The sequence below is a fragment of the Fundulus heteroclitus genome, unplaced genomic scaffold (assembly GCF_011125445.2).
Source record: "Fundulus heteroclitus isolate FHET01 unplaced genomic scaffold, MU-UCD_Fhet_4.1 scaffold_458, whole genome shotgun sequence".
Lineage (NCBI taxonomy): Eukaryota > Metazoa > Chordata > Actinopteri > Cyprinodontiformes > Fundulidae > Fundulus > Fundulus heteroclitus.
Window position 1 is genome coordinate 1,007 of NW_023396877.1, and position 71,840 is coordinate 72,846.

A 71,840-nucleotide genomic window follows, 5' to 3' on the forward strand; every position below is an offset into this window, starting at 1 on the left:
CATTTTGCATTATAATAACTGTCTAAAAGCAAAATTACTTCAAGCTTCACAGCATCCCAAAACAAAGGGAATAACCCCTTCAACAAAACCATGAAGGGACGAAGTCCAAACCATATTTTCCATGGATCCTAAAGGGTAATATGAGATCTTTGACCAACAAAATTAGATGAATTCCACAGCCCCAACAAGAACCTCCAGACAGTCTTGACAGTGAAGTATTATGTCATATTATGGCTGTATTATGGCCGCAAGATCAAATCCCCGACTTCAACATCATTCAGGCCGGCATTCTGACCATATGGGCCGACGGAAGTTTGACAAGAGCTTGTTATAAGAAATATTATTCTGAAGTCACTATGGCCTCACACCACTCGGACATAGGAGGCATGCAGACATGATGGCTGTGTATAAGATCCACTGTTTGCTGATTGCAAGGCCAAATGCTGCAGCTGCTGGGGGATACTGATTGTCTACGATAGACTGTCTTTATTTTGTCTCATGGCAAGGCCACTGTGCAGTATTAGGGGGCAAAGAAAAGGTGGTGGATTGGCGGTGTTTGTGAACCGTAGATGGTGTCATCCAGGACATGTTACTGTTAAGTTTTGTCTATACTGAATTGTTAGCAGTACTTTTTCATCCATTTTACTAAACAACAGAGTTAACCAGTGTTAGTTTAGTCACCATGAAGATCCACAGCCAGCTTTAGCCAAAAGGTTGTATGATGGCATCAGCTCACTTGTTACTAAACTACACCCAATATGTTTGTGTCCATATCTGATGATTTTAACCACACCTCACTCTCTGCCAGTCACCCAACATTTCCACACTTTATCCGCTGTTCTACCAAAGAAAACAAAACATTACTGATGCAACAGCAAACAGGCTTCAGTCAGAGGGAACCAGACTTTCGCTCAGTTCTTTCTGAAAACATTTCAACACCTATCCAGTGGTCCGTTCTTCGTACGTTGCTTAAAACATCCGAGATCAAATGTGACATCCAAGATGATTTCATCCGGCTAATCATGATCTGGCTAATTGGTTTCTTCGAACACACCTGTTGTTTATGATTAGTATGGTTGGATTGAGTTATCTCAGATAACTGCGCGTTCATGCGTTTGTTTAAAAGGGGAAATGTATCGATAGTAGAAACAACTAGAATCGTTCAACTTCTGAAGAAGTTGAAAAAGGCGCCCGCCTGGTGGTGGGCATGACCGTCAAAGGCAAAGCTTCCGAGTTCCTTGGTCGTAGGCTCTCATCGCTTGGGGATTTTAAATCAAACCTTCTGAGTGAAAAGGATTTGTCTTCATCAAAACCTGCCGACCAGGAAAACTTTGCGTCTGCAGAGCTGCAAACTGCGTATATCGATCTGAGACGCAGCTAATGAGCTAATTGGCGACAGCCGACGGTCAACGATTCCCATTCATTTGCTACGGTAGTCCTAAATCACTACTGACATAATACACTTTTTGGCCACAAGCGTCATTTTGGGGGCATTGTTTCCACCTCTTCTCTTAGAGCCGTTTTTAATAGAAAGAAGAAACGGCAAAAAACGGTCCAAACAAAAGGTCGCAACGTTTACATTGGTAACCTCTGCCTTACATAAACACTAGAATTAAATCTTAATAAATAAAAGTATAGACAATTATTTCAGTAACTCAATTCAGTAAGTGACATACACTATATACAGGAGTTTGACGATGAAACTGAAACACCTCTCATTTTAGTGTAGGAGGTTTCATGGCTAAATTAGACCAGCCTGGTGGCTATTCTTCATTAATTGCACATTGAACCAATAAGAGCAGAGTGTGAAGGTCCAATTAGCAGGGTAAAAGCACAGTTTTGCTCAAAAGATTGCAATGCACACAACATTATGGGTGACATGGGTGAGTTCAAAGGAGGACAAATTGTTGGTGCACATCTTGCTGGATGTGTCAAAACTTTCTTCAATTGAATAAAAACAAAACTGAAGTAATAATATTTGGACCAATTGAGGAGAGATCAAAAGTTAGCACACAGCTTCAGTCGCTTCAGCTAGGAACCACTGATCAGGCCCGAAACCTTGGTGTAGTGATGGACTCAGACCTGAACCTCCAAAAGCATTTACAGACAGTGACAAGGTCGGCTTTCTATCACCTGAGGAACATTTCCAGGATTAAAGGACTAATGTCTCAAAAGGATCTGGAAAAACTAATCCATGCGTTTATATTTAGTAGAATTGATCACTGCAACGGTGTTTTCACAGGTCTGCCTAAAAAGTGGACCATACAGCTGCAGCTGATCCAGAACGCTGCTGCACGCGTCCTCACTAAGACTAAGAAAATAGAGAACATCACCCCAGTTCTAAAGTCCTTACACTGGCTCCCTGTATCTCAGAGAATAGACTTTAAAATACTTCTGTTAGTTTATAAATCCCTAAATGGCTTAGCACCTAAATACATCACAGACTTGTTATCAGGGTATCAATCATCCAGACCACTAAGGTCTTCTGGCTTCAGCCTACTCTGCATACCTAGAACCAGAACTAAACAAGGAGAAGCAGCATTTAGTTCCTATGCTCCGCTTATCTGGAACAAACTTCCAGAAAACTGTAAAAGTGCAGAAAGCCTGAGTTATTTTAAATCAAGATTACAAACACATTTGTTTAAAATTGCCTTTGACTGTTCTAGTTAAACTGTTTTACTGTTTTTAATGTTCTTCTTTGTTTCTACATTCTATCTCTACTTGCTTTTATTCTATTTTCTATCTACATTTTATTCCTACTTGCGTTTATTTTGCTATATTTTAATCATGTAAAGCACTTTGCATTGTCTCTGTACTGAATTGTGCTATATAAATAAATTTCCCTTGCCTTGCATCTGTGACCAAGACAGCAAGTGTTTGTGATGTATCAAGAGCCACGGTGTCCAGGGTAATGTCAGCATATCACCAAGAAGGATGAACCACATCCAACAGGATTAACTGTGGACGCAAGAGGAAGCTGTCTGAAAGGGATGTTCGGGTGCTAACCCGGATTGTATCAAAAAACATAAAACCACATAACTCTACTTATAACTAACTTTCTGAAATATAAACTAAAGGTCACCAATCAGTTCTAAAACATCTTTAGATGAACTCTTGTTGAGCCCTGGAGTATGGAGGACCAAGTCTTCCATATTTAAAAATAAATACAGAAATAAATAAATAATTTAATGTTTTCTTAAAACTTCTGAATACAAAATAAATTTAATAAATTAAACAAATTCATTTATCATCATTCGTTTATATCAATTGTTCAAGTTATTTAATTGTTACTTCTAAAAAAATAAAAATAAAAAAAATAAAAATTTGAGGGCCCCCCCCCATTACACCAGAGGGCCCAAGCGGCCCCTTAGTACGCCTATGGCTTTGACCGGCCCTGGCTGGCTCTCTGCTGCATGGAAAAATCCCAACAACTACAGCTCAATTTGGGGAGGGTTTGGGGTTGTTGCAGGTCTGAGGTGATTTGCAAAAAATCTATAAATCGTACACCAATGAGGGCTACATTTCCTGAATCCAGACAAAAAGACCTACATTTTGATGTATAATTTGTCTACGTAGAGTGAAAATTGAGCGAGTAGGCTGAAGTTGTTCTGTCTTTTTTACATAACTTTGACTTTGGGGTTGTTGCCGGTCTGAGGTGATTTGCGAAAAATCTATAAATCGTACACCAATGAGGGTTACATTTCCTGAATCCAGACAGAAATACCTACGTTTTGATGTATAATTTGTGCACGTAGATCGAAAATTGAGCGAGTATGCTAAAGTTGTTTGTTGTTTTTTAGACAATTTTGTCACCACGGTAGGTGAAAATGGCGTGATGAAAAAAATCTATAAGTCCTACACCAATGAGGTTTACATTTTCTGAATCCAGACAAAAAGACCTACGTTTTGATGTATAATTTGTCTACGTAGAGTGAAAATTGAGCGAGTAGGCTGAAGTTGTTCGGTCTTTTTCGCATAAGTTTCACTTTGGGGTTGTTGCCGGTCTGAGGTGATTTGCAAGAAATCTAAAAGACCTACACCAATGAGGGTTACATTTCCTGAATCCAGACAGAAATACCTACGTGTTGATGTATAATTTGTGCACGTAGAGTGAAAATTGAGCGAGTAGTTTGGTGTTTTTTGGAGAATTTTGTCGCCATGGTAACTGAAAATGGCGTGATGAGAAAACGATAAAAGATATGCACATTCCGTTTTCACTTCTGAATAGTTCAAAGATATATCTACAAACTGGAAGTTAAACGATGTTCGTAGGTGAAAGCATGACGACACAGTAGAGTGTTGAAAATGACAATTTTTCGGTGTTTTTTTGCGAATTTTGTTCCAACCGTAAGTCAAAATGGCAACAAGTACAAAAAGCCCTGATCGCGGCGTCGAGACAAACGTTTCGATATATAGTATGTGGGGGTAGACCCTACGGTTCGAGCTGTATTAACGCCGACGGAAGATTAATAAACAATAATAATAATAACTAGAAACGTTCAACTTCTGAAGAAGTTGAAGAAGGCGCCCGCCTGGTGGTGCGCGATACCGTCAAAGGCAACGCTTCCGAGTTCCTTGGTCGTAGGCTTTTATCACTTGGGGATTTTAAATCAAATCTTCTGAGTGTGAAAAGGATTTGTCTTGTCAACAAATGAGGCTGCTAATGAGCCAACAGCCAACAGGAGAAGGTCTGCATCCAAGCAGCATGGAAAATTGGTGTTATTAAAACATGATTAAATACTTCAATGTAGCATTAAAAAATGAAATATGTGAATAAAAATGTTAAAGGCATTACAAACTACTAAAGGAAGTACAAACTCTGTGAAGCAGAAGTTGGTGAGACCTTCCTAGAGCTACTTCCGGTGAGCAACATGCTAAGTGTTAGCCACTAACATGGTTGTGTCCAGTATCACCGGGTGATTTTACTCTGTTAGTTTGGTCCAAATCCTGTACTGTGAAGTTCCTCAAAAAGGGTGCCAATACTTAATGTCACCAAAGCTCACCAAAGGCCATGTGTCAGATCGGCCTCCTTTAGTTACTAAGCCTCACCAAAGAAACCAGCCGACAGGAGAAGGTCTGCATCCAAGCAGCATGGAAAATTGGTGTTATTAAAACATGATTAAATACTTCAATGTAGCATGAAAAAATGAAATATGTGAATAAAAATGTTAAAGGCATTACAAACTACTAAAGGAAGTACAAACTCTGTGAAGCAGAAGTTGGTGAGACCTTCCTAGAGCTACTTCCGGTTAGCAACATGTTAAGCGTTAGCTGCTAACATGGTTGTGTCCAGTATCACCGGGTGATTGTACTCTGTTAGTTTGGTCCAAATCCTGTACTGGGAAGTTCCTCAAAAAGGGTGCCAATACTTAATGTCACCAAAGCTCACCAAAGGCCATGTGTCAGATCGGCCTCCTTTAGCAACTAAGCCTCCCCAAAAAAAACAGTCGACAGGAGAAGGTCTGCATCCAAGCAGCATGGAAAATTGGTGTTATTAAAACATGATTAAATACTTCAATGTAACATGAAAAAATGAAATATGTGAATAAAAATGTTAAAGGCATTACAAACTACTAAAGGAAGTACAAACTCTGTGAAGCAGAAGTTGGTGAGACCTTCCTAGAGCTACTTCCGGTTAGCAACATGCTAAGCGTTAGCCGCTAACATGGTTGTGTCTATAGACATAATATAAGAGTAGACCCCGCATTGACTGTCGCTGCGCAGGAATTACGGGCGCCACCTTGGGGCGGTCGACTTGATACCTAATCCTGCTGATTCAAGCTGACACACTAATGATGCCTCAGCACTGTGCGGCTCATTTTTGTTTAAATCGAGGGATTATTTATGTCAGGGCTCGAGGGATAACTTTTCACAAGCAAGATGAAAAGACATTGTTTATATTTTTGATCAGAATGTAAGTTTTCTAATACTAGGAGATACAAAGTTGTTGTTAGACATTAGTGAATAAACAGCATATATAATATATATATATATATATAGTGAACCCTCGCTATATTGCGGTTCACCTTTCACGGTCTCGCTGCTTCACGGATTTGCATTGATGAGCCGTTCATTACAGTTCTCATCAGGTGGCGTGTCGGTTTATAAGAATCTTTTTTGAAAAAAAGAGTGACAACTACCGATAAAAATGTGTTCTTCTCCCGAAAAAAAAAACTCACCTGCACCGCGGGCTTTAGAAGAAAAAAATGCTACAGACCGGAGTCACGGATGCAGCGCCTCAGTCAAAAGAGCAGTGAAATACACACGAGTCACTATTTGTCCTACTGTACTTTGTATTTTTTTTATAATAATTTTTAATTTTCTCCCGTTCTAATCCAATGACTCGGGTCGCGGTGGGCCACGCTGATCTCAGTCAATATATTCATAGTTGAACAATATTTCCCACTTCATGCATAAAGCCAATAAAAAGTGGAATGGTCCTTCAGCCTAATTAAAGGTTTAGCTTAGGTGGACAAAGGAACGTTTTAGGAGATCGTTCCTTACAGTGTTGTTATACTTTATAGGCTGACCAGTGTGATTTATTTTTTGCAGTTTTTCTGTTATTGATTTTAGTTTGGGTATGTTTTCTGCGTTATATAAGCCTGTATACTTTAATTGCCCTTTTGTTAGGTGCAGACACCCCCAAATCTCCCTATTGTAGAGCAATAAAGGTTTGCTATTCTAATTAATTCAGAGGAGTAATGAAGATCAACTATAACCAAGTTATTGTTTGAAAATGTTATAAACATTATACTCTCCAAGAAGAATAAACCCTTCTGATTAGGAAAAATAGACTTTATGAAAACAGTTGAACATTCTAATAAATGAAATGCCTTTTTTGGCAATGTCACTTGACATTGCTATCTAAATTAAAGTTCTTTAAATGAGACAAAATAAATCGCAATATCTATTCAGGAATAAAGTACAAAACAATATAACACACATTTTACAATAGCAGCTAAAACAACTTGCATGATAAAAGAAAAATATAAAATTAATAACTGCTTTCTTGAGAAAAGTGTTGAGACCAAAAGGTAGATCTGACCACATCTTTTTACACAAATGAGGAACATCATTAAGGACGCCAGCCATCCTGCACAGAGACTGTTTCAGCCTCTCCCCTCAGTCAGGAAACTTAAAAAAAACAAACAAAAACATGTGTCCCAAGAGATCTTTGCCAATAAGCAGGAATATATAAATCATTTTATAAGAATGCTGTAGGGGGGGGGGGGTGGCTCGGTAGATGACACAACTTCATAGTAATGTTACTGATTTATCAGTAGAAATATATTAAAAAGACTTACGTTTTTTCCAGTGACGGCAATAACATATGATTTACCGTAGCACTTTATTTTGAAGCAGCGGGCTGGGATGACGTCATCGGTTGAAATTAAAATTCATAATATCTCCGAAACCAAAGCAGCACAAACGATAATTTTAACGGCACAAACCTGCATAAACGAAGCACTAAAAAAAGTAGCCCAGTTTGATCGGATTCGAAGCAAAATGGCGAGATGGTGAATTCTGGATGACCTTAACAAATATTCTTTAATATCTTCAAAACCAAAACAGCACCAACGCTAATTTTAACGGCACGAACCTGCACAAGCGAAGCACTAACCATTCCGTCTATTTAACGGAGTTTTTTCTGTGGGTGGGGTGTCAGCTTCATGCAGCTCTTCCATCCCTCAGTGCCGTGTAGCCTAGCCACCGCATTTCTACCATAATATAAAACCGACATTAAATAAACGACTCACCGTCACGTAGTTGCAAGGAAAACACCCAATGGAACACCCTTCGTCTGGGTAAATTGGACTTCATTCAACAATATCCTTCAGTAATTTAGGAAAAACGGCAGCACAGCACAGCACAGCACAGCAAGCCACAAGATGGAGGAGTTCACCTCTGACCCGGAACTGAAAGAGTACTGCTTGTCTGCTCTGAATAATACACAGCGCCCCTCGAATTACGGCCGCCATCTTGGGACGGTCCACCTGCTACCCTAACTTGCTGATTCAAGCTGAACACACTAACCATACCCCGGCACTGTGCGGCGTATTTTTGTTTAAATCGACGGACTATTGACGTCAGGGCTCGAGGGATAACTTTTCATATGTAAGATTAAAGAGATTGTGATGAATTTGAATACGGCCGCCATCTTGGGGCGGTCGACCTGCTACCCTAACCTGCTGATTCAAGCTGAACACACTAACGATACCCCAGCACTGTGCGGCGTATTTTTGACGTCAGGGCTCGAGGGATAACTTTTCATATGTAAGATTAAAGAGATTGTGATGAATTTGATTGTTTTATTGTACTATTTGGTATATTTAAGATATATGCTGGATAAATTAATCTGGCTATTAATTTAAATGAAAAAAATCGTTTTTTAAAGCCAAAGGGAAATGAAATATTGTATTTGGTATATTTAAGATATATGCTGAATAAATTAATCTGGCTAATGATTTAAATGAAAAAATCGTTTTTTAAAGCCAAAGGGAAATGAAATATTGGGTGAAAATGTAATTCTCTGAAATTGGCACAGCTTGGAGTCGAACCTACGATCTTCTGCTTTGCAGCCCGACACCTAACCCACTCGACCAAAACACCAGTGTCGTGCTCAGCCGAGCATTATTGAGAGGTCAATTGTGTTAAGAAGTGTTTTTTGCGAATTCTCTTCCAACTGTAAGTCAAAACGGCGTCAAGTACAAAAAGCCCTGATCGCGGCGTCGAGACGCACGTTTTGATATATGGTTTGTGGGGGTACAGCCTACGGTTCGGGCTGTATTAACGGTACTATAATAATAATAATAATAATAATAATAATAAAGAAACCCTTATTAGGTGCATAACATAAGGCCTCCGCCATGCATTTTCAATGCATAGGCGGGCGCCTAACTAGAAAAATTTCAGAAGAAATTTAGCAAGGCGCCTGCCTCTTGGTGCGTACCGTACCGTCAAAAAAACTAATAGGAAGTAACACTGCAAATTTCAAGTTCCTACAGTCTTCACAGCCCTCGCAGCGGCCGTTGAAATGTGCCATGTTAAGTCAATGGACCTCCTAGGAGGCTCTTGCTAGCAGCGTTGTCATGGAGACTCACTGACAGCTGCAGCCCTCTCTGTCTGTAAAGGCAGAAGAACCCTGGCTAAGCAGAAGTTGATAGGACCTTCCTAAAGCTACCTCTGGTTAGCAACATGCTAACGGTTAGCTGCTAGCATGGTTGTGTTTAGTATCACCGGGTGATGTTACTCTGTTAGTTTGGTTGAAATCCTGTACTGAGAAGTGCCTAAAATGGGAGAAAATCCTAAAATTCACCAAATCTGTCAAGCAGAAGTTTGTCCGAGCTTCCTAGAGCTACTTCCGGTTAGCAACATGCTAACCATTAGCCGCTAACATGGTTGTGTTCAGTATCACCAGGTGATTGTACTCTGTCAGCTTGGTTCAAATCTTGTACTGGGAAGTGCCTCAAAAAGGGGTGCCAATACTTAATGTCACTAAACGTGACCAAAGTTCATGGGACAGATTGGCCTCCTTTAGAAACTCAGCCTCACCACATCTGGGCCCAGAACTCAACATTTGACCAAAATGGTGTGTAGTGCCATTTCCCACATGTGGGTGGTGCTGTATTGGCCAATTGGGTCGTGTCTGGGCATCATGCCAGGTCCTGTTGGAAGCAAAGGCCCAATAGGAAAGCATGTGAAATCCAAAATGGGTCAGAAAACTGACACATGGCTGAAAGTCACATGAAAATTTTAAAATGTTAAGAGGAAGTGACTGTGTGAATTTCAGATTTCTACATTAATCACAGCCACTGCAGTGAGCGATGAAAGTTGCCATTGTATCTTAATGGAGCTTCTCTCTCTGGCCCTCAGAGTTCCGTTGTCATGGAAACTCACGGACACAGCTGCAGCGGGCGAGTCTACCGAAGTGCAGAGACTTTGCTCACAATAAGTCCCATTGGATTATAATGGAGAACTTTGCCCCGAACAGCGCTTCATATCTCCTGATCTATAAATGGTAGAGACGTAATTTTTTCAGCATTTATTTCCTAACGGATAGGGGAAGAAGAAAAGCTATCGTTTTTTGCTGGAAAAAGTTTAATAAAGGCGTACAAAATCATGATCTAAAGGACATTTTTATGAAGTTTCAGAAATCCTCTAAAAATGGTCCTGAACAAATCGCTGTAACTCAAAAAGTATAAGAGATATCAAAATAATTCTTTTACCATGAGTATCAGCAGGCTTTTGATGACCATGTAGCTCATTTTCATATTTTTACAAAAATCGGTGTAGGCACAGCGACGATATAAAAAAGTGGTTGATGTGGGAAAATGCAGCTCCAAAGCGTTTTTAGGATTTTGCACATTCGCTACTCCCGAACAAATTGTTCCTGCGGAAAAACCGTAAGAGTTATCCACAAAATTCATTTTTGTGAGTGCCACAAGGGTTGGGACATTCATATGTGAAAGTCTCATGTCTGTACATAAAACGGTTTAGGAGTAGCGACGATGCGAAAACATGTGATGTTTTGGATTTTTAGACGTCATTTTTCAAAACCGCTCCATAGGAAATGAATGGGGGAGGTTTCGGGTTTGTGTCGGTCTGAGGTGATTTGCGAAAAATCTATAAATGCCACACCAATGAGGGTTACATTTCCCGAATCCTGACAAAAATACCCATGTTTTGATGTATAATTTGTCTACGTAGAGTGAAAATTGAGCGAGTAGGCTCAAGTTGTTCGGAGTTTTGAAATCTTTAAAAAAGCTAGAGTGGGCCACTCTAGCGGTTGGAGAATTCCGTCATTGACTTTCATTGTAAACGATGATTTCACTGATTTTTGAACATGAGCTTTGAGGAGTAACTGTGAAGAGACGATAAAAGATATCCACATCCCGTTTTCACTTCTGAGTAGGTCACAGATATATCTACAAACTGGAAGTTAAACGGTGTTCGTAGGTGAAAGCATGACGACACAGTACAGCGTTGAAAATGGTCATTTGGAGGCCTTTTTGAGGCTTTCTTTCTACCCGACTCCATTCATTCCTATGGGGGTTTTTGGGGCGGTTTTTCGCTAATTTTGTTGCCATGGTAACTCGAAACCCCAATAAAAGTAGTAGCACACATTTCGTAATCGAGCCGCAGGTTTTGATGCCTATATTGTGGGGGTGCACGCTACGGTTCGGGCCACATTAATCGTGAAGGAAGAAAAATAAAGAATATTAATAACTAGAAAAATTTCTGAAGAAATTTAGCAAGGCGCCTGCCACTTGGTGCGTACCGTACCGACAGAAATAGCAACAGGAAGAAACACTGCGAATTTCAGCTTCTTACGGTCTTCACAGCCCCCACAGCGGCCGTCGAAAGGTGCCATGTTAAGTCAATGGACCTCCTAGGAGCCTCTTGCTAGCACCGTTGTCATGGAGACTCAGTGAGAGCTGCAGCCCTCTCTGTCTGTAAAGGCAGAAGAACTCTGGCTAAGCAGCAGTTGGTAGGACCTTCCTAAAGCTATTTCCGGTTAGCAACATGCTAACGGTTAGCCGCTAGCATGGTTGTGTTCAGTATCAGCGGGTGATGTTACTCTGTTAGTTTGGTTGAAATCTTGTACTGAGAAGTGCCTAAAAAGGGAGAAAATGCTAAAATTCACCAAATCTGTCAAGCAGAAGTTTGTACAGGCTTCCTAGAGCTACTTCCGGTTAGCAACATGCTAAACGTTAGCCGCTAACATGGTTGTGTTTGGTATCACTGGGTGAGTATACTCTGTTAGTTTGATCCAAATCCTGTACTGGGATGAGCCTTAAATAGGGAGAAAAAACGTCGTTTATAACGTTGCCATGGTAACTGAAAATGGCGGGTGGTACAAAAAAATACTTCATGGGATCAGCACATATGTTTTAATATACACACTGTGGGGATTATAATACAAAAATCTTAGTCTGCCACGCTGGGTTTTGATCCCACGACCTCTTGCATGCAAAGCCTGCACTTTCCATCTGAGCTATACTGTAGCGCCATAAATGGGCATGCAGTATTGGGACCATAAGGGGTTTGGTCCCCCATTGAAAAGCATTGGATGTTTGACACCTCATAGCTTGGAGATGCTTTATGCCACGTAGCCCAAATTTCTTGTGGAGCTTTCTCTCTAAAGTAAGAACAGACTCTGTGAAGCAGAAGATGGTGAGACCTTTCTAGAGCTACTTCCGGTTAGCAACATGCTAACAGTTAGCCGCTAACATGGTTGTGTTCAGTATCACCGGGTGATTGTACTCTGTCAGTTTGGTCCAAATCCTGTACTGGGAAGTGCCTCAAATAGGGGTGCCAATACTTAATGTCACCAAACGTGACCAAAGTTCATTGGTCAGATTGGCCTCCTTTAGCAACTCAGCCTCACCACATCTGGGCCCAGAACTCAACATTTGACCAAAATGGTGTGTAGTGCCATTTCCCACATGTGGGTGGTGCTGTATTGGCCAAGTGGGTCGTGTCTAGGCATCATGCCAGGTCCTGTTGGAAGCAAAGACCCAATAGGAAAGCATGTAAAATCCAAAATGGGACAGTAAACTGACACATGGCTGAAAGTCACATGAAAATTTTAAAATGTTAAGAGGAAGTGACTGTGCGAATTTCAGATTTCTACATTAATCACAGCCGCTGCAGCTGGCGTCGAAAGTTGCCATTCTATCTCAATGGAGTGTCTCCCACTGGCCCTCAGAGTTCCGTCGTCATGGAAACTCAATGACACAGCTGCAGCGGGCCAGTCTAAAAAAGTGCAGACACTTGGTGTCCAAGTCTGCCTATTGGATTATAATGGAGAACTTTGCCTCGAACAACGCACGATTTCTCCGGAACCGTAAATGGTAGAGACGTAATTTTTTTCTGTGTTTATTTTGTAAAGGATAGGGGAAGAAGACTTGCTATCGGATTTTGCTGGAAAAAGTTTAATAAAGGCGTAAAAAATTATGATCTAAAGGACATTTTTATGAAATTTCAGAAATCCTCTGAAAATGATCCCGAACAAATCGCTCTGGCTAAAAAAGTATAAGAGATATCAAAATAATTCTTTCACTGTGAGTATCAGCAGGCTTTTGATGACCAAGTAGCTCATTTTCATATTTTTACAAAAATCGGTGTAGGCACAGCGACGATGTAAAAAAGTGGATGATGTGGGAAAATGCAGCTCCAAAGCGATTTCAGGATTTTGCACATTCGCTACTCCCGAACAAATTGTTCCTGTGGAAAAACCGTAACAGTTATCCACAAAATTCCTTTTTTGTGAGTGCCAGAAGGGTTGGCACATTCATGTGTCAAAGTCTCATGTCTGTACATAAAACGGTTTAGGAGTAGCGACGATGCGAAAACATGTGATGTTTTGGATTTTTAGACGTCATTTTTCAAAACCGCTCCATAGGAAATGAATGGGGGAGGTTTCGGGTTTGTGTCGCTCTGAGGTGATTTGCGAAAAATCTATAAATGCCACACCAATGAGGGTTACATTTCCCGAATCCTGACAAAAATACCCATGTTTTGATGTATAATTTGTCTACGTAGAGTGAAAATTGAGCGAGTAGGCTCAAGTTGTTCGGAGTTTTGAAATCTTTAAAAAAGCTAGAGTGGGCCACTCTAGCGGTTGGAGAATTCCGTCATTGACTTTCATTGTAAACGATGATTTCGCTGATTTTTGAACATGAGCTTTGAGGAGTAACTGTGAAGAGACGATAAAAGATATCCACATCCCGTTTTCACTTCTGAGTAGGTCACAGATATATCTACAAACTGGAAGTTAAACGGTGTTCGTAGGTGAAAGCATGACGACACAGTACAGCGTTGAAATTGGTCATTTGGAGGCCTTTTTGAGGCTTTCTTTCTACCCGACTCCATTCATTCCTATGGGGTTTTTTGGGGCGGGTTTTCGCTAATTTTGTTGCCATGGTAACTCGAAACCCCAATAAAAGTAGTAGCACACATTTCGTAATCGAGCCGCAAGTTTTGATACCTATATTGTGGGGGTGCACGCTACGGTTCGGGCCGCATTAGCCGTGACGGAATAATAATAAAGAATAACTAGAAAAATTTCTGAAGAAATTTAGCAAGGCGCCTGCCACTTGGTGCGTACCGTACCGTCAGAAATAGCAACAGGAAGCAACACTGCGAATTTCAGCTTCCTACGGTCTTCACAGCCCTCGCAGCGGCCGTTGAAAGGTGCCATGTTTAGTCAATGGACCTCCTAGGAGCCTCTTGCTAGCAGCGTTGTCATGGAGACTCACTGACAGCTGCAGCCCTCTCTGTCTGTAAAGGCAGAAGAACCCTGGCTAAGCAGAAGTTGGTAGGACCTTCCTAAAGCTACTTCTGGTTAGCAACATGCTAACGGTTAGCCACTAGCAGGGTTTTGTTCAGTATCACCGGGTGATGTTACTCTGTTAGTTTGGTTGAAATCCTGTACTGAGAAGTGCCTAAAAAGGGAGAAAATCCTAAAATTCACCAAATCTGTCAAGCAGGAGTTTGTACAAGCTTCTTATAGCTACTTTCGGTTAGCAACATGCTAACTGTTAGCCGCTAACATGGTTGTGTATGGTATCACTGGGTGAGTGTACTCTGTCAGTTTGGTCCAAATCCTGTACTGGGAAGTGCCTCAAATAGGGGTGCCAATACTTAATGTCACCAAACGTAACCAAAGTTCATGGGTCAGATTGGCCTCCTTTAGCAACTCAGTCTCACCACATCTGGGCCTAGAACTCAACATTTGACCAAAATTGTCAGTAGCGCCATTTCCCACAGGTGGGTGGTGCTGTATTGGCCAATTGGGTTGTGTCTGGTTATCATGCCAGGTCCTGTTGGAAGCAAAGGCCCAATAGGAAAGCATGTGAAATCCCAAATGGTACAAAAAAGTGACACATGGCTGAAAGTCACATGAAAATTTTAAAATGTTAAGAGGAAGTGACTGTGTGAATTTCAGATTTCTACATTAATCACAGCCGCTGCAGTGAGCGATGAAAGTTGCCATTGTATCTCAATGGAGCTTTTTCCTCTGGCCCTCAGAGTTCCGTCGTCATGGAAACTCACTCACACACCTGCAGCGGCCGAAGTGCAGACACTTTGGTCACAATAAGTCCCATGGACCTTACCAAGCTCCGCCCACAACTGACCTAAAATTCTGAAGTCTCACAAACAAAGCCTCGCGGCGCATTCATTCTACGGTAGTTTCTATGTAAACATGGCGGTTTCCACTTGGACGGATTCTTTGCGGAGTATTCCTGACTCGATTAGTGCGTCATTTCTGCCTGATTTTGAGAAAATATCATCGACAACAATGGACAGAGGAGTTAACAAGTTCATGTCATCATTTTTGGACGAGTTAAGGGTATTTGAGCCACGCGAAGCCTCCAAAGTTGTGCAGGTCACCGCAAAATGCTATCGGTCGATGAGGAAAACGGCAGACCCTCACTCCCTCAGCATTAATATAGATGTGGACAAGATAACTGATGCCTATTGTTCTTGCAAGGCTGGGTAAGTTGTGCATTCATCGTTTTGTCTGTTACTTTTGAAATCAGCGGATAATTCCTGTGGTTTGTTGGCAAATGTTTGTGTGGCTAGCTTGATACGCTGTACTTGGTGCTAGAGTGGCTAACACGAGGAACAGTTTCGTCCAAAGCCTCTTCTGCTAAAATAAAATATTTAGTGTATGTCAGATACAGTACACGATTGAGATTGATCTGTTTAGCTAACGTAAGACTGTGTAGCAGACATGCTTCACGGTCTTGAAGCTGTAAAGTTGTATCAGTACTGCCGTTATGTTGCAATTAGCTAAAAGCTGTTCATGATGCATGCGTTTATTGTTGATTTTCTTTTTTTCAGACTTGGGGGTCATTGTTCACATATTATAGGCCTCCTCAAGACCTTGCAGTATTTCAAACTGCAAAGTTTTTCCTCAATCCCTGACCGATTGAGCTGCACCAGTATGCCACAAGCTTGGGGAGCACAATCAGCTCGGGGTTTGAGGATTGAACCCGTGCCCATCAACCACCTCACTCTAGCACGAAACGTGACTCACCGCAAGCGCAGACCGAAGGAATGCAGTGTGGACTTGAACAAAATGTATGTACTTTTTTACTGATTTAGATTTGAAACAAAATTTAACAAAATAAATATATGTACCCTGGTGTTGTTTTATGATTCTGAGTGTAACTACAACTGCATGAATGCAAACAAAACCAACACATAAAACTGTTCTTTATTTTAATTAATATTGCAAATTTGACAACTCTCAAAATTCATTTTCATTATATTTACAGAGTGACAAAGGTTGAACCCGAGGAGATAGCTGCACTGAAATTATTACATGGTACTCCATTGACATATATGCTGACGCCTTCAGCACCAACTGTCTCTACACCCCTGGGAGAAGTGCAAATTGGGTCAGCTGTTTCCTATCAGGTAAAAATTAATGAAATGTGTACTAAAACAAGACTAGTATTACTGTTCTTACATTTTCTTCAAAACAAAGCCCTGGAAAAGTGTCAAGTAGCAACACACAGCCCATATTCTGTTTAACTTAGGAAATAATATAGCAGGAATTGTACAACCAACTATTTTGAAATCTTTAATGCGAGAAATGAGTCGTTCAACATGCACTCTGTGTCTTGCTATTTTGTCAGTTAGTGCAAGATCTGCCTGAGACAACTGTTTGTCTGCTGAGGCAAAAGGTGGTATGTTTAAGGACAGACCAAGGGCATTTATCTCATCCTTGATTGTAAACCCTTTGTCTGCCATGACACCGTCACCATTCTGAATGTAACCAATGTCCTTCAGTTGTTGTATGGTTTCATAAAAACCACTTGCTTTTGTAATGGCCTTGTCTGATATTGATCCTGTGAATAATTCTGATGTGAACATGAAAGACCCCCGAGAGTCACAACCTATGAGTGCCTTGAATGTTGTGGTAGACTTATAATCGCTATATAGTTGGCATTGCACACCATGGGCCCAGGGGGATTCTGTTTTTAATTCTGTTCCATCAATAATAATTAATGTTGTAGGGAAATTAGCTTTGAAGTCTTTTGGCATGTTGTCTATTATAGTTTGTCTGTGTGGCCAGATAGAAACAGTGCACAGCTTAAGATAAATAATGTCAATCCAAGTGTTAAATACTATACCAGCTGACTGTTGTGAAATGCCGAACCGTGTTGCTAGATCGAACAGACCAAAGTTTTGTCTTAGTCTGCACATAGTCAGGAAAAGTCCATTTTCTGCTGACATTTCTCTAATGTCATTTCTGTTTTCATCATAAGTCAAAGTCTCCCTCTTTGGCAAGAGAAATGTAAATAGTGACATGAAACGGACTAGTGTAAGTCCTGTATAATATACACACAGATTTTTTTTGCTGTTCTTCTCAGATTCAACAACAGCATCAATACCAAACAGTTTTCGTTTCTGTTCTTTCTGTAGCTCTGTTTCTAAATTTTCCACTTTTGCTTGTAAGCGACTGATTTCAGTTTTTGCCATTTCCAACTCTGCAGTCACTGCAAGCATATCCAGCGGCGAAATCCCTGAAAACAAAAAATAAAAAAGGACTAAATATGTATATATAGACAAATGTATATAATGTGATGATACTGCTCTTTTGTTTCAGACAAGGAACTTGAAGGCAGATGCGACAGCGGTCATGCAACAGTGTGGCAACACCTGTGTCACAAATAACCCACCAGTGGATCTTCCAGAAAGATATAAAGCGTTGAAAGACCTTAATATTTGTGAAGATCCTGTGGAACTGGAAGCTCGAACCAGAGAACAGAGTAAATGTGCTGAGTGGTTTGAGGCAAGAAAAAAAAGGCTTACAGCCTCAAATTTCCATCGAGTTATGGTCAGGAAAGCAAAGGTCACACACAAGTTTTTAGAGTCAATTTTTGACGCTAACTCTGTTTCAGCCCCTTCACTGGATTACGGGCGAAGAAACGAGCCCTTAGCAAAATCAAAATATTTACAGACTCATCAGGACCGGCACTTGCATGAGTGTGGCTTTGTGGTCAGTAATCACTTTCCCTTCATAGGTGCTTCACCCGACGGCAAAGTATGTGACGGTGGCCGATCAGGTCTAATAGAAATAAAGTGTCCGTATACCGCTCGAAATTCCACCATTCTGGATGCCTGCATGCTACCCAATTTTTGCCTAGAAATGCAACCCAGTGGCTCTGCTCAGCTGAAGAAGACACATATGTACTATGCTCAGGTTCAAGGTCAACTTATGATCACAGGATGTGATTTTTGTGATTTTATTGTTTTCACCCACAAGGATCTACATGTAGAAAGAGTGTGGCCAGACAAAGTATTTATGTCATCCATGTTAGAAGTTTTAGCTGCTTTCTATCAAGATCATGCTGTGCCTTATTTACAAAACCTGTAGGAACTGGTTATCCTCACTTACAATGTTCATCTGTTTGCACCTCTATCCCTTTGTCTGCATCATTGTTTTCTGCAGCATCGTAGGTATCCCTGTAAATAATTCAGAACATTCACTGTGAACTAGATGGTATCCCTGTAAACAATTGAAACAACAAAAGTGATTCTGTTTCTGTTTGATGTTCATGTTTGTGGAAAATGTGAATTGTGACACATGATAAATAATAAAATAACTTTTAATCAGCACTGTGTTATGGATGTGTATATAATTGTGTGTACTAACAAGCTCTCTGCTCTAATCGATGGTCTCTTGTCTTTGCTGTCCTGCCTACTTGCACTTTCCGATGCTCTTTTTCGTGCGCGCCTAGCTTTATGCACTCGCGCTCCGTCTGCTGGTGTCGGATAAGGATGGGACGCTGTTGGCCCATCCCCGCCGACAAAATGCTAATAAATAAATAAATAATAAGCAATAAGTATTATTGCTTTGCTTTAAGTATTAAAGCAAATTTATAATACTTACACCAGCACACACTCCCTTGTTCTTATTGATCCTACGAAGGTTGAGCTGCTCGTGTGGTCGCGCACAAGCTTTGATCCAAGCCCGGCATTCTGCACCTGATTTTGGAAATCGGTGAATTTTCCCACCACAAATACGATTAGGGTATCTTACATCACCAGTACAGATACCCCACTGGCAATGGAGAACCATTATTTTTTTATTATTTTTCGATTATTAACTCGAAAACGTTATGCCGGTATGCTAGCACAGCGGTAGTATAGCACTACATTAGCTTGTGTTTGTGAGACTTCTTCGAACGTTGTAGCCACTCTATGACGTAGAATGGGCATCAGCCAATGAAAAGCGGCCCCTCTGGTAAGGTCCATTGGATTATAATGGAGAACTTTGCCTCGAACAACGCACGATTTCTCCGGAACCGTAAATGGTAGAGACGTAATTTTTTCTGTGTTTATTTCGTAACGGATAGGGGAAGAAGACTTGCTATCGGTTTTTGCTGGAAAAAGTTTAATAAAGGCGTAAAAAATTATGATCTAAAGGACATTTTTATGAAATTTCAGAAATCCTCTGAAAATGGTCCCGAACAAATCGCTCTGGCTTAAAAAGTATAAGAGATATCAAAATAATTCTTTCACTGTGAGTATCAGCAGGCTTTTGATGACCATGTAGCTAATTTTCATATTTTTACAAAAATCGGTGTAGGCACAGCGACGATGTAAAAAAGTGGATGATGTGTGAAAATGCAGCTCCAAAGCGTTTTCAGGATTTTGCACATTCGCTACTCCCGAACAAATTGTTCCTGCGGCAAAACCGTAACAGTTATCCAAACAAATCCTTTTTTGTGAGTGCCAGAAGGGTTGGGACATTCATGTGTCAAAGTCTCATGTCTGTACATAAAACGGTTTAGGAGTAGCGACGATGCGAAAACATGTGATGTTTTGGATTTTTAGACGTCATTTTTCAAAACCGCTCCATAGGAAATGAATGGGAGAGGTTTCGGGTTTGTGTCGGTCTGAGGTGATTTGCGAAAAATCTATAAAGGCCACACCAATGAAGGTTACATTTCCCGAATCCTGACAAAAATACCTACGTTTTGATGTATAATTTGTCTAGGTAGAGTGAAAATTGAGCGAGTAAGGTCAAGTTGTTCAGAGTTTTGAAATCTTTAAAAAAGCTAGAGTGGGCCACTCTAGCGGTTGGAGAATTCCGTCATTGACTTTCATTGTAAACGATGATTTCACTGATTTTTGGACATGAGCTTTGAGGAGTAACTGTGAAGAGACGATAAAAGATATCCACATCCCGTTTTCACTTCTGAGTAGGTCACAGATATATCTACAAACTGGAAGTTAAACGGTGTTCATAGGTGAAAGCATGGCGACACAGTACAGCTTTGAAAATGGTCCTTTTGAGGGTTTTTTGAGGCTTTCTTTCTCCCCGACTCCATTCATTCCTATGGGGTTGTTTTGGGGTGGTTTTTCGCTTATTTTGTTGCCATGGTAACTCGAAATCCCAATAAAAGTAGTAGCACACATCTCGAGATCGAGCCACAGGTTTTGATGCCTATATTGTGGGGGTGCACGCTATGTTTTGGGCCGCATTAATCGTGAAGGAAGAAAAATAAAGAATATTAATATTAACTAGAAAAATTTCTGAAGAAATTTAGCAAGGCGCCTGCCACTTGGTGCGTACCATACCGTCAGAAATAGCAACAGGAAGTAACACTGCGAATTTCAGGTTCCTAAGGTCTTCACAGCCCTCACAGCGGCCGTTGAAAGGTGCCATGTTAAGTCAATGGACCTCCTAGGAGCCTCTTGCTAGCAGCGTTGTCATGGAGACTCACTGACAGCTGCAGCCCTCTCTGTCTGTAAAGGCAGACGAACTCTGGCTAAGCAGAAGTTGATAGGACCTTCCTAAAGCTATTTCCGGTTAGCAACATGCTAACGGTTAGCCGCTAGCATGGCTGTGTTCAGTATCACCGGGTGATGTTACTCTGTTAGTTTGGTTGAAATCCTGTACTGAGAAGTGCCTACAAAGGGAGAAAATCCTAAAATTCACCAAATCTGTCAAGCAGAAGTTTGTACAGGCTTCCTAGAGCTACTTCCGGTTAGCAACATGCTAACCGTTAGCCGCTAACATGGTTGTGTTCAGTATCACCGGGTGATTATACTCTGTCAGTTTGGTCCAAATCCTGTACTGGGAAGTGCCTCAAATAGGGGTACCAATACTTAATGTCACCAAACGTGACCAAAGTTCATGGGTCAGACTGGCCTCCTTTAGCAACTCAGTCTCACCACATCTGGGCCTAGAACTCAACATTTGACCAAAATTGTCAGTAGCGCCATTTCCCACAGGTGGGTGGTGCTGTATTGGCCAATTGGGTTGTGTCTGGTTATCATGCCAGGTCCTGTTGGAAGCAAAGGCTCAATAGGAAAGCATGTGAAATCCCGAATGGTACAGAAAAGTGACACATGGCTGAAAGTCACATGAAAATTTTAAAATGTTAAGAGGAAGTGACTGTGCGAATTTCAGATTTCTACATTAATCACAGCCGCTGCAGTCAGGGATGAAAGTTGCCATTGTGTCTCAATGGAGCTTTTTCCTCTGGCCCTCAGAGTTCCGTCGTCATGGAAACTCACTCACACACCTGCAGCGGCCGAAGTGCAGACACTTTGGTCACAATAAGTCCCATTGGATTATAATGGAGAACTTTGCCTCGAACAACGCACGATTTCTCCGGAACCGTAAATGGTAGAGACGTAATTTTTTCTGTGTTTATTTCGTAAAGGATAGGGGAAGAAGACTTGCTATCGGTTTTTGCTGGAAAAAGTTTAATAAAGGCGTAAAAAATTATGATCTAAAGGACATTTCTATGAAATTTCAGAAATCCTCTGAAAATGATCCCGAACAAATCGCTCTGGCTAAAAAAGTATAAGAGATATCAAAATAATTCTTTCACTGTGAGTATCAGCAGGCTTTTGATGACCATGTAGCTCATTTTCATATTTTTACAAAAATCGGTGTAGGCACAGCGACGATGTAAAAAAGTGGATGATGTGGGAAAATGCAGCTCCAAAGCGATTTCAGGATTTTGCACATTCGCTACTCCCGAACAAATTGTTCCTGTGGAAAAACCGTAACAGTTATCCACAAAATTCATTTTTCTTGAGTGCCAGAAGGGTTGGGACATTCATGTGTGAAAGTCTCATGTCTGTACATAAAACGGTTTAGGAGTAGCGACGATGCGAAAACATGTGATGTTTTGGATTTTTAGACGTCATTTTTCAAAACCGCTCCATAGGAAATGAATGGGGGAGGTTTCGGGTTTGTGTCGGTCTGAGATGATTTGCGAAAAATCTATAAATGCCACACCAATGAGGGTTACATTTCCCGAATCCTGACAAAAATACCTACGTTTTGATGTATAATTTGTCTACATAGAGTGAAAATTGAGCGAGTAAGGTCAAGTTGTTCGGAGTTTTGAAATCTTTAAAAAAGCTAGAGTGGCCCACTCTAGCGGTTGGAGAATTCCGTCATTGACTTTCATTGTAAACGATGATTTCACTGATTTTCGGACATGAGCTTTGAGGAGTAACTGTGAAGAGACGATAAAAGATATCCACATCCCGTTTTCACTTCTGAGTAGGTCACAGAAATATCTACAAACTGGAAGTTAAACGGTGTTCATAGGTGGAAGCATGACGATACAGTACAGCGTTGAAAATGGTCATTTGGAGGCTTTTTTGAGGCTTTCTTTCTACCCGACTCCATTCATTCCTATGGGTTTTTTGGGGGTGGTTTTTCGCTAATTTTGTTGCCATGGTAACTCGAAATCCCAATAAATGTAGTAGCACACATCTCGTAATCGAGCCGCAGGTTTTGATACCTATATTGTGGGGGTCCACGCTACGGTTCGGGCCGCATTAATCGTGACGGAAGAAGAAGTAAAGAATAATAAATAGTCCGTTTAGAGGTGAATAGTAATAGGTGCCTCCATGCATTTGCATGGGAGGCAGTGCTGTGCTTCGCACAGCACTGCCTCCTCATTGCAAATGCTATGGCAGGCGCCTAACTAGAAAAATTTCTGAAGAAATTTAGCAAGGCGCCTGCCACTTGGTGCGTACCGTACCGACAGAAATAGCAACAGGAAGAAACACTGCAAATTTCAGCTTCTTACGGTCTTCACAGCCCCCGCAGCGGCCGTCGAAAGGTGCCATGTTAAGTCAATGGATCTCCTAGGAGCCCCTTGTTAGCAGCGTTGTCATGGAGACTCACTGACAGCTGCAGCCCTATCTGTCTGTAAAGGCAGAAGAACCCTGGCTAAGCAGAAGTTAGTAGGACCTTCCTAAAGCTATTTCCGGTTAGCAACATGCTAACGGTAAGCCGCTAGCATGGCTGTGTTCAGTATCAGCGGGTGATGTTACTCTGTTAGTTTGATCCAAATCCTGTACTGGGATGAGCCTTAAATAGGGAGAAAAAACGTTGTTTATAACGTTGCCATGGTAACTGAAAATGGCGGGTGGTACAAAAAAATACTTCATGGGATCAGCACATATGTTTTAATATACACACTGTGGGGATTATAATACAAAAATCTTAGTCTGCCATGCCGGGTTTCGATCCCACGACTTCTTGCATGCAAAGCCTGCACTTTCCATCTGAGCTATACTGTAGCGCCATATATGGGCATGCAGTATTGGGACCATAAGGGGTTTGGTCCCCCATTGAAAAGCATTGGATGTATGACACCTCATAGCTTGGAGATGCTTTATGCCACGTAGCCCAAATTTCTTGTGGAGGTTTCTCTCTAAAGTAAGAACAGACTCTGTGAAGCAGAAGTTGGTGAGACCTTCCTAGAGCTACTTCCGGTTATCAACATGCTAACAGTTAGCCGCTAACATGGTTGTGTTCAGTATCACCGGGTGATTGTACTCTGTCAGTTTGGTCCAAATCCTGTACTGGGAAGTGCCTCAAATAGGGGTGCCAATACTTAATGTCACCAAACGTGACCAAAGTTCATTGGTCAGATTGGCCTCCTTTAGCAACTCAGCCTCACCACATCTGGGCCCAGAACTCAACATTTGACCAAAATGGTGTGTAGTGCCATTTCCCACATGTGGGTGGTGCTGTATTGGCCAAGTGGGTCGTGTCTAGGCATCATGCCAGGTCCTGTTGGAAGCAAAGACCCAATAGGAAAGCATGTAAAATCCAAAATGGGACAGTAAACTGACACATGGCTGAAAGTCACTTTAAAATTTTAAAATGTTAAGAGGAAGTGACTGTGCGAATTTCAGATTTCTACATTAATCACAGCCGCTGCGCTGCAGCTGGCGTCGAAAGTTGCCATTCTATCTCAATGGAACGTCTCCCACTGGCCCTCAGAGTTCCGTCGTCATGGAAACTCACTGACACAGCTGCAGCGGGCCAGTCTAAAAAAGTGCAGACACTTGGTGTCCAAGTCTGCCTATTGGATTATAATGGAGAACTTTGCCTCGAACAACGCACGATTTCTCCGGAACCGTAAATGGTAGAGACGTAATTTTTTCTGTGTTTATTTCGTAAAGGATAGGGGAAGAAGACTTGCTATCGGTTTTTGCTGGAAAAAGTTTAATAAAGGCGTAAAAAATTATGATCTAAAGGACATTTTTATGAAATTTCAGAAATCCTCTGAAAATGATCCCGAACAAATCGCTCTGGCTAAAAAAGTATAAGACATATCAAAATAATTCTTTCACTGTGAGTATCAGCAGGCTTTTGATGACCATGTAGCTCATTTTCATATTTTTAATAAAATCGGTGTAGGCACAGCGACGATGTAAAAAAGTGGATGATGTGGGAAAATGCAGCTCCAAAGCGATTTCAGGATTTTGCACATTCGCTACTCCCGAACAAATTGTTCCTGTGGAAAAACCGTAACAGTTATCCACAAAATTTATTTTTCTTGAGTGCCAGAAGGGTTGGGACATTCATGTGTGAAAGTCTCATGTCTGTACATAAAAACGGTTTAGGAGTAGCGACGATGCGAAAACATGTGATGTTTAGGATTTTTAGACGTCATTTTTCAAAACCGCTCCATAGGAAATGAATGGGGGAGGTTTCGGGTTTGTGTCGGTCTGAGGTGATTTGCGAAAAATCTATAAATGCCACACCAATGAGGGTTACATTTCCCAAATCCTGACAAAAATACCTACGTTTTGATGTATAATTTGTCTACGTAGAGTGAAAATTGAGCGAGTAAGGTCAAGTTGTTCAGAGTTTTGAAATCTTTAAAAAAGCTAGAGTGGCCCACTCTAGCGGTTGGAGAATTCCGTCATTGACTTTCATTGTAAACGATGATTTCGCTGATTTTTGGACATGAGCTTTGAGGAGTAACTGTGAGGAGACGATAACAGATATCCACATCCCGTTTTCACTTCTGAGTAGTTCACTGATATATCTACAAACTGGAAGTTAAACGGTGTTCGTAGGTGAAAGCATGACGACACAGTACAGCGTTGAAAATGGTCATTTGGAGGCTTTTTTGAGGCTTTCTTTCTACCCGACTCCATTCATTCCTATGGGTTTTTTTGGGGGTAGTTTTTTGCTAATTTTGTTGCCATGGTAACTCGAAATCCCAATCAAAGTAGTAGCACACTATTCCTGACCGAGCCGCACGTTTTGATACATATGTTGTGGGGGTGCACGCCACTGTTCGGGCCACATTAAGCGTCAAACAATTAAGAATATTAATAATAAGATAGAGACGCGTTTAGAGGTGCATAGTAATAGGTGCCTCCATGCATTTGCATGGGAGGCAGTGCTGTGCTTCGCACAGCACTGCCTCCTCATTGCAAACGCTATGGCAGGCGCCTAACTAGAAAAATTTCTGAAGAAATTTAGCAAGGCGCCTGCCACTTGGTGCGTACCGTACCGTCAGAAATAGCAACAGGAAGTAACACTGCAAATTTCAGGTTCCTACGGTCTTCACAGCCCTCGCAGCGGCTGTTGAAAGGTGCCATGTTAAGTCAATGGACCTCCTAGGAGCCTCTTGCTAGCAGCGTTGTCATGGAGACTCACTGACAGCTACAGCCCTCTCTGTCTGTAAAGGTTGAAGAACTCTGGCTAAGCAGCTGTTGGTAGGACCTTCCTAAAGCTATTTCCGGTTAGCAACATGCTAACGGTTAGCCGCTAGCATGGCTGTGTTCAGTATCACCGGGTGATGTTACTCTGTTAGTTTGGTTGAAATCCTGTACTGAGAAGTGCCTAAAAAGGGAGAAAATCCTAAAATTCACCAAATCTGTCAAGCAGAAGTTTGTACAGGCTTCCTAGAGCTAATTCCGGTTAGCAACATGCTAACCGTTAGCCGCTAACATGGTTGTGTATGGTATCACTGGGTGAGTGTACTCTGTCAGTTTGGTCCAAATCCTGTACTGGGATGTGCCTCAAATAGGGAGAAAAAACGTCATTTATAACGTTGCCATGGTAACTCAAAATGGCGGGTGGTACAAAAAATACTTCATGGGATCAGCACACATGTTTTGATATTCACACTGTGAGGATTATAATACAAAACTCCAAGTTTTCCATACCGGGAATCGATCCCACGACCTCTTGCATGCAAAGCCTGCACTTTCCATCTGTGCTACACTGTAGCGCCATATATGGGCATGCATTATTGGAAACATAAGTGGTTTGATCCAAAATGGCACAGAAAACTGACACATGGCTGAAAGTCACATGGAAATTTTAAAATGTTAAGAGGAAGTGACTGTGCGAATTTCAGATTTCTACATTAATCACAGCCACTGCAGTGAGCGATGAAAGTTGCCATTGTATCTCAATGGAGCGTCTAGCTCTGGCCCTCAGAGTTCCGTCGTCATGGAAACTCACTCACACACCTGCAGCGGCCGAAGTGCAGACACTTTGGTCACAATAAGTCCCATTGGATTATAATGGAGAACTTTGCCTCGAACAACGCACGATTTCTCCGGAACCGTAAATGGTAGAGACGTAATTTTTTCTGTGTTTATTTCGTAACGGATAGGGGAAGAAGACTTGCTATCGGTTTTTGCTGGAAAAAGTTTAATAAAGGCGTAAAAAATTATGATCTAAAGGACATTTTTATGAAATTTCAGAAATCCTCTGAAAATGATCCCGAACAAATCGCTCTGGCTAAAAAAGTATAAGAGATATCAAAATAATTCTTTCACTGTGAGTATCAGCAGGCTTTTGATGACCATGTAGCTCATTTCATATTTTTACAAAAATCGGTGTAGGCACAGCGACGATGTAAAAAAGTGGATGATGTGGGAAAATGCAGCTCCAAAGCGATTTCAGGATTTTGCACATTCGCTACTCCCGAACAAATTGTTCCTGTGGAAAAACCGTAACAGTTATCCACAAAATTCATTTTTCTTGAGTGCCAGAAGGGTTGGGACATTCATGTGTGAAAGTCTCATGTCTGTACATAAAACGGTTTAGGAGTAGCGACGATGCGAAAACATGTGATGTTTTGGATTTTTAGACGTCATTTTTCAAAACCGCTCCATAGGAAATGAATGGGGGAGGTTTCGGGTTTGTGTCGGTCTGAGGTGATTTGCGAAAAATCTATAAATGCCACACCAATGAGGGTTACATTTCCCGAATCCTGACAAAAATACCTACGTTTTGATGTATAATTTGTCTATGTAGAGTGAAAATTGAGCGAGTAAGGTCAAGTTGTTCGGAGTTTTGAAATCTTTAAAAAAGCTAGAGTGGGCCACTCTAGCGGTTGGAGAATTCCGTCATTGACTTTCATTGTAAACGATGATTTCGCTGATTTTTGGACATGAGCTTTGAGGAGTAACTGTGAAGAGACGATAAAAGATATCCACATCCCGTTTTCACTTCTGAGTAGGTCACAGATATATCTACAAACTGGAAGTTAAACGGTGTTCGTAGGTGACAGCATGACGACACAGTACAGCTTTGAAAATGGTCATTTGGAGGCTTTTTTGAGGCTTTCTTTCTACCCGACTCCATTCATTCCTATGGGTTTTTTGGGGGTGGTTTTTCGCTAATTTTGTTGCCATGGTAACTCGAAATCCCAATCAAAGTAGTAGCACACTATTGCCGACCGAACCGCACGTTTTGATACCTATATTGTGGGGGTGCACGCTACGGTTCGGGCCACATTAACGCACAAATAATTAAGAATATTAATAACTAGAAAAATTTCTGAAGAAATTTAGCAAGGCGCCTGCCACTTGGTGCGTACCGTACCGTCAGAAATAGCAACAGGAAGTAACACTGCGAATTTCAGGTTCCTACGGTCTTCACAGCCCTCGCAGCGGCCGTTGAAAGGTGCCATGTTAAGTCAATGGACCTCCTAGGAGCCTCTTGCTAGCAGCGTTGTCATGGAGACTCAGTGAGAGCTGCAGCCCTCTCTGTCTGTAAAGGCAGAAGAACTCTGGCTAAGCAGCTGTTGGTAGGACCTTCCTAAAGCCATTTCCGGTTAGCAACATGCTAACGGTTAGCCGCTAGCATGGCTGTGTTCAGTATCAGCGGGTGATGTTACTCTGTTAGTTTGGTTGAAATCCTGTACTGAGAAGTGCCTAAAAAGGGAGAAAATGCTAAAATTCACCAAATCTGTCAAGCAGAAGTTTGTACAGGCTTCCTAGAGCTACTTCCGGTTAGCAACATGCTAACCGTTAGCCGCTAACATGGTTGTGTTTGGTATCACTGGGTGAGTGTACTCTGTTAGTTTGGTCCAAATCCTGTACTGGGATGAGCCTCAAATAGGGAGAAAAAACGTTGTTTATAACGTTGCCATGGTAACTCAAAATGGCGGGTGGTACAAAAAAATACTTCATGGGATCAGCACACATGTTTTAATATACACACTGTGGGGATTATAATACAAAAATCTTAGTCTCCCTACGCCGGGATTCGAATCCCACGACCTCTTGCATGCAAAGCCTGCACTTTCCATCTGAGCTATACTGTAGCGCCATATATGGGCATGCAGTATTGGGACCATAAGGGGTTTGGTCCCCCATTGAAAAGCATTGGATGTTTGACACCTCATAGCTTGGAGATGCTTTATGCCACGTAGCCCAAATTTCTTGTGGAGCTTTCTCTCTAAAGTAAGAACAGACTCTGTGAAGCAGAAGATGGTGAGACCTTTCTAGAGCTACTTCCGGTTAGCAACATGCTAACAGTTAGCCGCTAACATGGTTGTGTTCAGTATCACCGGGTGATTGTACTCTGTCAGTTTGGTCCAAATCCTGTACTGGGAAGTGCCTCAAATAGGGGTGCCAATACTTAATGTCACCAAACGTGACCAAAGTTCATTGGTCAGATTGGCCTCCTTTAGCAACTCAGCCTCACCACATCTGGGCCCAGAACTCAACATTTGACCAAAATGGTGTGTAGTGCCATTTCCCACATGTGGGTGGTGCTGTATTGGCCAAGTGGGTCGTGTCTAGGCATCATGCCAGGTCCTGTTGGAAGCAAAGACCCAATAGGAAAGCATGTAAAATCCAAAATGGGACAGTAAACTGACACATGGCTGAAAGTCACATGAAAATTTTAAAATGTTAAGAGGAAGTGACTGTGCGAATTTCAGATTTCTACATTAATCACAGCCGCTGCAGCTGGCGTCGAAAGTTGCCATTCTATCTCAATGGAACGTCTCCCACTGGCCCTCAGAGTTCCGTCGTCATGGAAACTCACTGACACAGCTGCAGCGGGCCAGTCGAAAAAGTGCAGACACTTTGTGTCCAAGTCTGCCTATTGGATTATAATGGAGAACTTTGCCTCGAACAACGCACGATTTCTCCGGAACCGTAAATGGTAGAGACGTAATTTTTTCTGTGTTTATTTCGTAAAGGATAGGGGAAGAAGACTTGCTATCGGTTTTTGCTGGAAAAAGTTTAATAAAGGCGTAAAAAATTATGATCTAAAGGACATTTTTATGAAATTTCAGAAATCCTCTGAAAATGATCCCGAACAAATCGCTCTGGCTAAAAAAGTATAAGAGATATCAAAATAATTCTTTCACTGTGAGTATCAGCAGGCTTTTGATGACCATGTAGCTCATTTTCATATTTTTACAAAAATCGGTGTAGGCACAGCGACGATGTAAAAAAGTGGATGATGTGGGAAAATGCAGCTCCAAAGCGATTTCAGGATTTTGCACATTCGCTACTCCCGAACAAATTGTTCCTGTGGAAAAACCGTAACAGTTATCCACAAAATTCCTTTTTTGTGAGTGCCAGAAGGGTTGGGACATTCATGTGTGAAAGTCTCATGTCTGTACATAAAACGGTTTAGGAGTAGCGACGATGCGAAAACATGTGATGTTTTGGATTTTTAGACGTCATTTTTCAAAACCGCTCCATAGGAAATGAATGGGGGAGGTTTCGGGTTTGTGTCGCTCTGAGGTGATTTGCGAAAAATCTATAAATGCCACACCAATGAGGGTTACATTTCCCGAATCCTGACAAAAATACCTACGTTTTGATGTATAATTTGTCTACGTAGAGTGAAAATTGAGCGAGTAAGGTCAAGTTGTTCGGAGTTTTGAAATCTTTAAAAAAGCTAGAGTGGGCCACTCTAGCGGTTGGAGAATTCCGTCATTGACTTTCATTATAAACGATGATTTCCCTGATTTTTGGACATGAGCTTTGAGGAGTAACTGTGAAGAGACGATAAAAGATATCCACATCCCGTTTTCACTTCTGAGTAGGTCACAGATATATCTACAAACTGGAAGTTAAACGGTGTTTGTAGGTGAAAGCATGGCGACACAGTACAGCTTTGAAAATGGTCCTTTTGAGGGTTTTTTGAGGCTTTCTTTCTCCCCGACTCCATTCATTCCTATGGGGTTGTTTTGGGGGTGGTTTTTCGCTTATTTTGTTGCCATGGTAACTCGAAACCCCAATAAACATAGTAGCACACATCTCGAGACCGAGCCAGACGTTTTGATGTATATTTTGTGGGGGTGCACGCTACGGTTCGGGCCCCATTAATCGTGAAAGAAGAAAAATAAAGAATATTAATAATAAAGAGACGCCTTAAGAGGTGAATAGTAATAGGCCCTGCCCATGCATTTGCATTGGGAGGCAGTGCTGTGCTTCGCACAGCACTGCCTCCTCATTGCACATGCAAGGCAGGCGCCTAATAATAAAGAAGTCAGTTTAGAGGTGCATAGTAATAGGCCCTGCCCATGCATTTGCATTGGGAGGCAGTGCTGTGCGAAGCACAGCACTGCCTCCTCATTGCACATGCAAGGCAGGCGCCTAATAAAGAGACGCCTTTAGAGGTGAATAGTAATAGGCCCTGCCCATGCATTTGCATTGGGAGGCAGTGCTGTGCTTCGCACAGCACTGCCTCCTCATTGCAAATGCTATGGCAGGTGCCTAATAAATAAGCCGTTTAGAGGTGAATAGTAATAGGTGCCTCCATGCATTTGCATGGAGGCACCTATTACTTCGCACAGCACTGCCTCCTCATTGCAAATGCTATGGCAGGTGCCTAATAAAGAGTCCGTTTAGAGGTGCATAGTAATAGGCCCTGCCCATGCATAGTAATAGGCCCTGCCCATGCATTACTATGCACCGAGTGCATGTAATAGGTGCCTCCATGCATTTGCATGGGAGGCAGTGCTGTGCTTCGCACAGCACTGCCTCCTCATTGCAAATGCTATGGCAGGCGCCTAACTAGAAAAATTTCTGAAGAAATTTAGCAAGGCGCCTGCCACGTGGTGCGTACCGTCCTAACCGTAAGAGTTACCTTTGCGAATCAGAGGTTTGATACAAGTGTTTGAAAAAAAAGAGTTGTGTGCAGGAAGGCAAAATGTGTATGTACTCTATTCAAACTGTTGTCTGTAAAGGCACATCAGACACTTAAACCAATCGCATCAGAGCGCTGTCACTGTGGAAGTTGAGACAAATATCCCAATATTTTAGTATTTAACCAATTGCCATGAGTCAACACTTAACACAGGACCCTATCTCCTTCATCAGTGCTCCTAAGAGGCTCCTTGGATTAGGCACTGAGCCCAGACAGGACAGTCTGCAGCCATTTCAGCACTGGACAGTTCCGCAATAGATTCAAAGGGGTAAGGGTGACACATGACAAGAAGGTGTGCTCAACGTAAGATTTAAACATGTTCACGTGACAGACAAAATCTACACGTTCTGGAAGATGTAGCAATCACATACTTAGCAAGCAACAAGCTTATGTTTACATTTCAATGTTTGCTGTCTTATTCTGCTTGGGAGGCTCTCCTGTGCATTGCAGTGGAATTGTGGAGCCTCAGAATGAAAGCCTTTACAAGCACTGTTTAAAAGTTGGCAACATTTTTAAAAGAAGCCTTTTTCCATCAATGTGCACTTGTGAAATAATCTCCTAGTTTAATTAAATACTTGCACTGCTTTTTATGTTTGGTACGTTTGTTGTTTTTCATTTTTAATGTTGCTTTCCTTTTGCTTTTCCTACAATTTAGCATCCGTTTTCCATATATAATTAATGCATTTTTTGCAATGCAGTACTGTGGATCACAGGTCAACAGCTCAGATTTTTTTGTCTTTAGTCCCAAAAAGGCATTTCTGAAATTGAGTCTGGTTTGGAAGTATCCTGACACAGAGTATTCCACATTTTAAGTCCATACCTGGTACATGTTTGTACGTAGGTGCTCTTGATCCACCAACTCCGTCTTAAGTCTTCTCCTTGGGAAGCTTTCCCCAAATTATTGAACAGATTCTTCTCGGCAATCCTCACAAAGAAGCAGTTCTTTCTGTTGCTGGTGCTCTGTTTAACACTAAATGTTTTCCCTTTTACTCAACTTTCTTTAACATGCCTGTACAGACAACAACCAGTTTCTTCAGAATGATCTTTTATGAAATATATACCTATGAAGGGGGTCCATGACTGTCCTCTGGACATCCATTCAGTCAGCACTATTCTCCATAATTACATTTGACATTACAATGACATTTGCAAAAGAGGCTTAAAATATATCACTGTGTGTAATGATTCCCTGTCTGAGTTTCACTTAACTTTCTGAAATGACTGGGAAAAACTATGCATGATTAATATTTGAGATATACTTCTTGGGAGCAATGATATATCTCCAAAACTTTTGGGTCAACTTCGGTGCTCTACATTTATATGACCTGAATTTTTTTTCATTAAATATTTCCAATATATCAAGACATATTTTAAGTTCACCATAAAGAAAACTGTACAGCTAATGTTAGTGCAGTCACGTTAAACCATGTATTAGTCACCATTGTCATGTATACAAATAAACAGACATTAGTATATTGACGATGAACACATTTATTAACTAAAAAAACAGAACTAACTTCAAACAGCCAATAATTGATGAAAGTACAAGTACAACATGCTCTCGGACAATGAGAGACCAAACAAAGTGAACTAAAATACATTTGAGGTCATGTGTAATGGGCATCTCCTGTAAGAAACAGATAAGGTGTGTCTTACAGGCGATGCCATTTACACGTCATTGTTTTCTGTGTCCTGTATGGGGGCAGCTGTTGTATCTTCTAAAACCAAATGGCCAATTTGAAATAAACAAAATACATAACCTTACACACAGTCCACAGTCCAAGCATTTTATCTACAATTTAGGGTTCAACTATTTGAGCTAGGCCTGTTTTAGGTTCCTATGCGCACATTATTTTAAATTTACATTAGACTAGGTAGGCTAAGACTGTTCAGTAACCAAGGTCAAATCCGTCTACTCTACGTCCACCCCAAGAAACCTCCTACTTGGTCCTCCACTTCCCATTCCCATGGACAAACATCCATCACTTTCAAACCTTACAAATCCAAGAGTACCAGTAGGGGGCATCACAGGGCGGGCTGGGCCTCCACCAGAAAAACGCCACCTCGTAAGAAATGGTAAAAAACCGATGCAGCCCAGTCAAGGGTAATCCCGCTCTGGGCCAATCTGAGCGAGATGAAACCCTGTATTGAATCTAAAAATTATTCTTACCGAGTAATTTATGGATCTGTGATACTTATCAGATCCTGGCTCTCTATATAACAAAGCCAAAAGATTGCAAGAACTGTAGATCTTGGTGTGTGTGCTCTAGCGTGTTCCTCCCAAACTTCTTCTTTTCTTGTTCCTCTGCTTGGACAAAACGATTTAGTTGGATGTAATGAGTGTTCAGTCCTCTGAAGGTGGTTGGCAGACACCAGGCCTTGTTTACTGTTGAGGAACAGAAACAAGGATGTAAGTAGTGTTCTTATCAAGACTCTCAATCTTGTGTCTTTTACCTTCTTCAATCACTTTCATATCCAGATATTCCAGCTCAAAATTATCGTGTTCTTAGCTTAACCTCCTGCACTGTAATTATTAGATCTTCCAAAACTCCTATATTAAAAGGAGAAATATTTAAAGTTTGTCGTTATCAGCAGCAGTTTCTCTGTAATTGTTTACCAAATTTCTCCCATGTCTGTCTTATCTTACAATGTCTGACAGTTGAAAGTTCTCTGTCCATGAAGTAATAAGATGATAAATCTATGTTGCACTGTTTGAATGTTCATCACAGTTCATTTAACACACTAAGTCACAACAAGTAATTGTATTAAACCTTTCAGAGACTTCTTGCAGAACCAGCCTTAAAATACTTCACCTTTTTCTAAAAACCCAAACATAAAAACCCTTTAGTTTGTAAAAGAAAGCTTTACTATATAAAAAAGATGGACAAGGAAAAGGGTGAGAAAAGGCTTCAACATCCATCTTGGGGAGCACTGTCCTTGGCAGGTGATCTCTGTCAGAGCTAAATTCACGTTAAAAAAAACATAAAAATTCAAATGGCAACTTTTAATTTTGTGCAAGGTATAAAGTACCACTATTTATAAAATCTGTGTGGGATGGGATGGAGAGGTCCAGCAGGTCTCCCTTTAACATGAAGTAATGCTTAGAATGGCTTACTCCATATATTGACACACAATGTTTAGCTGAGAAACTAATTTAAACATAACTCTTGGTCAACCATCCTCTGTGCTTGGAGGGATTGGGTACTGAACAACGTCTCGCACTAGCCTTGTAATAAAAGTCAAAATTGCAATGAAATGTTTGTTAAACCATCTGTGGGACATGAAATTGAAATGATCATCCAGAAAATATACATAAATATAATGAATACCTTCTTCCCCCTTGGAGAAGATGTAGGTAGCGGAGTGACACAGCCAGAGGCAGGAACGATCAGGTCCACTTCTTTCAGCAACTTTGGGCTAAACCACACAGGATTCAATGGGATGGTCAATCTGAAATAACAAACAAAATACAAAAGCTTACTTAAGGCCTTTTATGTCCTTAATGACATTTGTGATTTTAACGGAATACAAAGATACCTTCTTGTCTACAGCGTGGGTTGGCAAGCCCAACTGAAGACTACGGCCAGTCACAGGGCAATCTGGTCTCTCCTTTAGTCCACGGCAAACTCAGTCCAGTGCAAATTCTAACAGAAACCATGATATACAAGAAAGCCTTTGAGATTTTAACACAAGTATCCTACAGATTTTAGCTACATACATTTTGAGTATATACCTACACAAAAGCTTTAAATGTTGACACAGAACTCCTCCTGATAGACCTCAGCATCCAACATGACCTAAAAACACAATCATGAGACTGTTGAAATGGCAGAATGAGAGTGTGATGGAAAAATTGTAATAAAATATTTGTTAGGTTTTGCCATGTGTAATTTGGATACCTTGCTGCAAATGGTGGGTTGTCTTCCAGGTCTACCAGGTTAATCTTCACGTTCACCAAGCACCAACCTATGCGTTTCACCTTGCGCAACCTGCAAAAGAGACTAACACTTGGGGAAAAAAGAGACAGGGAGAAGAGGCTGAAGCATGCACAGGGCGGAAAGTAGAGAAAACACATAGGAGGAGAAAAGTCTGCAGCAGAGATGAGGAAAAAAGTCTGCAGCAGAGATAGGAGAAAAGTCTGCAGCAGAGATGAGGAAAAAGTCTGCAGCAGAGATAGGAGAAAAGTCTGCAGCAGAAATGAGGAGAAAAGTCTGCAGCAGAGATAGGAGAAAAGTCTGCAGCAGAGATAGAGAAAAGTCTGCAGCAGAGATGAAGGGGAAAAGTTTGCAGGAGATAGGAGAGAAGTCTGCAGCAGAGATGAGGAGAAAAGTCTGCAGCAGAGATAGAAGAAAAGTCTGCAGCAGAGATGAGGAGAAAAGTCTGCAGCAGAGATAGGAGAAAGGTCTGCAGCAGAGATAGGAGAAGATTCTGCAGCAGACATAAGATGAGAAGACTCCGAAGATGAGAAATAAATACACATTCCCAGATAATAAACGGAGCGGAAAATGGCCATTCTGGAACACGGTGCTCTGCTTAGCTCTGTACAAGTAGTGGCTCATCAACAACAACAACAACAACCACCAAAGGAAAGTCTAATGGGAGCACTGCTAAGAAAGAGAAACAAATTGTGCCATAAAACATATTGAGAGCAGTCATTGCTCAGCAGAAAGTTGCACAAGTGCAGGCTCATGGTTAGACTCAAACTATTAAGAGGGCCTTAACAGTCAACTGTGCTATGTGATTGGGGACTATTAAATCAAGAACAAAGCAACATAGTCCTGCCCAATCACATTTTCCACTTCACAAAGTCAAGGAGAGGCAGCAGCTGAGAAAGAAGACAAAATACAGTATACCGGGTTGTGGTAACTGTAATACGTCTGCAACACACCTGACTGGACACAATATTCTGGGCGAGATATGTAAATGTGATCAATCAGGGTGCGCTTTTCCGTTGTTGGATCCGAGATAAGCTGGGTGAACCCTTTGATTTCAAACAACTCCTTGATTGCTTTTCTTCCCGGAGAGAGAAGATCCTCATTGAAGTCTCCCAATACAACAACCGGCTGAATATCAAAAGAATTAAGACCATCTAAGAAGCTCTGAATGTTTTTCAGGAAGCTGGCAAGATCATAACTGGGTGGCCTGTAAACTGTGGCAACAAGGACGGATATCGGAGCGTCCAATCTAATCACATTGTACTCAAGATCTGTAACATTGTGAAAGTATCTCCGTTCCTCAGGTTGGAGAATGCTCCTGCAGTAAGCTGCTACTCCCCCCCCTTCCTTGGTAGCAATGTCAGCTCTGCTAGAGTAGGAGACATGTCTGTTGCGCGCAAACAAACAATAACCCTCCATATGCAAAGAAGCTGGACAAGAAGATCCAAACAAATGACTTTCCGTAAGACACAGAATATCGGCCAATCCCAGTTCATGATGGTGCTTCATGTCCTCATAGTGACACACAAGACCTTCGACATTGTGGTGGACGATTTTCAATGTAGTGTGCTGAGGACTTGATGGGAAATGCAGCAGGGGGCTGGTGTTCAAGAACGATGCTCGCCTCATCGTATCCATAGCTGCTGTGATACTTTCATCAGCGTAGATCTTCTTCTCATCAAAGTCGATGATTTTAAGCCCTTCCAAAGAAGTGGTACGGCTTAATGCCACATATGCCATGCCAGGTTCAAAGATACGTTTTAAAGAAACAACTGCTGACTGCATGGTCATCCCTTGTACTTTGTGTGCCGTACACCCAAAGGCCAATTTAAGTGGAAACTGCCGTCGCACCACTCCTTTTATGCTGCTTTGCTCCTCGAATCTCTCAACGTATACCAAGTCGTCCGGTTTACCACGCATCCTTTTGGTCCGTCCAGCCGTGGAATTGTCCAGTCTCAGTCCGATCAGTTTCACAGTTACCGTTCCGTCTATGGTGTCCGTAACGATGTCGGCTATTGTTCCAAAGGTTCCATTCACCAGGCCATCCTCTACATCCAGGTTCCTCGTTATCATAACTCTAATACCCAATCCAGCTTGTATGTGGTCGCGCAAATCTCGACTTTTGCCCCTAACGCAACTGCCCAAACTAACCATGTTTCCTGTTTTGGTTTCTCTCCTGTAGTCCTCTGCGTGAACGTCCACAATCGCTGTACCTAAAGAGGCAACCACCGCAGCGTTGTGTGCGTCCACCTGTTTGTTGGTTGCAAATATGTGCAACACATCCAAGGGACAATCCTTGGGATCTGCAACACACCGCGTCAGCAAAGCTCTGTCCTCTTCACTGAGATCATCAGCTTTCCTTTTGACGCGAAGCCGGTTAAGCAGCTCAGCAAAGACTTTGTCATCCTTCTGCCGCATGATTTCGGTTAGACTTACTAGGCAGAAATTCTCATTCCAGAGATCAAGTACACCATCCTCCATGACACAAAGAGGTCTTGAAGCTCCCAAGGGGGGCAGTTGGTGAAAGTCTCCCACCGCAAGAACACAGACCCCACCAAACGGCCTTGTGTTCCCTTTGATCTGCTGAAATCTCCAGTGAACATATGCCAATAGTTCTTTAGAAACCATGGAGATTTCATCAATAATCAAGATTTCCACATTGGAAAGAACTGCTCTGAGCTCATCCAGGGCATTTCCAAGTCCCTTATAAGGTGGCTTCAAGCTTTTGGGGAGCTTCAAGATGGAATGCAAAGTCTTGCCTGAAATGTTGTATGCCGCAGTCCCAGTGAAAGCGGTGAGGAGCACAGTGGGCTGAGACATGTCACCGACATCCCGCAATCTAGGAAGCTGACGCAAAAGCTTAGTTGCCTCCTGGTAAACGCATTTGATGACATGCGATTTACCACACCCGGCTCCTCCCGTCAAGAAGTAAAAGAAGGGTTCTGGGTTCTGACCCCAGACACGCTGCAGGCACCAATGACGAACGGCATAGAATATAGATGACTGAGTCTGGTTTAAACTGCGGAACATTTGTCGTACAAAGTCAGGGCTCAGTTTAGGTACTTCAATTGCCGGCAGGGTTACATCCATTTGGTATTCGGGAACCGGGTCCTGCTCTTCGTCTTGTTCCACCACTGGCCGCTGCGCAACACATTCCAAACGCTCGACTTCAACCTCGGGCGCAAAAGTGTTCCAAGCATTCCGAACTGGTCCTTGCTTTTTCATTTTCTCCATGATCTTGTCGATTTTTTTCCCTTGTCCTTCATACCTCTTCCGATTAAAGTCTACCCATTGTTTGACACTCCACCTACGGTGACGTCCATTGTTGTAGAAGGCTTCATAAGATGGGTGTTCCTGACTTTTGAGATCCTCGTCGCTCCTGTGTGGCAAGTACAACTTCAGAAGCCGTCTGTAAAATTTTTCCGGCTGTTTCTTTTCGGAGAAACGAGTGAATCTAATGACGGCTGGCTTCCCCACTGTTCTCTTCTGGATGTATCCGGCCTCGTTTAAGAGAGGGATTGCATTGGGTCCTTCAATTTGCCTACCATACAGGACCCTGTATTCAGAGACAAATACAGCTAAACACATGTCTTCAAATTCCACATTTTGAGGTCTGTTGATGTATTTGTCTGGCAATCCTTTCATCCAGATATCCTCCTCATCTGGGCCCATGTTCATGAGTCTGCTCATTGGAAGACTCATTTTCACAGCGTCTTCACCCGTTTGAATGAAAATGACACTACGTGACGACTTCTTAAGAGGTAGACTGCAGGTGCGTGCTACAGACTCCTGAGCACTGACCTCTCGTTGTTTTGAATAAGCCTGCATTATCTTCTTCATCTCATCCTGCTGGTTGACATTGGACTTCTTCAGATCCTCAACGACAGACTTGAGGTACTGTGCCATTTCATGCTCTGGCTTGGCTATGTAGGACATCATGTACTCGATGCAGCTGTACTCATCAAGCACATACTGAATGTCCATGTTGGCATTCCACGCACGTAGGAGAACTGGGTTGTAACCGTTAACCCAAGCGTCCCTGGGGTCCCGCTTCATCATTACCACCATCCCAGAAGTGAGAGCGTCAACATAGTACCTATATTCCTGCCTGGTCATATTACAAGCCTGGAGTAGCTCCGACAAATCCTTGAAAGATGATTTTTCGTCCCTAAGTAAATCCCTTACAGGCTTCAGCTTCTTCTTAGCCACCGTTTGTAGTGTAGAGATGATTCTGGATCTGGATTTTTTGGACTTCTTCCGACCTTTCTTTTCCTTCACTTGCTCTGCTTTTTTCTCGTCATCTTCCAAATCCAAATCGAACTGAGGGACAGTGATGGTGGTTCTTTCCATCGGTAGTTTGGGGAATCCAAATCGGCATTCGACGTTTCCTTTCTTGCACGATTTCGAATGCTTTCTGCTGTGCATCTGAACCTCTTTGACAATTTTATGGAGCTCGGGGTCTGCGGTTTCATCGGGCAGTTGACAGCATATGTAGCGGTCGATGAAATTTATGACTCCATCGCAACATGCCGGGTCTTCCATCTCGGGTGCATCCTTAATCCAAATCACCGCATGTATATGAGGTGAACCCCTTGCCTGAAACTCCACACGATAAAAGTAATCCTCAACAGGCCCAAGAGGCTGTGCCGGGGAAAGAATGAGGTCTGTGAAAAGCGCGTCCACTCTCTTCTCAAACATGCGCATGACAGTAACCGGATTGCTTCTAAGAATATCGCACTTTGCATTCCAGTCAAGATCTGAAAACTCTACCTGTTCTCCATGCTGAGCTTTGATAGCCTCAATGAACTCTGGCCATCTCATTTCAGCCGCGGAGAAGGTCACAAAGAAGGTAGGTTTTCCAAGCTGCCGAACCATGGCGTGCAAATCACGGAGGCCTTTTTCCCAATAAGCCGGAGTGCCTCGTAACGGTTGCATGAAACGAGTGGCCTCTTTATTCTGGATCAGCGTTTCCACCTCTTCTTTATCCTGGAGCATTTTACTGGAAATGTTCCGTCCATCTTTGGTCATCGGTTTCCCTTTCCGTGTTTGGATAGACATGCTGTTGTTGGCCATGTGGGTCTCAGTGACAAACTGAGCAAAGAAAAGATAACTCTGGTCTGCCGCAAACCTAGTGTCTACCGAGAAAAGACGTACATTGAAATACATACTCGGAGACAGCTTGACTCGCCTGGCTTCATCCAAGGTGTTTCTTCCAGTGGGGAATTGGACAGGGTAAGCCATGGATTCAAGCCTGGGAACAGTGAAGAAGGAAACAGGTTTGTTTCCTTGGGCAGGAGCGATGCTGAAAATACCATCTCCATAAGAAAGCACTTCCTGTGCCAGGTCAGGGGGCTGCATACAGGTGTCCAAGACTAAACCAGGCCGAAGCGCCTGATGCTCTTCCCCTATGTGCTCAGGTTGTTGGTCCGTTGCCGCATCCGAATCATGGTCAGATTCAGGGATAGACTCCTCGGTTGGCTCATCCTCTTGAAAGTCAAACGTAGCACTTTCGTTTACAGTAACATCCCTGTAATCGGGATGGGTCCGTTTAAGTGTGGCAAGACCAGCCAGCACATTCTTCATGTTGACGGTGTAGAAGTACTGATGTCCTTTGAATTTGATTTTTCTCTTCAGCTTGACCTGTAAGAGCTGGGCTTCTGTGTTGGGCCGTGGGAGACTGTTGACAGTTGTTTCCATCTCAGAAGGAACACATACAACAGCTCCATGTACTGCTTTTTGCTGTCCTTTTGGCAAAGAAACGATCTTTGCAAATGGGATAATTTTGGATATTAGCTGCCTTTCCAGCACATTCAGCCCAGCAAGCTCCGGGGGAATGGGTGACAGATGCAAGCCATTTGCAGCAGCGATTGGTGGCATCCCTCCTCTAAATAGGTGGTTGTCACATGTGAAGCAGATCCATTCCTGCATCCTCTCCTCAGGTACAGAACATGGGGCAGAGCATGCAGATCCACAGACATGTACATAAGTACCCGTTAAGCACTCAGCCACCACTTTCATCTTCTTTTTATACTTCCCCCTGTTACAATGTTTCACTTGACCTGGGAAGAGAGCTCTGTGGCACACCGTGCAGACGTATGTGGGTCCATGGCGAATTTTGTCCTGGAATTTCTTTATTGCTGCGTTCATTTCTGGGCTGATCTGAGGCTTTGGAGCTTCCTGGTGGTGGCCAAAGTTCCTCCTGTATTTCCTACGGATTCGCAGAGCACACCGCAATGTCCAATCTTTGGAAAGCGCTTGCTTTGACAGCCTTAATTTCTTGTTAATGTTACATTTTTTAATATGTTGAACCCGGAACACTTCCTTTGTGTGATACTTTTCTCTCAAATACTTTTTCATAACTCTTATCTGCCTGGCTCTAAAGTCGGGATCTGTGTATCTGACCTTGACATATTTTTTCTGCCGGCTTCGGTAGGTGGGGTCTTTGCTATAACGTGTCCTGATATATTCTCTCTTTTGGCTTTGGTAGGAAGGATCCTTGTTGTATTTTTGTCTCAGACGCCGACCCATGTATGTATTCCGTATCGTTCTGAAGGTGGGATCCGTTCTGTATCTTTCCTTTACGTAATTAATTTTTCTCCAACGAAAGGCAGGGTCAGTCTTGTATTTGCTGGCGAAGTGGTCCTTCCTTTGCTGTTGTTTAAGGACATATGTTTTTTTTAAGGCTTGTAGTTTACTTAACTTGAATGCTGGACAGGATTTATACCTTTCTTTTTCGGATGTGCTTTGTTTTATCTTTCTAAGTAAACTGCATCCTAGCTGTGCTTGAATCCTTTGCTTTACCTTTTGCCTCCTGGCTTTAGGCATTTTGGTCACATCTGGAACTGTTGGGAAGGTTTCCTCTACTGTGTTGGCTACATCACAAAGCCAAGGTGGCATTTCCTCTTGGTCAGAAGTGCTCTCTGGTTTTTGCACCTCTGGTCTTGCTTCTGTGGGTGCTGGTGAAATATTAACAGAGTCCAAGATGGGAGGAGGGGCATCATCACAATCATTGACAAATCCAACTGGAACAAACTCATAAGTGGCACGGGGGCCTCTGTTTTGAAAGAGTTTGTAAAGATGCTGAACCATTAGTGTCAAGTTGCTAAACGTCTTCATTATTGCTGTTCCATTGTGGTGGGGGAGGCCTGCTGAATTCCGTGAGTGAGAATCGAAAACACCAAACCTACCGTCTCTGTCACGGAAAACCGCAATGAACTCTGGAGTGACCAGAAGGAAAGCATGGGTGACATTTTCAGACAGGCACTCCAGTTGTGAGGCAAGATCCAAACCCAACCGTCGTGATGTTGGAGGGCTGTCGTTATGACGGAAGACAAAACCAACTCTAATACCTGTTGTGTGTACAGTGTAGATGTTCCTGTCCGTCAGCACATGCCTGGGCATCTCTTCCACTGTCAAGTGATCGTCAGCAAATGTACCATCCAACATGAGCTGCTGTTTAGTGGCAACATACAGTGCATCTCCTTTTTCAAGCACTCTGTCAAGTAACACTTTATCAAACTGCAACCCCTCATTGTGATAAGCCAAAAAAGTCAGAGCCATGCATGCACACTGATGGTTACGTGAAAAAATACCATATTTCCTGTCCGCCTGGGAATGTGTAGCCCTCACAGACCGGACTGGTGAACCGCAAACAGCAGGTTCCAACGCACAGTCCTGTGTGAACATCAGAAAAAGGATGCATATACATTTTTGGTCAATAACATTTAAGTACTGAAAATTTACAAATTATTTTTACCACTATTAATAATGATCAGATATACTGTAGGAGCCAGGCAGGGTTAAAACATTTGTGTTTATTAGAAAGGAGTGTACATGCAATGTAACTGGCTGCTCCCCTCCAGAGGGAAGGCAGAGGACATAGCTGGGGCACCTACCTCGGTCGGAGGGACTTCTCTCCTTGGCTGGTGGCGGACGGGCCTGGTCTTCTCAGCCAGCGTTCCCTCAGCCTGAAACATGTCCACAACATCTATTAACATTTAACATTCAACTTAAATTTTGAAGGACATTTCAACATTGACATAAAACTTATACTGCACAATCTGTATGAAGCAAAAATAAAGAAAAAACATTCAGTACAGCTGTAACCATAGAAAAAAATGTTTTTTGCAATGATATATGAAAACTAAGAAAGAGGGTCACACCTGCCGCTCCTTCAGTGTGTCTTTTAGAACAAACGACATGGTTGCTACATAAACCCTGTCGGTAGGAGGAGAAAAATAAAATATCAGAAACACACCTTCCTCCCCTTCGGAGCACAGGGTGTTTCCAGGAAGTCACAGCCAGACGAGGGGACGATCCGATCCATCTCCTCCAGCAAGGCAGGGCTGAACCACACAGGATTTGGAGGAATGGAAGAGTCCAGCAGGTCTCCCTTTAAAAAAAATGCTTAAAATATATTCATGCGTACATTAAGTGCAGACACGGATTTAGTAAAAGATTAGCCAATACTGACCTGCTGGTCAACCATCCTCTTGCTGGTGTGTGGACTGACATCTCCCTGGACCTGCTGCTTCATGGATATTTGAAACCACAAATCAGTCAGAGGCACAAATGTGCTAAACCATATAAAAGCTGAAAAGGAAAATTAGGTCAAATAAGTAAGTCATTACCTTCTGGCCACCTTCCACGAGTGTCCATTCGAAGGGGTTGGAAGGACGTGGAGACGCCACCTTGCCGACCACCACCAGCCTAGGAGGGGGGGAACTTCTGACCGGGGGAGGGGATGCCGTCACAGGAGCTGGAGATTTCGGTTCACTTGCATCCAGCTGCGTGTAGGTGGCAACCCACAGCAGCTGGGCAAGAACCTCCATCCCAGGACTGTCGCTCAGGTGAACCTGCCACAGACGATCAAACATGACCACATGAAAACATTTACAGTAAACATTCCTTAGGATATTTATAGTGATATGTTTAACATACGCCATCCTTGCTCCACAGCTCCAGACGACTCAGAGGGAAGTATTCAGCGACAGAAAGGTACCGAACACCTCAACAGAGAGAAAAAAAGAAAACAAAGTTGTTTTTTAATTCCTGTCAGTCCAACGTAACATAATTTTAATGTGTAGGTAATGTCAAAACATAGGAGGCCTGAAACGCAGTATTTGAAACAGAATATTTTGGTTACACCTTTATCAGTGAGATGACAACTTTAAATGATGACCGTAATAAACAGAGGTGGGTAAATGTTGCTTTGGAAAGTGAAATCTGTCTGGTTTTCCTTCATGCTGTTTACTTAAGCAGGTGATTTTTAACCAGTGGTCTGCTACTGAAATCATTGGGGGCTGTTGTCCTGCAGCTTTCAGATGCGTCTGTTGTCCTACACACATATATTAATTCATTTGTATGTTATTAACATGCAGCCCAGCTCTGCTAATGAGCTCCTATCAGAGTCAGGTGTGTTGATGGAGAGACCCAGGTAAAAGTTGCTGGACACCGGCCCTGGAGGACTGCAGTTTGAGACCACTGTTTAAACGTTAGTCGCTCTCCGTTTCATGGAGCAGGACATGCTTAGAAGTAATCTCTGCACAGATGTTTTACTTTCTGAACCAGGATTTCCCACCTCTTACCATTAGCAAATGCTATCAGTCATCAGCAAAACAACATGAACAGTAGTTTCAGTGTAAAGAAAAGCTCAGCAAAACACTTACTTCTCCGAGCAGCCACCTGGTGGTACGCCTGCCGCAGCAGAAGCTGCAGGCTTTCCTCCACAACAAGACGTGGAGGAAAGTCCACAACAACCACCTGCATTTTGAATCCAGAGACAAAATAGGATGAAATAAATTAACACATTTTCACATAAATGGCCTGTAATGTACATTTAGTTGATAATATCTAAATGCTGTCTTAATTAAAACGTACGTTAGGCCAGCGGCTGCAGATGGTGGCCAGCAAGTCGTCAAAGTCCACAGCTGCCTCCTCCGGTGTCCTGCTGGCGGTCAAGTTGTTGCTGGGTGCCAACAGACAGACTACCTCGGGAGTCCGGGGTAGAACTGCCTTCTGCACCTCGCGCCTCAACTGAGCCGCAGAGGCCCCGGGGGTTGCAAGGAACCCAAAGGAGAACTTGCCCTCTGGCATGGTGACAAAGCCATCTACGATAGCACGTAAATGGGAGTCACCAACCAACAGAGCAAACTAAAAAAAGAACAAAAAAAAGGATTAATGATTGTGTTCTTAAATTGATGTTGTGATGTTTGTGGATAAAGTAGAATGGCAAACTACCTTCTTCTCCGGAGCCTCAGCGGGGAGGACCAACTTGTGACTGAGCCCAGTCACATCGGAGCGCGGCCACTGCTTCACCCGATGACGATGGCCCGTCCCCCGGCCTGTTGAGAGAAGCACAGACAACAGGATGAAACTTAGAAGCTTTGGCAAAGTAAAAAGCACAAATGTAGGGATTTCTTTTTTTAACTACATACCTGACCAAAGAAAGGTCAATGGCTCACGGGGCTCCTCCTGGTACGCCGTGGCACTCGACGACGCCTAAGTTTTAAATAAAACTTTATGTTACATAATAAGCCTTAATGTTGGAAATAAATTAAATGCAGTGTGCATGTACTTGCCTCATCAGGAGACTGGGGCTCGAGCAGCCTGGACATCTAACAGCAAAAATAACTCATATGAGAAAAGAACATAAATGATGGACAAGTAAGTTGCTGAAAAGGAAAAATCATAGCTGTACCTTAAGCAGCGGAGACTTCGTGGGGGACCAAACCCGCGAGGTGGTGGGTGGCGTCCCGGGCTAAAAACACATTCCATCATAACATTCATGAGTGCAAATTTTGCAAAAGGTTACTTTAAGTAATACATAAAAGACAAACGTTATTTTTGTACTCTACTATCATCTATATCTTACCTTGGTGCGATCCGATGAGGTGGACTGCAGATCCTCCTGGTCCAGACGCCTCCATCTCCTCTTGGCCGCCTCCGAACGCCTACCCCTCCGTGGCATCGTTAAAGCCTGAAGAAAGACTAAAACTTGGAAGGAAAGTTATGTTATCCAAAAAGCAGACAGAAAAATATGCCTCAAATATGTATTGTAAAACAGTTGTATTTGTAAGGATTCTAATAATTTGTGCTGTGTATGTGTCAGTAAGTGTGTGTGTGTGTGTGTGTGTGTGCGGTTTTGTGTTGTAATCGAATATGCAAATCAGGGATGCGGTTTGTCAATGAAGTGATTCTGATGTAATGTTCCTTTAATGTGTTAATACAGAATAATAATGTCTGTGGTGTAATTTGTAACAGCACTGGTAGCACAAGGAAATTTCCAAACTGCAGAAGTCTCGCACAAGTGGAAGGCTGTAATGAGAAGCAAGGAAAACTGGAATTAATGTTACTGAAAGAATTAATCAGTTAAAGAAAACATTGAGATAAAAGACATGAATTGGTATTAAGCAAATATTTTGGGGTTTATCTTCCACTTTGGAACCACTTTAAACCTCGGTAAACTGGCAGGTCAGAGGTGTGGGACAACCCACCGTACTGCATGTTGCCTATTTTGGAATAGAGCTGTAAAACTGTGAACAGGGCCGGCGATTGCTACAGGCGAGCTAGGCAATTGCCTAGGGCGACAAATGTGTTGGGGGCGCCCTCTAGTGGCGCCCTTAGGCTTACTTCCCATTAATCATAGAATTAGAAAAAAAAAGCGAATTAAACCGGTTATGAAGCGTACATCAGTTTGACTTAACCTTACGTCTATATATAGCAAAATATGAACAAATAAATATACCACCAAATTTTTTTATTTTCTTTTTCACATTTAAGAGAAAATCGGAAAAGATTCTGATCACTTTTCAAGCGCCCACCAACCCGGAAGTCGTGACGTCAGTAAGTGAGCGTTCATCTCAACACGGCGGATTAGAGCACTACATGCGAGAGCCATAACGAGAAATCTGAAAGCGAAATTTCTACTTCAACCGAGCGATTCCTACCAGGAGACCATTCTGATGTATCGGAGGAAGAATATTTGTGTCTGGAGCCTCACATGTTCGACCCAGACGTTTCAGAGGAAGAGAAGGCAGCAGACGAACAACAGCGAGTCGGACAAGGAGTGGAGATTAGATGAATTGTAGGACAAGTTTTTTCTTTTAACTACACAGATCAAATATTTTTTCGTAGGTTGACATCATTTTCTTTTAGGCATCATAGATAGTTATTGACTGAAATGCCGGTGTCGTGCGAAATTCAGTTCCCCTGTGAAAATCTACCCCCCCGCTTTGTCGGGAGCGCGCATTGCAGCCGTTTTCACGGCGCTTATAATTGATTTTTCGGTAAAACAACGCATATAAATCATATCAAGGTTGTAACATTAGTTTAATCGCAGCTGTCTACAAAATTATAAAATAAAAATAAATAAGCGAGGTCTTCTTGCGCTGTTTTGTGTTATTTTAAACACCAAGATAATCGGTCTTTTGTCACTTTTATTGAGCCGAAGTGACACGTGAATTTCTCCACTGTGAGATCAATAAAGTCTATCTTATCTTATCTTAAATAAAGAGATGAGGACAAAATGTATCACTAAAATGAATGAGCATTTATTCACAACTAAAAATGAATTTATGCCATGGCCTGGTTAGGCCCAATGATGAGGTGCTACTTATCATAAAGAATCACTTGACAACATTTTAAAAACAGTATATGTACATTAATATTTAGCCTACCTACATACTAGCATAACAAAAGTCAAAAATAATATATCAAAAATATACACTGAGTAATATTGAGGCCTAAATATTTCCTGAAATGTAAATCCATTTTCAACTTACCATAAATGCATTAATAGTGAATTTAGCAAATCAGTTATGCTGTGTAATTCATATACAAATATACAATTAATCAATCTTATTTTTTTAGGTGTTCCTGTTCTCACTGCCAATAATGGATTCTGTGAGAGAGTGCATCTGTTGCCAGGAAATGGGCTTGGTTGTTGCTAAGATTGAAGAAGCCAGAGAGGAGATGGATGGAGAAATCCCTGACACAGACCATCCTGGCATGGAAGCGGTGTGTCTAAATGCTTGGACATTGCAGGTTGCTTGGTCCTAATACAAGCAACAGTATAGGCATTTAACCTATAGACAATTTGTGAGATGGTGTTGGGACTATTTAGGCAAAGATACCAGGGCTGTGATACCCTCCTGTGCAGTCAGCTGTATGAGGGCCCACTTCCCACCCCCAGGACATGAAGATGACTTTACCTTTGGAGCTCACCTGTTGGCAGTTAAAAAAAATAGCCAACCTGAAAAAATAAAATCTAAAACATGCGTGTAAACAAAATTGTTGTGGTTATTATGTAATATAAGCAAATACTAAACAAATGATTTCATGGTCTTTTTGAAAATCGACTGAATGAGAGATTGATGGCATCATCTTTTGTTGGTTTCACAAATGAACTTGTCAGTGATCGAGGCTCTTATGCTGCATCAACCTGCTTAGTTTTTATTTTCTCCAGCTCTGCTAGCAGTATCTAAAAAAAAAAAAGCAGCAGTGGGTAAAATTTCTCATAACAATTTTTTTTGATTGCTGGGGTGCATTTACACACAAGTGAATAAACAGATACAGGAAAGTAAAAGACAACACATGTAGACATAGATACATGAAAAAAAAAAAGACAAAGAGTGAAGCAACTAGTATAGCAGTGGTGATTCCTGACAAAGATTATTTCAAAAAGGACATCTAATTATCTCAGTATATATGCAGCAGAATTATGTGCTATATTATTAGCTTGAGAATGGGTGGAGGATACTAATATAAATAAAATATTTTGTAGTGATTATCTGCATTGAGTATTCAAAATGGATGTACAAATAATCATCAAAATCCAGTTTATTAGTCATACTTTACCTAAGTGTTCTTACAGATGGTTAAGAGTGATTTTGCACGGTCCTAACTTTGAGTCTGTAATAAATTATTTAGAATAATAAAAAAGAAAAGGTTCTGAAACCTATTCTGGTATTTGTTGTCTATGCATCACTCCATGCTAAGTTACATTTTTTTCTGAATGCTTAAACACAACCCTTGATTCTTATAGCACAATTTCTAAAACTATTAATACTTATTGCAAATCCACTCACTGAGTTCACAAAACTAAAAGAACAAACACTGCTTTGCACTCAATTTGCAATTTTGTAACACACACTTTGCACAACTGTAGGCACAATTCACCGCACAGCACTCTTTGTGGAACTGTAAACAACTCAATGAAGCACTAAACAGATGCTGAAAACAGTACTGGTATTTCGCACGGCAAAAGTGAGGGGGGGGGGGCGCAAAACTCAATCTCGCCTAGGGCAACCAAAGGGCTAGAACCGGCCCTGACTGTGAACCATCAGATAGGTAGTAAAACTGAATGTAGTAATGTTTTCTTTTAATTTCCACACTTTTTCCAGGGCTGAGTATTTGAAGGACAAATAGAAAAAGGACTTTCCCCAACTTCAATTTCATCGCCCATCCAGGAAAAAACCTAAGTGAAATTGCCTCCCTGTCATAGATGATATGGTCCCAGAGTCATACACACACACACATATACACATATACATATATATATATATATATATATATATATATATATATATATATATATATACACATATACATACATACATACATATATACACATACACACATACATGTAATCTGAATAACATGTAAAATATTTCAGCACCTAATTTCCTAGTAGTTAATAGTGTTACTACATCCATTGACTGTAGAATTACCTATGAAACGTTTTCACACAGCCAGAAAACTGCTTGTTGTTGCAACCAAATGTTATGGGATTAAGTGAGAGTAAGGAGTAGCAAGATGGCGGCCAGTGACTTGAGTTTTTCGGCAAAATCAGCACTCCAGTGTATGACCTCCACCCGTTTTTTCTTCGCAAAAATGGCTTCCTTTAGGCCTCTCTCAAACCAATGTTCTTCCCTATCAAGGATGAGAACATCTTCGGACATGAGAGAGATGTTCCCATTCTTGAAAGGGAAGAACGTTCTGATACAAGCAACTGTCTTTAGCATGCAGATCTAGCTTTGGGTACAAGCTAATTCAAATCAAGCTAGCAAGTACGGTTAAACAGCCAAAGACAGAAAAAAAACACCAATTTCAAAGCACACACCTAGTCTATCATCCATAAACAATTTTAATCATATTTAAGTCAGAAAAAGCAACGAAACAGCATGTTTTACGTAGAGAGCAAAAAGACGTCTTACCTCGACGAAAGCAGAATCGGAAAGGAACATTCCAGAGAGCAATGGCCCATAACTACCGACAATGTAGCCAATCAGGGAGCTGCGTTTTGTCACCCGATGTGACGCATCACTTCACAGATAAAATACATATTTTTTTAAAAAAAGTATTAAAGCAAATAACTGTAACGGTATACTTACACAATAAAAAACCCGCAAAACGCATAAAAAGAAAGTTTAAAAAGCCGTCGACAGGTATCTCTCTGTTAGCTTAGTTTGTAGCTTAGCTCAGAACCTAAGGCTGACTTAACAGGCATACTGTAGCTGGGTGAGCAGACGTCCCTCGATTTCCGTGGCTTGTCCATTTTGGACCACCTGCTAAAGCTGGACCCCGGCTAAAGCTGTCCCCTATGTTAACAGTTTATGGAGAAAACGTTGCGTATGGGCTGTTATTACGGTAGAAAAAGCGCATCAGCATATTGCGCTAAGAAACAGGTTTTACGGTAGCCGTGTGAGCTACTGTTAACATAAAGACGAGGAACAGAGCGCACCACTTGTTATGCGGTAATAAACCTTTCAGGTGTTAGCTGTCATTAAAACACAAAAAAGAATAAGAGCGTAGCACTTTTAAAACGGAATAAGTCCGGCCGTGCACTACTTGCTCAGCGGGCAGATACGCCTCCCAATGGCCGCAGCATGCCGTGGTTTGATCAGGGATGGCGTTCTCTGGCTGCTTATCGTTAGCAGCCAGAGAAATCAGCATTTGAAAGAGTAACATGCTTTCTTTGTACACGTAAAGACGTGGGTGTTGGCGTGGTAAAAGAATGGTGTTGACAAATAAGCACAAAGACCTATGTTTGTGACCCAGCGGATATGGAAACCGGTCTTACCGTATTTCAGACGTGAAGCTGTGAATCTACACAGAACAAAACAGCGAAACAGCAACATGATATCCCACCTTGTTTGTGATACAATCAATGGTTGTCACATATCTTGTGAGTCATATTGATATGTGGTCGCTGGCCGTTTGTTTGTATAACCCGAGGAGCGCTCTCTGTACGAGAAGAGACAGCGGAAGCTGGAAGCGGAAGGACATCGGTTGCCGTTCAACTGTTAAGACAGTTCTGTTGCGTATTAAACAATGAAGTAAGCCAGCAAAATAACATATGGTAGGAACATAAAGTTAGATTGAAACGGAGAAAACATACGCCTGCGACCGGCCGGTCGGTCTCGCACGCAAGCGCAGTAATGCCTTCTACTTCCGTGTTTATGTCCCTAAAGCATCATGGGAAACCGAGTTCTATAACTCGTTATGTGGTAAGCTTTGTATTGCTTTCAAGCTTAATATATATATATTATATATATATTATATATATATATATATATATATATATATATATATATATATATATATATATATATATATATATATATATATATATATATAGTGCTGACAGCTTTTCAAAGGTTCTGGAAGCACAAACTTTGTGTTCCACCTCACCAGACAAATATTATGTTTGTTGAAATGGTTTCTTCATGCTTTGAACATGACTTTTTAAAGTGTGTGTTTGTGCTGTATTGACTGTAATTTAGTGCAGTAGGTTACAAGTTATTCAAGTTTGTTAGAAAATAAAAGTACATAAAACAATATAGTAATTATTTTGAGCTGCTGCATATTATCCAGTCCCTAAATAAAAGATTGAAAACCTCTTTTTTAACAGTGACCTGGACAATACAGCAGCACAAAAAGCAAATATCTAAAAAAAAAGAGAAGCATGTGATTATTTAACAAAAAGTAAAATATTTAAACAATTTGAAAAGCTCTAATATGCAAGCAACATAGAAGTAACATCATAAAGGAATGTTCAATATCAGATGCATTAAGATTAATGTGGCCAACATGAATCTCCACAGCCAGGATTCGAACCAGTGGCTCCCAGAAGAGGGTCATGGACACTGACCAATGTATTAACGGGGTCTGACGTGAAGCGGATGGAAAATGTCGAACAGGTTGTAGTGATGTTGTAGGCTTATAGGAAGCTGCTGCCATAGTCATTATAAATGTCCCACGGGACGCTGGCGGCCGCTAAGGCGACAATCCTACAGGTCGTACTGTGCCTGTCGCCCATTTACAACTGGAGATGGGCACCAGCACCTTTTGCGAACCCAGCAGAGAAAAGCGTGTTAGAAAATGGATGGATGGATGGATGGATGGATGGATGGATGGATGGATGGATAAACAGGGCTATTTCTTTTCTCTTTGCCATCAAGATGTCTGCCAACTGGCACCAGAAGTTTGTATTATTGGGCTTTATTTGTCTGGAAACAGATGCATACAACACTTTACGTGCACAGCCATGATGAAGTGGTTGAAGGGGAACAGCTGATAATACAGCAATCTGAATGGCCGAGCAGAAAAGGTGTATAAGACATATTAACACAGTTATATATTTTGCAGTTACATATTAATATAAGAAACACACAAACTATACTCTAACATATCTCTCTCTCTCTCTCTCTCTCTCTCTCTCTCTCTCTAAATATATATATACAAGTCAGGAATCATGCCCTCCTTCAACACAGGCTGACACACTAACCATCGCACCAACGGTCATTTCAACAGGTGGAGTTCAAACAGAAAGGAACCTGTGGCCTGTACACCAAGAAGAAGCAAAATATTTAAACAATTTCAAAAGTTCTAACCCACCCTGATTCAGTGGCGTATTAGCAGGCAGTTCTGAATATATATATATATATATATATATATATATATATATATATATATATATATATAATTGTTGTAGATATATATGTTTTGTTACATCTACCACCATGTTAAGTCAATGGGCGTCCTAGGAGCCTCTGGGTAGCAGCGTTGTCATGGAGACTCACTGACAGCTGTGGCCCTCTCTGTCTGTAAAGGCAGAAGAACCCTGGCTAAGCAGAAGTTGATAGGACCTTCCTAAAGCTACTCCCGGTTAGCAAAATGCTAACGGTTAGCCACTAGCATGGTTGTGTTCAGTATCACCGGGTGATGTTACTCTGTTAGTTTGGTTAAAATTCTGTACTGAAAAGTGCCTAAAAAAGGGAGAAAATCCTAAAATTCACCAAATCTGTCAAGCAGAAGTTTATACAAGCTTTGTAGAGCTACTTCCGGTTAGCAACATGCTAACCGTTAGCCGCTAGCATGGTTGTGTTCAGTATCACCGGGTGATTATACTCTGTCAGTTTGGTCCAAATCCTGTACTGGGAAGTGCCTCAAATAGGGGTGCCAATACTTAATCTCACCAAACGTGACCAAAGTTCATGGGTCAGATTGGCCTCCTTTAGCAACTCAGCCTCACCACATCTGGGCCCAGAACTCAACATTTGACCAAAATGACGTGTAGCACCATTTCCCACAGGTGGGTGGTGCTGTATTGGCCAATTGGGTCGTGTCTGGTTATCATGCCAGATCCTGTTGGAAGCAAATGCCCAATAGGAAAGCATGTGAAATCCAAAATGCTACAGAAAATTGACACATGGCTGAAAGTCACATGAAAATTTTAAAATGTTAAGAGGAAGTGACTGTGCGAATTTCAGATTTCTACATTAATCACAGCCACTGCAGTGAGCGATGAAAGTTGCCATTGTATCTCAATGGAGCGTCTAGCTCTGGCCCTCAGAGTTCCGTCGTCATGGAAACTCACTCACACACCTGCAGCGGCCGAAGTGCAGACACTTTGGTCACAATAAGTCCCATTGGATTATAATGGAGAACTTTGCCTCGAACAACGCACGATTTCTCCGGAACCGTAAATGGTAGAGACGTAATTTTTTCTGTGTTTATTTCGTAAAGGATAGGGGAAGAAGACTTGCTATCGGTTTTTGCTGGAAAAAGTTTAATAAAGGCGTAAAAAATTATGATCTAAAGGACATTTTTATGAAATTTCAGAAATCCTCTGAAAATGATCCCGAACAAATCGCTCTGGCTAAAAAAGTATAAGAGATATCAAAATAATTCTTTCACTGTGAGTATCAGCAGGCTTTTGATGACCATGTAGCTCATTTTCATATTTTTACAAAAATCGGTGTAGGCACAGCGACGATGTAAAAAAGTGGATGATGTGGGAAAATGCAGCTCCAAAGCGATTTCAGGATTTTGCACATTCGCTACTCCCGAACAAATTGTTCCTGTGGAAAAACCGTAACAGTTATCCACAAAATTCCTTTTTCTTGAGTGCCAGAAGGGTTGGGACATTCATGTGTGAAAGTCTCATGTCTGTACATAAAACGGTTTAGGAGTAGCGACGATGCGAAAACATGTGATGTTTTGGATTTTTAGACGTCATTTTTCAAAACCGCTCCATAGGAAATGAATGGGGGAGGTTTCGGGTTTGTGTCGGTCTGAGGTGATTTGCGAAAAATCTATAAATGCCACACCAATGAGGGTTACATTTCCCGAATCCTGACAAAAATACCTACGTTTTGATGTATAATTTGTCTACGTAGAGTGAAAATTGAGCGAGAAAGGTCAAGTTGTTCGGAGTTTTGAAATCTTTAAAAAAGCTAGAGTGGCCCACTCTAGCGGTTGGAGAATTCCGTCATTGACTTTCATTGTAAACGATGATTTCGCTGATTTTCGGACATGAGCTTTGAGGAGTAACTGTGAAGAGACGATAAAAGATATCCACATCCCGTTTTCACTTCTGAGTAGGTCACAGAAATATCTACAAACTGGAAGTTAAATGGTGTTCGTAGGTGGAAGCATGACGATACAGTACAGCGTTGAAAATGGTCATTTGGATGGTTTTTTGAGGCTTTCTTTCTACCCGACTCCATTCATTCCTATGGGTTTTTTGGGGGTGGTTTTTCGCTAATTTTGTTGCCATGGTAACTCGAAATCCCAATAAATGTAGTAGCACACATCTCGTAATCGAGCCGCAGGTTTTGATACCTATATTGTGGGGGTCCACGCTACGGTTCGGGCCGCATTAATCGTGACGGAAGAAGAAGTAAAGAATAACTAGAAAAATTTCTGAAGAAATTTAGCAAGGCGCCTGCCACTTGGTGCGTACCATACCGTCAGAAATAGCAACAGGAAGTAACACTGCGAATTTCAGGTTCCTAAGGTCTTCACAGCCCTCACAGCGGCCGTTGAAAGGTGCCATGTTAAGTCAATGGACCTCCTAGGAGCCTCTTGCTAGCAGCGTTGTCATGGAGACTCACTGACAGCTGCAGCCCTCTCTGTCTGTAAAGGCAGACGAACTCTGGCTAAGCAGAAGTTGATAGGACCTTCCTAAAGCTATTTCCGGTTAGCAACATGCTAACGGTTAGCCGCTAGCATGGCTGTGTTCAGTATCACCGGGTGATGTTACTCTGTTAGTTTGGTTGAAATCCTGTACTGAGAAGTGCCTACAAAGGGAGAAAATCCTAAAATTCACCAAATCTGTCAAGCAGAAGTTTGTACAGGCTTCCTAGAGCTACTTCCGGTTAGCAACATGCTAACCGTTAGCCGCTAACATGGTTGTGTTCAGTATCACCGGGTGATTATACTCTGTCAGTTTGGTCCAAATCCTGTACTGGGAAGTGCCTCAAATAGGGGTGCCAATACTTAATGTCACCAAACGTGACCAAAGTTCATGGGTCAGACTGGCCTCCTTTAGCAACTCAGTCTCACCACATCTGGGCCTAGAACTCAACATTTGACCAAAATTGTCAGTAGCGCCATTTCCCACAGGTGGGTGGTGCTGTATTGGCCAATTGGGTTGTGTCTGGTTATCATGCCAGGTCCTGTTGGAAGCAAAGGCTCAATAGGAAAGCATGTGAAATCCCGAATGGTACAGAAAAGTGACACATGGCTGAAAGTCACATGAAAATTTTAAAATGTTAAGAGGAAGTGACTGTGCGAATTTCAGATTTCTACATTAATCACAGCCGCTGCAGTCAGGGATGAAAGTTGCCATTGTGTCTCAATGGAGCTTTTTCCTCTGGCCCTCAGAGTTCCGTCGTCATGGAAACTCACTCACACACCTGCAGCGGCCGAAGTGCAGACACTTTGGTCACAATAAGTCCCATTGGATTATAATGGAGAACTTTGCCTCGAACAACGCACGATTTCTCCGGAACCGTAAATGGTAGAGACGTAATTTTTTCTGTGTTTATTTCGTAAAGGATAGGGGAAGAAGACTTGCTATCGGTTTTTGCTGGAAAAAGTTTAATAAAGGCGTAAAAAATTATGATCTAAAGGACATTTCTATGAAATTTCAGAAATCCTCTGAAAATGATCCCGAACAAATCGCTCTGGCTAAAAAAGTATAAGAGATATCAAAATAATTCTTTCACTGTGAGTATCAGCAGGCTTTTGATGACCATGTAGCTCATTTTCATATTTTTACAAAAATCGGTGTAGGCACAGCGACGATGTAAAAAAGTGGATGATGTGGGAAAATGCAGCTCCAAAGCGATTTCAGGATTTTGCACATTCGCTACTCCCGAACAAATTGTTCCTGTGGAAAAACCGTAACAGTTATCCACAAAATTCATTTTTCTTGAGTGCCAGAAGGGTTGGGACATTCATGTGTGAAAGTCTCATGTCTGTACATAAAACGGTTTAGGAGTAGCGACGATGCGAAAACATGTGATGTTTTGGATTTTTAGACGTCATTTTTCAAAACCGCTCCATAGGAAATGAATGGGGGAGGTTTCGGGTTTGTGTCGGTCTGAGATGATTTGCGAAAAATCTATAAATGCCACACCAATGAGGGTTACATTTCCCGAATCCTGACAAAAATACCTACGTTTTGATGTATAATTTGTCTACATAGAGTGAAAATTGAGCGAGTAAGGTCAAGTTGTTCGGAGTTTTGAAATCTTTAAAAAAGCTAGAGTGGCCCACTCTAGCGGTTGGAGAATTCCGTCATTGACTTTCATTGTAAACGATGATTTCACTGATTTTCGGACATGAGCTTTGAGGAGTAACTGTGAAGAGACGATAAAAGATATCCACATCCCGTTTTCACTTCTGAGTAGGTCACAGAAATATCTACAAACTGGAAGTTAAACGGTGTTCATAGGTGGAAGCATGACGATACAGTACAGCGTTGAAAATGGTCATTTGGATGGTTTTTTGAGGCTTTCTTTCTACCCGACTCCATTCATTCCTATGGGTTTTTTGGGGGTGGTTTTTCGCTAATTTTGTTGCCATGGTAACTCGAAATCCCAATAAATGTAGTAGCACACATCTCGTAATCGAGCCGCAGGTTTTGATACCTATATTGTGGGGGTCCACGCTACGGTTCGGGCCGCATTAATCGTGACGGAAGAAGAAGTAAAGAATAACTAGAAAAATTTCTGAAGAAATTTAGCAAGGCGCCTGCCACTTGGTGCGTACTGTACCGTCAGAAATAGCAACAGGAAGCAACACTGCGAATTTCAGCTTCCTACGGTCTTCACAGCCCTCGCAGCAGCCGTTGAAAGGTGCCATGTTAAGTCAATGGACCTCCTAGGAGCCTCTTGCTAGCAGCGTTGTCATGGAGACTCACTGACAGCTGCAGCCCTCTCTGTCTGTAAAGGCAGAACAACTCTGGCTAAGCAGCAGTTGGTAGGACCTTCCTAAAGCTATTTCCGGTTAGCAACATGCTAACGGTTAGCCACTAGCATGGCTGTGTTCAGTATCACCGGGTGATGTTACTCTGTTAGTTTGGTTGAAATCCTGTACTGAGAAGTGCCTAAAAAGGGAGAAAATCCTAAAATTCACCAAATCTGTCAAGCAGCAGTTTGTACAGGCTTCCTAGAGCTACTTCCGGTTAGCAACATGCTAACCGTTAGCCGCTAACATGGTTGTGTTTAGTATCACTGGGTGAGTGTACTCTGTTAGTTTGGTCCAAATCCTGTACTGGGATGAGCCTCAAATAGGGAGAAAATACGTCGTTTGTAACGTTGCCATGGTAACTCAAAATGGTGGGTGGTACAAAAAAATACTTCATGGGATCAGCACACATGTTTTAATATACACACTGTGGGGATTATAATACACAACTCTTAGTCTCCCACACCGGGAATTGATCCCACGACCTCTTGCATGCTAAGCCTGCACTCTCCCTCTGAGCTATACTGTAGCGCCATATATGGGCATGCATTATTGGGAGCATAAGGGGTTTGGTCCTCCATTAAAAAGCATTGGATGTTTGACACCTCATAGCTGGGATATGCTTTATGCGACGTAGCTCAAATTTCTTGTGGAGCTTTCTCTCTAAAGTACAAACAGACTCTGTGAAGCAAATGTTGGTGAGACCTTCCTAGAGCTACTTCCGGTTAGCAACATGCTAACCGTTAGCCGCTAGCATGGTTGTGTTCAGTATCACCGGGTGATTGTACTCTGTCAGTTTGGTCCAAATCCTGTACTGGAAAGTGCCTCAAATAGGGGTGCCAATACTTAATGTCGCCAAACGTGACCAAAGTTCATGGGTCAGATTGGCCTCCTTTAGCAACTCAGCCTCACCACATCTGGGCCCAGAACTCAACATTTGACCAAAATGGTCAGTGGTGCCATTTCCCACATGTGGGTGGTGCTGTATTGGCCAATTGGGTCGTGTCTGGTTATCATGCCAGGTCCTCTTTGAAGCAAAGGCCCAATAGGAAAGCATGTAAAATCCAAAATGGGTCAGAAAATTGACACATGGCTGAAAGTCACTTTAAAATTTTAAAATGTTAAGAGGAAGTGACTGTGCGAATTTCAGATTTCTACATTAATCACAGCCGCTGCAGCAGGCGTCGAAAGTTGCCATTCTATCTCAATGGAACGTCTCCCACTGGCCCTCAGAGTTCCGTCGTCATGGAAACTCACTGACACAGCTGCAGCGGCCGAAGTGCAGACACTTTGGTCACAATAAGTCCCATTGGATTATAATGGAGAACTTTGCCTCGAACAACGCACGATTTCTCTGGAACCGTAAATGGTAGAGACGTAATTTTTTCTGTGTTTATTTCGTAAAGGATAGGGGAAGAAGACTTGCTATCGGTTTTTGCTGGAAAAAGTTTAATAAAGGCGTAAAAAATTATGATCTAAAGGACATTTTTATGAAATTTCAGAAATCCTCTGAAAATGATCCCGAACAAATCGCTCTGGCTAAAAAAGTATAAGAGATATCAAAATAATTCTTTCACTGTGAGTATCAGCAGGCTTTTGATGACCATGTAGCTCATTTTCATATTTTTACAAAAATCGGTGTAGGCACAGCGACGATGTAAAAAAGTGGATGATGTGGGAAAATGCAGCTCCAAAGCGATTACAGGATTTTGCACATTCGCTACTCCCGAACAAATTGTTCCTGTGGAAAAACCGTAACAGTTATCCACAAAATTCATTTTTCTTGAGTGCCAGAAGGGTTGGGACATTCATGTGTGAAAGTCTCATGTCTGTACATAAAACGGTTTAGGAGTAGCGACGATGCGAAAACATGTGATGTTTTGGATTTTCAGACGTCATTTTTCAAAACCGCTCCATAGGAAATGAATAGGGGAAGTTTCGGGTTTGTGTCGCTCTGAGGTGATTTGCGAAAAATCTATAAATGCCACACCAATGAAGGTTACATTTCCCGAATCCTGACAAAAATACCTACGTTTTGATGTATAATTTGTCTACGTAGAGTGAAAATTGAGCGAGAAAGGTCAAGTTGTTCGGAGTTTTGAAATCTTTAAAAAAGCTAGAGTGGGCCACTCTAGCGGTTGGAGAATTCCGTCATTGACTTTCATTGTAAACGATGATTTCGCTGATTTTCGGACATGAGCTTTGAGGAGTAACTGTGAAGAGACGATAAAAGATATCCACATCCCGTTTGCACTTCTGAGTAGGTCACAGATATATCTACAAACTGGAAGTTAAACGGTGTTTGTAGGTGAAAGCATGGCGACACAGTACAGCTTTGAAAATGGTCCTTTTGAGGGTTTTTTGAGGCTTTCTTTCTCCCCGACTCCATTCATTCCTATGGGGTTGTTTTGGGGGTGGTTTTTCGCTTATTTTGTTGCCATGGTAACTCGAAACCCCAAAAAACGTAGTAGCACACATCTCGAGACCGAGCCGAAGGTTTTGATGTTTATATTGTTGGGGTGCACGCTACGGTTCGGGCCGCATTAATCGTGAAGGAAGAAAAATAAAGAATATTAATAATAACTAGAAAAATTTCTGAAGAAATTTAGCAAGGCGCCTGCCACTTGGTGCGTACCGTACCGTCAGAAATAGCAACAGGAAGCAACACTGCGAATTTCAGCTTCTTACGGTCTTTACAGCCCTCGCAGCGGCCGTTGAAAGGTGCCATGTTAAGTCAATGGATCTCCTAGGAGCCTCTTGCTAGCAGCGTTGTCATGGAGACTCACTGACAGCTGCAGCCTTCTCTCTGTCTGTAAAGGCAGAAGAACCCTGGCTAAGCAGAAGTTGGTAGGACCTTCCTAAAGCTACTTCTGGTTAGCAACATGCTAGCCGTTAGCCGCTAGCATGGTTGTTTTCAGTTTCACCGGGTGATTTTACTCTGTTAGTTTGGTTGAAATCCTGTACTGAGAAGTGCCTAAAAAGGGAGAAAATCCTAAAATTCACCAAATCTGTCAAGCAGAAGTTGGTGAGACCTTCCTAGAGCTACTTCCGGTTAGCAACATGCTAACTGTTAGCCGCTAGCATGGTTGTGTTCAGTACCAGCGGGTGATTGTACTCTGTCAGTTTGGTCCAAATCCTGGACTGGGAAGTACCTCAAATAGGGGTGCCAATACTTAATGTCACCAAACGTGACCAAAGTTCATGGGTCAGATTGGCCTCCTTTAGCAACTCAGCCTCACCACATCTGGGCCCAGAACTCAACATTTGACCAAAATGGTGTGTAGTGCCATTTCCCACATGTGGGTGGTGCTGTATTGGCCAATTGGGTCGTGTCTGGGCATCATGCCAGGTCCTGTTGGAAGCAAAGGCTCAATAGGAAAGCATGTGAAATCCCAAATGGTACAGAAAAGTGACACATGGCTGAAAGTCACATGAAAATTTTAAAATGTTAAGAGGAAGTGACTGTGCGAATTTCAGATTTCTACATTAATCACAGCCGCTGCAGTGAGCGATGAAAGTTGCCATTGTATCTCAATGGAGCTTTTTCCTCTGGCCCTCAGAGTTCCGTCGTCATGGAAACTCACTCACACACCTGCAGCGGCCAAAGTGCAGACACTTTGGTCACAATAAGTCCCATTGGATTATAATGGAGAACTTTGCCTCGAACAACGCACGATTTCTCCGGAACCGTAAATGGTAGAGACGTAATTTTTTCTGTGTTTATTTCGTAACGGATAGGGGAAGAAGACTTGCTATCGGTTTTTGCTGGCAAAAGTTTAATAAAGGCGTAAAAAATTATGATCTAAATGGGATTTTTATGGATTTTCAGAAATCCGCTTAAAACGCTTCCGAACAAATCGCTGTAACTCAAAAAGTATAAGAGATATCAAAATAATTCTTTCACTATGAGTATCAGCAGGCGTTTGATGACCATGTAGCTCATTTTCATATTTTTACAAAAATCGGTGTAGGCACAGCGACGATGTAAAAAAGTGGATGATATGGGAAAATGCAGCTCCAAAGCGATTTCAGGATTTTGCACATTCGCTACTCCCGAACAAATTGTTCCTGCGGAAAAACCGTAAGAGTTATCCACAAAATTCCTTTTTTATGAGTGCCAGAAGGGTTGGGACATTCATCTGTGAAAGTCTCATTTCTGTACATAAAACGGTTTAGGAGTAGCGACGATGCGAAAACATGTGATGTTTTGGATTTTTAGACGTCATTTTTCAAAACCGCTCCATAGGAAATGAATGGGGGAGGTTTCGGGTTTGTGTCGGTCTGAGGTGATTTGCGAAAAATCTATAAATGCCACACCAATGAGGGTTACATTTCCCGAATCCTGACAAAAATACCTACGTTTTGATGTATAATTTGTCTACATAGAGTGAAAATTGAGCGAGTAAGGTCAAGATGTTCAGAGTTTTGAAATCTTTAAAAAAGCTAGAGTGGCCCACTCTAGCGGTTGGAGAATTCCGTCATTGACTTTCATTGTAAACGATGATTTCGCTGATTTTTGGACATGAGCTTTGAGGAGTAACTGTGAAGAGACGATAAAAGATATCCACATCCCGTTTTCACTTCTGAGTAGTTCATAGATATATCTAGAAACTGGAAGTTAAACGGTGTTCGTAGGTGAAAGCATGACGACACAGTACAGCGTTGAAAATGGTCATTTGGAGGCCTTTTTGAGGCTTTCTTTCTACCCGACTCCATTCATTCCTATGGGGTTTTTTGGGGGTGGTTTTTCGCTTATTTTGTTGCCATGGTAACTCGAAACCCCAATAAACATAGTAGCACACATCTCGAGACCGAGCCAGACGTTTTGATGTATATATTGTGGGGGTGCACGCTACGGTTCGGGCCTCATTAATCGTGAAGGAAGAAAAATAAAGAATATTAACTAGAAAAATTTCTGAAGAAATTTAGCAAGGCGCCTGCCACTTGGTGCGTACCGTACCGTCAGAAATAGCAACAGGAAGCCACACTGCGAATTTCAGCTTCCTACGGTCTTCACAGCTCCCGCAACGGCCGTCGAAAGGTGCCATGTTAAGTCAATGGACCTCCTAGGAGCCTCTTGCTAGCAGCGTTGTCATGGAGACTCACTGACAGCTGCAGCCCTCTCTCTGTCTGTAAAGGCAGAAGAACTCTGGCTAAGCAGCAGTTGGTAGGACCTTCCTAAAGCTATTTCCGTTAGCAACATGCTAACGGTTAGCCGCTAGCATGGCTGTGTTCAGTATCACCGGGTGATGTTACTCTGTTAGTTTGGTTGAAATCCTGTACTGAGAAGTGCCTAAAAAGGGAGAAAATGCTAAAATTCACCAAATCTGTCAAGCAGAAGTTTGTACAGGCTTCCTAGAGCTACTTCCGGTTAGCAACATGCTAACCGTTAGCCGCTAACATGGTTGTGTTTGGTATCACTGGGTGAGTGTACTCTGTTAGTTTGGTCCAAATCCTGTACTGGGATGAGCCTTAAATAGGGAGAAAAAACATCGTATATAACGTTGCCATGGTAACTCAAAATGGCGGGTGATACAAAAAAATACTTCATGGGTTAAGCACATATGTTTTAATATACACACTGTGGGGATTATAATACAAAAATCTTAGTCTGCCACGCCGGGTTTCGATCCCACGACCTCTTGCATGCAAAGCCTGCACTTTCCATCTGAGCTATACTGTAGCGCCATATATGGGCATGCAGTATTGGGACCATAAGGGGTTTGGTCCCCCATTGAAAAGCATTGGATGTTTGACACCTCATAGCTTGGAGATGCTTGATGCGACGTAACCCAAATTTCTTGTGTAGCTTTCTCTCTAAAGTAAGAACAGACTCTGTGAAGCAGAAGTTGGTGATACCTTCCTAGAGCTACTTCCGGTTAGCAACATGCTAACCGTTAGCCGCTAACAAGGTTGTGTTCAGTATCACCGGGTGATTGTACTCTGTCAGTTTGGTCCAAATCCTGTACTGGGAAGTGCCTCAAATAGGGGTGCCAATACTTAATGTCACCAAACGTGACCAAAGTTCATTGGTCAGATTGGCCTCCTTTAGCAACTCAGCCTCACCACATCTGGGCCCAGAACTCAACATTTGACCAAAATTGTGTGTAGTGCCATTTCCCACATGTGGGTGGTGCTGTATTGGCCAATTGGGTCGTGTCTGGTTATCATGCCAGGTCCTGTTGGAAGTAAAGGTCCAATAGGAAAGCATGTGATATCCAAAATGGTACAGAAAATTGACACATGACTGAAAGTCACATGAAAATTTTAAAATGTTAAGAGGAAGTGACTGTGCGAATTTCAGATTTCTACATTAATCACAGCCGCTGCAGTGAGCGATGAAAGTTGCCATTGTATCTCAATGGAGCTTTTTCCTCTGGCCCTCAGAGTTCCGTCGTCATGGAAACTCACTCACACACCTGCAGCGGCCGAAGTGCAGACACTTTGGTCACAATAAGTCCCATTGGATTATAATGGAGAACTTTGCCTCGAACAACGCACGATTTCTCCGGAACCGTAAATGGTAGAGACGTAATTTTTTCTGTGTTTATTTTGTAACGGATAGGGGAAGAAGACTTGCTATCGGTTTTTGCTGGAAAAAGTTTAATAAAGGCGTAAAAAATTATGATCTAAATGGGATTTTTATGGATTTTCAGAAATCCTCTTAAAACGGTTCCGAACAAATCGCTGTAACTAAAAAGTATAAGAGATATCAAAATAATTCTTTCACTATGAGTATCAGCAGGCTTTTGATGACCATGTAGCTCATTTTCATATTTTTTAAAAAATCGGTGTAGACACAGCGACGATGTAAAAAAGTGGTTGATGTGGTAAAATGCAGCTCCAAAGCGTTTTTAGGATTTTGCACATTCGCTACTCCCGAACAAATTGTTCCTGCGGGAAAACCGTAACAGTTATCCACAAAATTCCTTTTTTGTGAGTGCCAGAAGGGTTGGGACATTCATGTGTGAAAGTCTCATGTCTGTACATAAAACGGTTTAGGAGTAGCGACGATGCGAAAACATGTGATGTTTTGGATTTTTAGACGTCATTTTTCAAAACCGCTCCATAGGAAATGAATGGGGGAGGTTTCGGGTTTGTGTCGGTCTGAGGTGATTTGCGAAAAATCTATAAAGGCCACACCAATGAGGGTTACATTTCCCGAATCCTGACAAAAATACCTACGTTTTGATGTATAATTTGTCTATGTAGAGTGAAAATTGAGCGAGTAAGGTCAAGTTGTTCGGAGTTTTGAAATCTTTAAAAAAGCTAGAGTGGCCCACTCTAGCGGTTGGAGAATTCCGTCATTGACTTTCATTGTAAACGATGATTTCACTGATTTTCGGACATGAGCTTTGAGGAGTATTTGTGAGGAGACGATAACAGATATCCACATCCCGTTTTCACTTCTGAGTAGTTCACAGAAATATCTACAAACTGGAAGTTAAATGGTGTTCGTAGGTGGAAGCATGACGATACAGTACAGCGTTGAAAATGGTCATTTGGAGGCTTTTTTGAGGCTTTCTTTCGAGCCGACTCCATTCATTCCTATGGGTTTTTTGGGGGTGGTTTTTCGCTAATTTTGTTGCCATGGTAACTCGAAATCCCAATAAATGTAGTAGCACACATCTCGTAATCGAGCCGCAGGTTTTGATACCTATATTGTGGGGGTCCACGCTACGGTTCGAGCCGCATTAATCGTGACGGAAGAAGAAGTAAAGAATAATAAATAGTCCGTTTAGAGGTGAATAGTAATAGGTGCCTCCATGCATTTGCATGGGAGGCAGTGCTGTGCTTCGCACAGCACTGCCTCCTCATTGCAAATGCTATGGCAGGCGCCTAATAATAAAGAGACGCCTTAAGAGGTGAATAGTAATAGGCCCTGCCCATGCATTTGCATTGGGAGGCAGTGCTGTGCTTCGCACAGCACTGCCTCCTCATTGCACATGCAAGGCAGGCGCCTAATAAATAGTCCGTTTAGAGGTGAATAGTAATAGGTGCCTCCATGCATTTGCATGGGAGGCAGTGCTGTGCTTCGCACAGCACTGCCTCCTCATTGCAAATGCTATGGCAGGCGCCTAATAAATAGTCCGTTTAGAGGTGAATAGTAATAGGTGCCTCCATGCATTTGCATGGGAGGCAGTGCTGTGCTTCGCACAGCACTGCCTCCTCATTGCAAATGCTATGGCAGGCGCCTAATAATAATAATAATAATAATAATAATAATAATAATAATAATAATAAAGAAACCCTTATTAGGTGCATAGTATAAGGCCTCCGCCATGCATTTTCAATGCATAGGCGGGCGCCTAATAATAAACTTACAATCAAAAATACAGTACTCAATTTAACAAAACACTCAGTACTTCTGATGACATCACGCCATATGACTTCCTCCCAGCACACCACAGTCCAGAAACAAGCCTGCTCGAAAACAGAATGGGGGAAAATGTTTGAAACTGGAAATAAAAGGTTGGGATGAATGCTAACTGATGCAGGAACACCGTGTGTGCACCCACAATGAACCACATCAGTTTAGCTGCAACAAAAAGTAAGTTAGAGATGGTGTATGTGCCTGTGTACATGTGTGCAGGCGTGCTCGCATGCTGATGCGGACTTATAACTACGTCCCGGCTTGTGACGGCTCCTCCGTCACAATGGATATATGTATATAAATTCATTAATGCAGTATGATAAGAGAAATTAAACACAAAATGTGTTTAACGCCGCAGTTTGCAAATGTTCCTCCAAACTGCAGCATTTATGAGCAGTCTTATTTTGCTGAAATCAGAATCAGAATCAAGTTTATTGCCAAGTAGGTTTGCACTTACAAGGAATTTGACTTGGTGTTGATGGTGCAGTCAAAAAATAAAATAAAACAAAATGGATATATATACAGAAGCTATATACACTCAGTAAACTGTGCGTTAATGTAATGCAGAAGCTTGTAAGTCCTGATCGGGGAGAGAGACGGTGTCCAGTTTCACGGGCGGCTCTTGGCCTTGTTCATAAGGCTGGTAGCAGGGATCAGCCACAATCTTTCCTGCACGCCTCAGAGTCCTGTAGGCATACAGGTCCTGGAGAGATGGAAGATTGCAACCAATCACCTTCTCTGCAGACCGGATGACACGCTGCAGTCTGCCCTTGTCCTTAGCGGTGGCACCAGCGTACCAGATGGTGGTGGAGGAGGTGAGGATGGACTCAATGATGGAGGAGTAGAACTGCACCATCATTGTCCTTGGCAGGTTGAATTTCTTCAGTTGCCGTAAGGAGTACATCCTCTGCTGGGCTTTCTTGGTGAGGGAGTTGATGTTCAGCTCCCACTTTAGGTCCTGGGAGATGATAGTTCCCAGTAAACTGAAAAACTCCACAGTGTCAATTGTGGAGTCACAGAGGGTGATCGGGTAGCTGGGGCTTAGTTCTTCCTGAATTCCACAACCATCTCCACCAGGGGCGTGCATACATAGACACTAGGTGGTGCTAAAGCACTAGGATGTTGCCCTTTATCAACGAAAATGTCCTTTTGAAACTCGTTTTTTTTAATTTTTTTTTATTAATATTCAGGGGAGTTAAAAGTAGCCGGTCAACATTTCCCTGATTATAAAATGGAGCGATATTTGTGCCTTCTGGGTGAGCGCGGAGCAGACCCTGGGCTGGAAGCCGTCTTTTTCTTTTTTTCTTTTTTTTTTACCTCGGAGTGGCCATCCTCCTTTTAGTACTATCTTTGATGTGTCAATCATACAATTTAACCAATCAAATCAACGACTGAAGGCAACATGCTAGCCAATCACAGCTGGAGAGGGGCGGGACACTGAGTCATAGCCTTCAGTCGCCGCTGCAGTTCGGCTGTGGTCACCGTTGGTGTCGGTAGAGGGGGATGGAAATTTGGTCTGATTACCAAACAATTGAAAGAAGTGACAACAAAGCAGAGAGCTAGCTGGAAGGAGCGCCATTAATTTCTGTTTGAAATGTCATCGCTGAAGTCTAAACTGGAGTAAACATTCACGCTAGGAGGGTTAGCTAGGGGACAGCTAGCAGGGTGAGCTAGGACAGCTAGCAGGGTTAGCTAGGGGACAGCTAGCAGCACAAGGAGCAGAACCAAGCACTAAAACTGCCAAACTGAGGAGACTTGAGTTCCTTGCAGGTAGAAGGGAACTCTGCTTTGTTCTGATCCTTGTTGATCATAGCTGCTGTAATTACAGAACCTGTTCTAGTCAGAATTGTTACTTCAGTCAGTGTTCAGCCTTACACCAGCGCTCATGTTTATTAGCGTGTAGCTTATGCTGGACTTTTAAGTTAAGACACAGTGCTACAGGTTACCCTAAGTCACTGTTAGTTTCCAGTAACCCAAACCAGCATAAAACCTGCCCAACTTAAAAGAAAAAACAAGGCCAAATCTCAAACTCTCTCATGTTAAAAGCAAAGAACTATTAAACACATAACATGCCATTAGCACACAACTGAGCTGAAGCAAAGAAAAAAAAAAAAAACGGCGCATATGGGCTCCAAACAAAATGTACAATCAGACAACCAAATAACACACAAGATCTCTTTAACAATCAGGATATTTCACCCAGAAAAAATAAATTATAAATAGCTTCCCAACATGAGTTGTAAATCTACCTTTAATATGAACTTAATTTCTCTCAGTATAGCTCAATTAAACATTTCTCTTACACGCAGTCATGAAATATTTTTAAGTTGATAAGTAGAACTCAACCCCTCTTGGGCGTTTACATTGACCAAACACTTGATTAACCATTATTCTTTTCTTGTTTTATTATAACAATCAATATTATTCATTATAACTAATTTTCATTGACGATGTCAGATCGACAGATTCAACATATTTAAAAAATAAATGACTATTTTGATATATTTTGTTAGTAAATCTTTCTAAAAGCCCAACAAATGTTATGAAAAGCTTCCGAAATTTTTTTACAATCTGCCCATAAGCTATTTTTTTTCCAGCTCAATGTGTTCAAAAGCCTTATTGGTTGGAAACCTGCCTAATTTGGCAACACCGACTACACTATTGCTATTTGTTTGTTACAGTAGTCACAGAGCCACTGTTTAGTCTGAAGTGTGTATATATATATATATATATATATATATATATATATATATATATATATATATATATATATATATATATGTATGTGTGTGTGTGTGTGCACCCTCCTACCTGGTAGTGTGTAGCCTGCTACTGTAAAAAAAGTTTGACTGCCCTGAATATTATTAAGATATTACTGAGGTCGGTTTAAATTATCTTTTGAAAACCTGAGCCATTAAAAACGACTGAAACAATGCCCCGAAATGAGCCACCTCCTTGCGCACACCCGACCAGCCTATCTCTCTTCCTTTGTCACGTGAACTCGCGCGGTCGCCTGCATCTTCTATGGATGAGGAGCAGTTTAAGACAGAACTAAAGGTCTTCCACTCCAGCTTTACTTCAAAGAACCTACAAGAAATATGTTCAATACTGAGGGAAAACAATGGCCAGCTGATCTTTCCTGCCTTTGTCAAAATGATCCAAATATATGCAACATTACCAGTGACAACAGCTTCAGTTGAAAGATCATTTTCCAAGCTGAAAATAATCAAAACTAAACTAAGAAGCCTGTATGGAGAAGAAAGGCTCTCTGACCTTCTTCTGCTTGCTATTGAAAAAGACATTGAGGTAAACCACAGCGAGGTCATCAACATCTTTAAAGACATGGCACCAAGGAGGATGCTGCTTTAAAGTAGTACGCTTTAGTCTGTTCTGTTGGTGGTGTGACTTTTTTCCATTGAAAACTCACATTTAGAGAATGTTACAAATAAAAGTCAAATTTCATTCAACATGCGTGTGTATTTTATTATTATTTTTTTTATAATTAAGTGTTCCACGTGCGCTAAAAAGTGCCCCCCCCCCCCTTGAGCACCTGCCCCCCAAAATGTCTGTGCACGCCACTGATCTCCACTGTTTTTACAGTGTTGAGCTCCAGGTTGTTCTCCCTGCACCAGGTCACCAGATGGTCAGCCTCCCACCTGTAGGCGGACTCGTCACCATCAGAGATAAGTCCGATGAGAGTGGTTTCGTCACTGGTGGGAACAAGTGCTGATGAGCTGTGAGTCAGAGTCATGTTTTCCAGCTTCACGTGCTGCTTCCTGTCAGACAGGAAGTCTGTAATCCACCTGCAGGTGGAGTCGGGCACATTCAGCTGGGAGAGGTTCTCCTGAAGCAGAGCTGGGATGATTGTATTGAAGGCAGAGCTGAAATTCACAAACAGGGTCTTGGCGTAGGTTCCTGCAGTATCCAGGTGCTGGAAGATGTGGTGAAGGGCCAGGTTGACAGCATCGTCTGCAGACCTGTTGGCTCTGTAGGCAAACTGTAGGGGGTCCAGGAGGGGATTGGTGATTTCTTTTAGGTGTGAAAGCACAAGGCGCTCAAAGGACTTCATAACTACAGAGGACAAAACGACGGTTATTAAGTTTTAAGACAAGTTATAAAGTCCTGTGGTCCTTGGCTTCTTGGGAACAGGGATGAAAACATAGGAGTTTAGAATATATACACCAAACATGAGAAATAAATGAGTTGCTTTATGCTTTTCTTGCTTATGTTTTTTTGTTCCTCCCATTTTAGTTTATACTTTTGTGAAATATGTTCTTAGTTCATTCAATGTACATTTTGTATTATTTCTGTTAGATTCCTTCCACCTGCTTCCCTTCAGTTCCTGTTCATTCCGCTCCTCTCCCCAGCTCATCTGTTTTCATTTGTCTCAGGTGTTCCTAAGCTCCTCCTGACTGCCTTCACCTGTTTTCTGCCTCACCAATGGCTCACTAGTGATTTGTACTTGAGCCAAGTGTGAGCCACCAGAAATAACAAAGACTCCTGGGGCCTGTTCTTCGTACATCGCTAACTCAGTTAGCTGGATTTGATTGTTAACGATTTGGCATGATCTTTGATCATTGTGTTCTTCGAAAGACATCCTGCACTTGTTGTCATACCAATCAGTGGCGGCTGGCCAGTAGGGGGCGCTTGGGCGCCTCCCCCTTTAAATTGTTTAGATAATAAATGATTTCTGAACTGCAAAATACTTAGAAATGTATTTATTCATACTGTGTGTCCAATAGACATGTTAGAATTTATTAAAATAGTAAATACATAATTCTATTTAATTGCTCACATTGTGCCAGTGTTGTAGTACTCGAGTCCGAGACTCGAACTCGAGTCCGAGTCATTAGCTAAATTTAGAGACTCGTGACTTGACTTGGACTTGCGCACTGATGACTCGAACTTGGACTCGGACTCCTACATTCAGATCATTCTGACTCGGAAATTGAAAAAAAGACTCGACTTTTTTTATATCATTAGGCTATAATTTTAATATTTCAATAGAATATTATTTGGTGTATGATTTTAATATCTAATTGTCGTACCG

General features: G+C 41.9%; 3 protein-coding genes across 5 annotated transcripts; 1 reads left to right on the top strand and 2 right to left on the bottom strand.

Moving 5' to 3' along the window:
- The first annotated feature begins 15,161 nt into the window (after positions 1-15,161).
- Positions 15,162-18,296, top strand: LOC118560590. The gene is made up of 5 exons (XM_036131750.1): positions 15,162-15,501; positions 15,850-16,089; positions 16,287-16,428; positions 17,624-18,099; positions 18,284-18,296. The coding sequence occupies exons 1-5, from the start codon at positions 15,209-15,211 to the stop codon at positions 18,294-18,296; spliced, it is 1,164 nt and encodes a 387-aa protein (XP_035987643.1). The 5' UTR covers positions 15,162-15,208.
- LOC118560591 lies at positions 16,210-19,270 on the bottom strand. Its single transcript, XM_036131751.1, has 3 exons — positions 18,674-19,270; positions 18,416-18,483; positions 16,210-17,540 (listed from the first exon to the last, which is right to left on the bottom strand). Exon 3 carries the CDS (start codon positions 17,521-17,523, stop codon positions 16,477-16,479), a length of 1,047 nt encoding a protein of 348 aa, XP_035987644.1. The 5' UTR covers positions 17,524-17,540; positions 18,416-18,483; positions 18,674-19,270; the 3' UTR covers positions 16,210-16,476.
- Positions 19,271-34,004: 14,734 nt separating this feature from the next.
- LOC105924482 lies at positions 34,005-47,336 on the bottom strand. 3 transcript variants are annotated; one of them, XM_036131749.1, is made up of 17 exons: positions 46,529-47,336; positions 46,355-46,414; positions 46,236-46,271; positions 46,092-46,155; positions 45,895-45,998; positions 45,535-45,807; positions 45,324-45,417; positions 44,596-44,663; positions 44,286-44,510; positions 44,129-44,182; positions 43,913-44,047; positions 43,551-43,622; positions 35,620-43,329; positions 35,458-35,517; positions 35,258-35,364; positions 35,050-35,170; positions 34,005-34,106 (listed from the first exon to the last, which is right to left on the bottom strand). In XM_036131749.1, exons 1-13 carry the CDS (start codon positions 46,622-46,624, stop codon positions 36,529-36,531), a joined length of 8,082 nt encoding a protein of 2,693 aa, XP_035987642.1. In that variant the 5' UTR covers positions 46,625-47,336; the 3' UTR covers positions 34,005-34,106; positions 35,050-35,170; positions 35,258-35,364; positions 35,458-35,517; positions 35,620-36,528. The 3 variants fall into 3 exon arrangements, with proteins under 3 accessions (XP_035987642.1, XP_035987640.1, XP_035987641.1); XM_036131747.1 differs by having other exon boundaries at positions 44,129-44,185; XM_036131748.1 differs by having other exon boundaries at positions 35,454-35,517; positions 44,129-44,185.
- Positions 47,337-71,840: the final 24,504 nt, after the last annotated feature.

What these genes read in the sequence shown, in the direction of transcription:
- LOC118560590 (XM_036131750.1), top strand. Translation starts at nt 15,209, where the DNA reads ATGGCGGTTTCCACTTGGACGGATTCTTTGCGGAGTATTCCTGACTCG. An exon ending in TATTGTTCTTGCAAGGCTGG is followed by an intron (nt 15,502 to 15,849) that starts GTAAGTTGTGCA and finishes TCTTTTTTTCAG; the next exon opens with ACTTGGGGGTCATTGTTCAC. An exon ending in AGTGTGGACTTGAACAAAAT is followed by an intron (nt 16,090 to 16,286) that starts GTATGTACTTTT and finishes TTATATTTACAG; the next exon opens with AGTGACAAAGGTTGAACCCG.
- LOC118560591 (XM_036131751.1), bottom strand. Translation starts at nt 17,523, where the DNA reads ATGCTTGCAGTGACTGCAGAGTTGGAAATGGCAAAAACTGAAATCAGT.
- LOC105924482 (XM_036131747.1), bottom strand. Translation starts at nt 46,624, where the DNA reads ATGCCACGGAGGGGTAGGCGTTCGGAGGCGGCCAAGAGGAGATGGAGG. An exon ending in AGCCCCAGTCTCCTGATGAG is followed by an intron (nt 46,156 to 46,235) that starts GCAAGTACATGC and finishes TTTAAAACTTAG; the next exon opens with GCGTCGTCGAGTGCCACGGC. An exon ending in AGCTGTGGAGCAAGGATGGC is followed by an intron (nt 44,511 to 44,595) that starts GTATGTTAAACA and finishes CGTCTGTGGCAG; the next exon opens with GTTCACCTGAGCGACAGTCC.